The 72,089-nt window shown below is 34.1% G+C and overlaps 4 protein-coding genes across 6 annotated transcripts; 2 read left to right on the forward strand and 2 right to left on the reverse strand.

The window, feature by feature from the left end:
• The first annotated feature begins 7,122 nt into the window (after window positions 1–7,122).
• On the forward strand, window positions 7,123–13,751 carry LOC114387741 (dnaJ protein ERDJ2A-like). Of its 2 annotated transcripts, none has more exons than XM_028347948.1 (11): window positions 7,123–7,245; window positions 7,799–8,025; window positions 8,171–8,266; window positions 8,424–8,544; window positions 8,667–8,773; window positions 8,864–9,081; window positions 9,565–9,742; window positions 9,860–9,979; window positions 10,716–10,802; window positions 11,861–11,974; window positions 12,686–13,751. In XM_028347948.1, the coding sequence occupies exons 2-11, from the start codon at window positions 7,840–7,842 to the stop codon at window positions 13,514–13,516; spliced, it is 2,058 nt and encodes a 685-aa protein (XP_028203749.1). In that variant the 5' UTR covers window positions 7,123–7,245; window positions 7,799–7,839; the 3' UTR covers window positions 13,517–13,751. The 2 variants fall into 2 exon arrangements, with proteins under 2 accessions (XP_028203749.1, XP_028203750.1); XM_028347949.1 differs by having other exon boundaries at window positions 7,127–7,245; window positions 7,754–8,025; window positions 12,686–13,516.
• Window positions 13,752–32,685: 18,934 nt separating this feature from the next.
• On the reverse strand, window positions 32,686–37,690 carry LOC114385690. 2 transcript variants are annotated; one of them, XM_028345714.1, is made up of 9 exons: window positions 37,332–37,690; window positions 37,104–37,244; window positions 36,379–36,606; window positions 35,334–35,541; window positions 34,759–34,895; window positions 34,569–34,634; window positions 34,360–34,440; window positions 33,308–33,374; window positions 32,686–33,225 (listed from the first exon to the last, which is right to left on the reverse strand). In XM_028345714.1, exons 1-9 carry the CDS (start codon window positions 37,604–37,606, stop codon window positions 32,926–32,928), a joined length of 1,503 nt encoding a protein of 500 aa, XP_028201515.1. In that variant the 5' UTR covers window positions 37,607–37,690; the 3' UTR covers window positions 32,686–32,925. The 2 variants fall into 2 exon arrangements, with proteins under 2 accessions (XP_028201515.1, XP_028201517.1); XM_028345716.1 differs by lacking the exon at window positions 34,569–34,634 and having other exon boundaries at window positions 37,332–37,689.
• Window positions 37,691–60,602: 22,912 nt separating this feature from the next.
• LOC114387660 (putative pectinesterase/pectinesterase inhibitor 45) lies at window positions 60,603–63,170 on the reverse strand. The gene is made up of 3 exons (XM_028347865.1): window positions 61,912–63,170; window positions 61,474–61,634; window positions 60,603–61,349 (listed from the first exon to the last, which is right to left on the reverse strand). Exons 1-3 carry the CDS (start codon window positions 63,021–63,023, stop codon window positions 60,658–60,660), a joined length of 1,965 nt encoding a protein of 654 aa, XP_028203666.1. The 5' UTR covers window positions 63,024–63,170; the 3' UTR covers window positions 60,603–60,657.
• Window positions 63,171–66,165: 2,995 nt separating this feature from the next.
• Window positions 66,166–69,034, forward strand: LOC114385924 (probable pectinesterase/pectinesterase inhibitor 12). Its single transcript, XM_028345956.1, has 4 exons — window positions 66,166–66,175; window positions 66,363–67,071; window positions 67,743–67,945; window positions 68,117–69,034. Exons 1-4 carry the CDS (start codon window positions 66,166–66,168, stop codon window positions 68,866–68,868), a joined length of 1,674 nt encoding a protein of 557 aa, XP_028201757.1. The 3' UTR covers window positions 68,869–69,034.
• The last annotated feature ends 3,055 nt before the right edge of the window (window positions 69,035–72,089 follow it).

Raw genomic sequence — 72,089 nt, forward strand, 5'->3', positions numbered from 1 at the left:
CGATTACTACTTTGTAAAACAGTTATAAAACTATTTTGGGCTTCTGGTAATCGATTACTGCCTTATGGTAATCGATTACCAGAGAGTAAAAACTCTGGTAAAAGATTTTTCTTTGAAAAATTCTTTTGGACAAATTGTGCTATTCAATCTTTGAAAAATTATTTTTATACTTATCTTGATGCTTTTCTTGAGGTTCTTGCATATCTTGAATCTTCTTGATTTCTTTAATCTTGTTTGAATGTATCTTTTAAAAATCTTTGCCATCATCAAAATAATCTTGGAAGCTTTGCTTCTAGAGGATCTTCGTTCCATCTACATCAATTAATAGACCTTTTAAAAAAAATTCCTCTTCTAATTTACCTAGAAATGGAAATATCTTGAGTTTTGATCTCCCTCTATTACCCATTTGCAATGGGATTTTTGTCTCAAGAGATATTCATTATACGTAGCTACACTCCAAAGTTCCTCATAAAGTGTTATCTTTTGCATAGCCTCCTTTTCACTCAAATTGCCATTCTCCTCTTTTTTATTTAACTCATTCATGTTTTTTTAACCTCTCTTAGTCTCTTCTCTAAGCAACCAAACTCATTCACATTCCATACCTTCATACTATTTTTCAACATGTTGATTTTCTCTTTTAGGACAAATGCTCCATAACCATGCACCTCCATTGCCCACCAAGACTCCTCAATGAACTTATGGAATTTTTTATTATTCAACCACCAATCAAAAAACTTAAAAGGCTTAGGTCCCTAATCAATAGATGATTTTTTTTATCAACATTGGATAATGGTCAAAAATATTCCTATCAAGGATATATTGAGAACAACCATTCCACACATTGAGGCAATCCATTGAAACCAACACTTTATCAATTCTACTTCTAGCCATTCCATTAGGTCTAAACCATGTGAATTTCCTTCCCACCAAAGGCATACCAATCAATTCTAGGTCTAAACCAACACTTTCTTTTCTTCCATGCATGTTCTCCCCCACCCCTTCCCTCTCACGTGACACCTTCTACCCCAACACGCATATAAATGTGAAAACATATAAATCGTGAAATCTAATTAAATCAATTTTATTCAATAAAATTGTAAGTAAATCCACGTGGGTAAAAGGTCCACATTTACTTCACTGTTACCAAATAAAAACTTCTCAGAAATATTTCTGGCTCAAAACAAGGTCGTTCAAGTTTACAAAAGAACTCAAGTTAAGCAGCATAATAAAATAAAGTAAAATAACATGTTCGGAACATCATGCAATTAAAATAGAAACCCATGCCCCAAAGTCACATCCTATTAGAGCATTGTGTCCTGACATCTTCTAACACATGATTCCTTAAAGCAATCCACCTGGCCATGAACACATCGAGATCATCACATGATCCAAACACAAACAACACACGGAGAGTGAGTCATCACATTCCTCAACGAATAGAGATAAATGGAAGCATACATGTATGATATAAATATAATAGTAATATAATTATAACAACAATATAGGTATAACAAGGCTCAATTTGGCATAGTTCGCATCATTTCAACATTCAACACGTAACATCACTTGTCCTAGAATTTAATCACAAATCACATTCTACTCCTTCACGATTAATCACATATTCAAGACAACATATTTCAAATACAATACAACATCTCACACTTACACAATTCATTACACACGTCAGTGAAAAACCTCGTTGAACGCCTAGGAGTACATGACAAGATAGACCACACACTGGTAAGTCAGGTCACTCTCATTAGGTAAAATCACAGGGAGGCCAATCAAGGTCACATTGTTTTGTGAGAATGTTCTAACCATGTGAGATCAACATAAGCTTAAAAAAGCACTCAAACTGGGTGTATTTACCCCCAAGGCCTAGACTCTGAAGAGTCTGTTAGGGCCTATCCCTCTTGATTCAGGTCCAACCCATAAAATATTTTAACACACAGATTGTCTATGAACTATACAAAACACACGATTTCTCAATTGTTCTAAACATAATTTTAACTTGTCGCGCCTCAAAGTGATTCAACTCGTCGGTTCCCATAGTGGATCCCATCAAAATACTCGTTGCACATTAACTCGTCATCCTTAAAGGGTCTTACAGTCGTGTGATTGTAAGGTTCATAGCTCACAACTCAATGCACACAACATCTCAATACACGTGTGATCTCACAATTTAACACATACTTAACTTGTTACTTACACGTAGTTCATCACACTTTCATAATCCAAGACATCACGTTATCACCCCTCATACATCATATACATATTACACAGTAATAATATTAATATGTTATGTTCATATGACTAGTATTCTCAATAAAACATACATTTAAAATCATATATGTACTGTTGGAGTTTGAACTATGCAATACACATAACTATTCAATTATTTTCAAAATAATTTCAACTCGTCGTGTCTCATATGTGTGTGTGTTATAATCATCAACACGTAATAAGCTTATGAAACCAAAACATGACAAAAAAAATGTTTCCTACAATTTAATTCTCACACTAATCTAGTGAATCTCATCCAAAACACAAACGAATTATACACAAATATTTTTCATAACACAGGGAGTAAAACTTCTCAAACAATTTCACATAATCACATTAAAATCAATAAAGGAATCAAAATCATAGGTTCAAAAATACGAAAACACCAAGAACACTCAATTTTATCAACCAATTCGCATTAAGACATCAATTGGTCCGTCAAACATAACTATCTTGTGATTATAATCATAAAGAAAGAATTACAATACAATAAATATCGCAAAATAAACCTCAATTTGATCCTCTAAGGATCCCTACACGTGTTCATCCTAACCCCAATTGCGATAAACATCCCTTACCTCTAAGCGGACTCACGTGTGTAGTTTGACATCAATAACAATATCTCTAGCGATTCCCTAAGATTCCTCAAGCTTTTTCTCTGGTTGCTCAACTAGGGTTTCTAAGCGTTAGAGAGAAAGAGAATGGATTGAAGCCTTAATTTTACTATCTCTATAAAAGGGGCATTTCTCTCTCTGAAGACACTGTTTTGCAAATTTCAACGGTGGTAATGTGCAGGAATGAGTCTCGAAGGTGGTGTCCAAATTTTAGAACAATCCAACGGTCAACGAGTCCGAGATCGTAATTTTAATGGAACAAGTTTGATTATAAGTGAAAAAAAAAGAGAATTTTAGGAGAGGAAAAAGAGAAAACGAATTTGGGAGGAAGAGAGGGTGTAACGAGGTATCTTAATGTAAAAACTGACATAATATATCTCTATATATATAGTTAGAGTACTTTGAAGCTATTATTTATTCTATTCTAAATATCGTTTTACTCTATTTATTTTTTAATACTATAAAACTCTTATTTTTATTAACAAAAATTCTTTTATCTCTATTTAATTTCTAAAAACTCAATTAATTTTTAAATAAAACTCTTTTTATTTATTTTACAAATGAGGTATTACATCTCACATAAACTTCTTATACAATTGAAATCTCCCATCAAGCACCATATATTGATATTACTCCTTCCCTTTGACCACAAGGCAAGTAAACATTTACCACGACCACTTCACACTCATTATCTTTCGGTACTCCTATCCCAATGTGTCCCTCTCCAACAAAACTATTAGATATTGCAAAGCTTTTTGTGTCCCACAAACATAGTAGACCTCCTATTGCCCTTTGAGCTGGTATAAACCTCCTTTTTTTGGTTTCGTGAAAACATAACATTTGTACTTCCTCCTTTCCTACCAATTTCCTTATAAATTTCCACTTTATCTTATCCCTCAAACCCCTAATGTTGTATGATATAATCTTCATGGTACACTCTGTTCACCCCTCTTGTTACTCCTCGCCAAATTACCCGTACCTTGTTGATCTTTACTTTCCATATTCTCTAATTTTTTCAACACCACTCCTACGTTGCCTCTGTAGGACACCCGTATACTTACCCCCTATCCCAAACATGTTTAGCATCTGCACCTTTATCATGTATCCAGAAATCCTTATTGCATCTCTTCACATTGCTATCTGAAAAACCTTATTCAAGGAGTAGTTGAATAAGCTTTTCTTTCTCCTATTTTTTTTTCTTTTTTTCACTTTGAATTCCTCTAGCAATACTCTTTCGAGAAGAAGAACGAGTTTTTGTGTAACCTTGTGTAGAGACAAATGCATTACCATTATCAACATGAGCCCACTACTTCAATTCGGAACCTCCTTCCAAACGTGGGTGCTTTAAATCTCCAACAACTTTTTTGTCTCCTCTTTGTGTTCAGTCAAACCCTTCACATTCTGGAACCTTCCATCAATCTCGCCCATCTCTTGTGTGAACATAATTACATAAATTTATCACTTCCTTTTAGTTTTTTACATATAACTAATAAAACATTATAGTTAATAAATCAATCAATCTCCTATGTACATTTGCAAGTGCATTTGGAGGAAACTTTTGTCAAGTATCATTCTCATTTTGCCAAGTGAATTTCTCTGATGGAACACCTTCCTAGGGACTCTTCTTTTCTTTCTCAAAAAAGAAAGAATTCAAAGTTCAACTTGTAAGAAATGCATTTCAACCACAATTTGAATTTGAATTTCAAATTTTATACACAAATGGTATAACATTTATTTTGTTTTTGTTTTAGGCCTTTTATGTATCTTAGAATTCTAATTAATACCATTTGTATCATTTTAAATTCTGATTGGTATCTACCTTCAATTACTCACAATATTTAATAATTATAAAACATTTTTTTTTGTGTGTGTTTAAACTTGCGATTGGTTTTCAGTAGTATTTATTAAATCGAAAGTGTTTAAATTTTTAAAAACATCTTGAAAACAAAAATAAATAATTATAAAATCATTTTTTGTGATTAAATATTAAATCTATCAAAGCCAAATTTATTTAATTAATGGATTTCAATCACAATTTGAATTTAAAATTAAAAAAAATATAGATTGCATTTATTTCATTTTTTAATTAAATACAACAAAATCAAATTGTCTCTTGGAATTTTACAGCAATGGTCTTTAACTTTTAAGAATAAATACTTAATTTGGTCTTTACAATTATGAGATGATAGTAAATTTGTTCTTTTTGAAAAACAAAAAATTAAATTAAAAAATGCAATAAATCAATCATTATTCCATTAACTTTCTCCGTTAACATTAAGGTATTTGCTTGTGACATATGGCCTAACTACATGACAAGCCATGTGTACTCAAACCATGCCACGTTGTTACCGAATATAGTAGACTAATATGTCGGTATCTTTTGCATTGAGGATGATTTTAGTAGTAGCTACTAATTCCTATTAGTAATTTTTTGACAAGTGATTTAATCACGTGAATTTATTTTTTGCGTGTGTGTGTCCGAAAGACAAGCAAAAGATCCGACAAAAAAAGAAGAGAAAATGGAGAACTTATGACAGACAACACAAAACAAACAGTGATGAAAAACAACACTACCATGAAGGGGGAAGCCCGATCGACTATTATGACAAAGTTCGCTAGTTGCTACTCTTCATGTTCATCCTCTATCTAGTGTTGAGTGTATTATGGGTGTGGAGACAAATTGCTTTTGCTGACTTTCTTTAGTGTGAGAAATCCTAGAAAAAAGTTTTGGAGGTGTTGAAATTGAACGTAGACTTAATTTAGTAACGTGGGTTTATGAAACTTTACAAGGGGTGTTTGTTTACGGTTTTACTATCGTTTTGGAGGGTGCTTTTTGCACAAAATAAAAATAAAAAATAGTATTTCAAACCAAACACAAAAATAATATACAGTTTGGTTAGATTTTATGATTTTTAAAATTTTAATTTAACTTTATATATTTTCCATAGTTATTTTTTAATTTGAGAACTAAATAACCAATTGATGAAATATGATTAGCCTTTTGAATTATCATTTATATAAGTAATAGATTCATTAAATATTAAATATTGCTCATGATAATAACTACGTTACAAACCTCCTATAAAAATTATTTATATTATTCATAGTGAATTGATCATATATTGTGAATATCATAAACTTATAATATTACCTAACCAAAATGTTTAAAATAAAAAATCATATATTATTATTACTATTATTATTTTATCAAAAGTTGAAAATATTATTAAATAATTTTGCAAACTAATAAAAGTATATTAAAAATAATTAAAAGTAGCATGGCATCTCAATATAATTATTTATCATAAATTAAAAATATAATTTACATGTTAAAATATTATTTATAACAAATTTCCTTATAATATAATTTATATATTTAAAATTATTTATTTATTATGAATTTTTATTATATTTAATAATTTTTTATTTTGTTCAATACTATAAAAGGTTCAAAATATTAGTACTCATTAAAATATATTTAATTTTCTTATTCATACAAATTAGAGATAATATCAAGAGATTTGTAATACTCATTTATCCTATTCAATGAAGTGAACTAAATCTTTTTTGGAAAAAATATATTTGATTCAATTCGATTTAAAAGAAAAACGGAAAAAAATTAAAGTTGAATAATGGAAATACACATTTTCAATATTTTGGTTTCTTAAATTTTTATTTTGATCCATTTTTAAGATGAATTTAGCTGTTTAATTAACACTCCTACGGTCTTACTAATCCATATTAGTAGCAAACAAGATATTTTGCTCACACACAGATGATCCTTTTTTTTTTTTCTTTTTCATTTTATGAATGGAAGATCCATTATATACATATTCTAAAAGAAATATATATTATTAGTGAGGATATTTTTGTTAGTACATAGAAATTTTAGGTAAGTTGATTCTGAAATTTCATGAGAATCAAATAGACCTTAACATTCAATAAACACCTATAAATATATTTATATGTTATTTAGTATAAAAATCTCACAATTTTTTTTTTTTACAATTTATAACTTTTTATTTATATCACAAGTAGTATTTGAAGATAATGGTAATAATTTTTTTTCTCTAAATATTTAATCGAATTGATAATGAGAAAGTAAATTTAGTCAATAAAAAGATAAACGAGAAAATAATTTTATTGATACTAAAATCAAGAATGCATTAATTTCACAAGGACTAAAATAATAATATTTAAGGCGTAAAATTATATAATTGTCCCCTCTCTCTGTTGCTGCGGTCTGATCTCAATGCTGAGTCCTGTATTCTGAGGTTCCATCTCCTCCTATTTCCCTCTCCCATCCAAGTTGACCTTTCATTCCACTTTTTCGAATCCCAAGACTCAGGTCTCTCTCTCTCTCTCTCTCTCAATTGCATGTCTTTTCCTTCTCGATCTCTCTGATTTCATTTCCGATTCGCTTGCATCTCTGTTTCGGTTTCAATTAGATTCGTCAAATTAAACCTCTCGATTTCCCAATTCATGACTTTTTAGGTTTTTGGTGATTCTCAATCCACGCACTGTCTGAACCATACGTATACTCTGTTAGTCTTTAACTGTAACTGAAGCTGCTTTGTGTGTGTATGGTTCGTTGTGCTGTTTTTTTTATTCGAATTTGACAATTTGTGTTTTCCCTTAAAATCCTTAATGTAGAAACCTGATTTGGGTTTTTGTTGAGAGACACTATTTGATAATCTCAATTTTTTCATATTCTGATAGGTCTTTTGCTACTTGTTTAATTATAGTGAGTGCTGCAGGAACTTTTTTATTTATTTTTTATTTGTGTATGTGCGTGTTTTCTGATTCTTGTATTCTGTGGATTGGTTTGTAATTGCTGATTTTTGTTCTGACGAAAGATTGAGAGATTGGGTTGTGGGCAATAACGAGAGTTGCCTTTGCAGGCCTGGTAACCTTTTGAGGTTGTTGGGTGCAGAAGGGAACGATGGCTGCTTCAGAGGAGAATAGTGCACTGTTCCCAATATTCATTTTGACGATAATGGCCATTCCTATTGTGCCATATACAATAACAAAGTTGTGCCGTGCTGCCAGTAAGAAATCAAAGAGCATTCACTGTCATTGCTCTGAGTGCTCGCGGTCCGGGAAGTACCATAAATCGATATTCAAGAGGGTGAGATCATTTTCTGCTACGTGTATCTCGTTATTTTTCTTAAATGATTGCTTGGTTATATACTTGTGATATTTAATATCTAATTCTGTCTTGACATCTGGTTTCTCCTTCTGATTTTTGTTCTCTTTCCCCTTTGGTTTTGCAGATTTCGAATGTCTCAACCTGTAGTAACTTTACATTGTTACTACTTTGGGTGGTTATGATTGTTCTGGTTTATTACATAAAGACCATGAGTCGTGAGGTAAACAATTAGAAAGTTCAAATGAATTCAGCTATTCCAGTGCTTGGGTTATGAAATTAGTATCGAGGGATCTTGTGTTTGTGGTATAACATTTTACTTATTGGCCGAGAGTTCCACTGGTGCATGTTCTGAATTTTTTCTTGTAAATTTTATGCAGATTGAAATTTTCGATCCGTTTAATATTCTAGGATTAGAGCCTGGAGCGGCTGAGTCTGAAATAAAGAAAAAGTATAGGAGACTTTCTATTCAATACCATCCAGATAAAAATCCGGATCCAGGTTGAAGGTGTTTCAGTTGTTTAGTTTTCTTATTGTTGCAATGCAAATTTTGATGTTTGCAGGAATGTCGGCTTCCTACAATTGCCTATGTAACTGATATATTTTCATTCCTTTTATTTTAGAGGCACACAAGTACTTCGTTGAGTACATTGCCAAAGCTTATCAAGCTCTTACAGATCCAATAGCTCGTGAAAATTATGAAAAATATGGCCATCCTGATGGCAGGCAGGTAATAAAACATAAGGTTATGGAAAATGCTAAGTGGCTCGTTATCTTTTTGTTTACATGCTGTTGAAATATACATGATATTTAATTGCAGGGATTCCAAATGGGTATAGCTCTTCCTCAGTTCCTGCTAAATATTGATGGGGCATCTGGTGGAATACTTCTGCTTTGGATTGTTGGTGTGTGTATTCTCTTGCCATTGGTCATTGCTGTTGTTTATCTCTCCAGATCATCAAAGTATACCGGAAACTATGTGATGCATCAAACACTTTCTACTTACTATTACCTTATGAAGCCTTCTTTGGCCCCCAGGTATATATACATTGATTATGTAGTTAAGCTCTGTCAGTCTTTATTCTTGCCATTATTCTTTAGGATATAGAGATCTGAATTTTATGTTGACAGCCGTTGAATTTTTTCATTTATTAGCTTTTGTTATTGATGTTTGTTTAGTCTTTAGACTGTGTGAATGTGTTAGTTTGCAAATGGATGTTTGTACAAAATAAAAAAGTTTATAAAACCCCTTTCCATCCCATACTGAATTTACAAGATTGAATTGCACTACAATATTGATGAAATATTGAGAATGAAAAGAAAACAGTAAAGTAACAGGTTATTTTATTTAACCCTTTCTTATGATACTACTGGTAAGGACATTGGTATTTTGGAATATTATGTTGTAATAGATTTAAAATTGAGTTATCCCCCCGCCCCCCTCTCCCAATTCATACAATAGCTATCTTTTATACTTTAAACTTTCAAAGTTTAATTATTTGTGAATATTATGTTGTACAGCAAAGTCATGGATGTCTTCATCAAGGCTGCTGAATATATGGAAATTCCAGTTCGTAGGACTGATGATGAACCTCTTCAGAAGCTTTTTATGTTGGTAAGGAGTGAGTTGAATCTTGACCTCAAAAACATCAAGCAGGAGCAGGCTAAATTTTGGAAGCAACATCCTGCACTGGTTAAGGTATCTTCTTGTATGGCTAAGCTTAATGAAGTGCTTCATATTTTTTCTTGGAATACAAGTGTTCTATTCTGATTTCTCTGCCTTTTATATGCTCACATATATCCTATTTTCTTTCAGACAGAGCTGTTAGTTCAAGCTCAGTTGACTCGTGAACTTGCAGCCTTGTCTCCATCTTTACAAAGTGATTTCAGACGAATTTTAGAAACAGCACCCCGCCTACTTGAAGAATTAATTAAGGTGACTAACTGACTATTTGATCTTATGTATCTAAGTAGACTCAATGCTCATGTTTTCTTAATTATGCTGTTCACTTTAAGTCTGCACTGTCTTTTGCAAATTGCAATCACAATTCAAAAGTTGCATCAATATAGAAATATTTGAACACTAAATTCTTAGAATTACCCAATATAAATAGAATCATTTCCTGCCAGTGCTCATGCCTGGGGTGCCTTGTGTCCAGCTTATGGATTTTTATTTTTGTTGACTCTTAGACACTTGTCAACCTTGAGTTTTTTAATGTAAGATGCAAAATGTTAGAGACATGTGAGTGTGTGACAAAATCCTATTCCCAAACTCAATCATGAAGGACATGGCAAAAGTATAACCAATCACTTTCCTGGAAAATATCTGAAATCCTAATTAAGTGAAATGATACATATGGCATTTATTTTAAGCTATTCTTGTGTGCTCTTGAAATGTTTTGGTAGCTTTTGTATGCTAATACTAGCTTACCTTAGAAGGTAGAGAAATAAGTAGGATAATGGATCACTGAGATTTACAGTACCAAAAGAAAGATCATACCTATAATTAAAGATGATATCATACATAATGGTTGCTCATTGTAATCATGAAGTTTTGCTTGTCATCATTCTCTTATATGATGTATATGATATTTCTATTTCTGGATTTATAGTCTTGAAGCTGTGATATTTGCATTTCTGAACATTCTTTAATGCTCTACTTTCTTTAAAAGATGGCAGTTATACCACGGAATGCTCAGGGCCATGGATGGCTGAGGCCTGCAATTGGTGTTGTTGAGCTTTCTCAATGTATCGTCCAGGTGATGAATCTAAGTTTGAAGCCAAGTATATTTGCTCTGCGCAGTCATTTTTTTCTCCAATTGCACCTTGCCATATTTTTAGTTTTAAGCAAGTCATATTCTTCTGTTACATTTATGCCTTGTTTTCATTGATTTATGAGGGAAAGAATTTGAAGGGAGTGAATTAGAAGAGATTTACACAATTTCATTTGCTTGTTTATGGTGAATTAGAAGGAAAAAATGTTTAAATTCTGTGGCTTCCACCTAAATAAAATTCATCCCATCTGAGGCATGATTTGGGAGGTAATTACAGTGCACAAAGGAGAAGCTATCTAATTCATTTTCACGGTTTCACTTGTCTGACACCCAATTGTAAAGTTGAATAATTTTTTCATCTAACAAGAAAATTAAATAATGGAGTAAAAAATAATAAATAGTTTTATGTTAAAAAATTTATGAAGTAAAAAATTAATTTTTTTAATTAATATAAAAATATTTGCTCTGTTTTAGATTTTAAAATGTGCTTGTTGACATCATAGATCATCCTACAAGTAAAATGGGAACCAAATTTTTTTCATTTTTTTCCTCTAGCATCTTTTGGTTCATATGCTGATGAGTGATGTCTATTAGCTTCAAGAACAAGACAATTGGGTATGCTACACAAATGTTGCACATTGATATGTTCTTAGTTTAGGTCAGTGTTGTTAAATGGTGGCGCTATGGCCACCATGGCAGAATGGTGTGGCGGTTTTTCTGCCAACCGCCATAGGCAATTTGTGAAGGGAAGCCTGCCATGACAGTGCCATAGGCCGTGATGGCATGTTTATATGGTGGAATTTTGGCCTTCCCCCATGTTCCACCATCCGCCATTGATAATATTGGTTTAGGTTGAAAGGTGTCTTATTGGTACACTTTTATGAAATATTGAAATGTGAAGTTCTCATTGTTCAGGTTCATTTTTCTTGTGTTGTTTAGCCAAGCATTTTAACTGAATATATCATCAATTATTATTTTTAGCTTTGCTTTTTAATAAATCAATATTTATATGATGTGCTTTTCTTGATGTATGACCTATGCAGGCTGTTCCTCTTAGTGCTAGAAAGTCTACTGGTGGATCACCTGAAGGAATTGCACCATTTCTGCAGTTGCCACATATAAGTGAGACTATTATTATTAAGAAGGTGGCCCGCAAGGTATGTCAACATTATTCATGACCTTGGTAAATGATTAAATTTCCCTGGTCTGGATGTGGATTTTTGTGTCCATGCTGTTTACCTGTAGTTACATGGTGTAGAGATCTTTAACATTGACCTCAGATAAAATATCAACAAACCTTTTATGCACATATTTCCTGTGTATCTAACTAGCTAATTAGCCACTTTTTGGATCCAATTTAATGGAATTTTATTTCTGCTAAGTGTTCTCAAAATTGACAAATGGATAAATAATTAAGAAAATCTAGAAACAAAGAATGCGTCTAGGAAATGTTGATTGGTCCCGCCCCCCTCTTTTTAATCTAGGTTAGAGGTTTTATAGAATTTGAAAGTGGAAACCATTTGCTTTATTTTAATTAGGTGTAACTACTTGAGTTGGATGAGAGGAAACCTTAATGTGCGATTTTTGAAAGGGGGAATTCTTATTGGATTGGATCCTATCTTTAGTGGTTGAATGACTAGTTTTAGGATCAATGATTTATCTTATTTTTATTTTTTTCTTAAACTGCCTAGCTATCTCTTTTATGCACAATTAACCCAAAGTTGTGTATACTGTATAGTGACTATTGGCTATTTTGAAATTCAGATGTTGAATTTCTTTTTTGTTTTTATGTTGGTCATATTGAATTTCCAAATTGATCCCATGACATTGAGTGTTGGAACTAAGCATTTCTCTTCTTGATAATGCAGGTGAGAACATTTCAGGAACTTCATGACATGGACTCTCTGGAGCGAGCTGACCTGCTTATTCAAACAGGTGGGTTATCTTCTACGGAAGTGCAAGACATTGAGACGGTACTGGACATGATGCCTTCCTTGACACTTGAGGTAACTTGTGAGACTGAAGGTGAAGAGGGTATACAAGAGGGTGACATTGTGACCCTCCATGCTTGGATAAATGTTAAAAGGGGTAATGGCCTGATTGGTGCCCTTCCACATGCCCCCTACTACCCATTTCATAAGGAAGAAAATTACTGGTTTTTGCTTGCGGATTCTGTTTCAAATAATGTGTGGTTTTCTCAGAAGGTTAGTTTCATGGATGAAGCTGCTGCTGTAACTGCTGCATCTAAGGCAATTGAGGAGTCTATGGAGGGGTCAGGAGCAAATGTGAAGGAGACCAGTAAGGCAGTTGCAGAAGCAGTTGAGAAGGTGAAAGGGGGCTCTAGATTAGTATTGGGCAAGTTCCAGGCCCCATCAGAGGGTAACTACAGTTTGACTTGCTATTGTTTGTGTGATTCTTGGTTGGGCTGTGACAGAAGGACAAATTTAAAGCTCAAAGTTTTGAAACGGACTCGGGCTGGCACCAGGGCTGCTGTTTTGGCTGATGAAGGACCTATCATGGAGGATGGAGTTGAGGAGGATGAGGACAACGAGGATGAAGAGTATGATGATGACTACGAGAGTGAGTACAGTGAAGATGAAGAGGATGATCAGAACACAAAAAATAAGCAACAAGCTGCCAATGGCACTGTGAATAAACATGGTAAAGCTGCAGAAAGTTCAGGCTCTGAGGAGGAATGAGAAGTTTTTTCTAACATGATAGAACCATAAGTTTCATCTTTTCCCCTCTTGGATGGTAGAATTATTAACTTGTAGCAGTAATAGTCTATAATGTCCATTTTGTTTATCAGTTGGACTGCGTTGATGCTTGGATTTCTGTTCGTATCCTAGTTCAGCTGATATTGTGATTAAATTGTAATATCATCTGAAAATCTCAATTATGGTAAATGAGAGTAAGGATTTAATTTTGATTTAATGCCGGGGTATAACTTTTTTAAATGTTTTATTGAGAAATTTTAGTTGAGATTTTTAATGTCGACTATTCCATGTAACCATCTCATCCTCAAGAATTCAACCTAGTTGAGATTTTAGTTGTTTTTAGAGACGTGCCACAGTAGGCCACCTTTATAGGTGGTTTACGGTGTACCATTTTTAAGAACCATTTGATCCATCTAAAGCCCACAGTAATACCTTAGAGGGCTATGGGTCCATAATCAAATGGTGAATTGAAAAGTGAAATATAGGTATTATTATTCATAATTTTGTTAATGTTTAGATTAAAGTTAGGAGAGATTAAAAGTATTTTACAAGTTTTTTCCTTCTTTATTTAGTGATATATAGGTATTTTCCAAACTCTCAAAAAGTGAGAAGAGACGCAACACCTAAGTGATGTGGTCCCACATCATAGAGCTCAAAGAAGAGTAGAGTATTTTTTTTTATCAGTATGAAAGAGAAGGGAGTAGAATATTAACAAAGTAACTCATTGTATTTGATTAAAATTTGATAACAGATAGATTGACAATAGGTAAGTGTTCTATATAAAACTTATTTTTAACAAGCTAATATTACTCTTAATACAAACTTTTTTGGTGGACAATGGTCACTGAAATATGAATATGAGATCTCATATATACTATTCCAACTTCTATGACTAGGTTGATTCTAAATGGTTTAACTTTGTTGTACAATCAAGAGGATAAACACTTTGGAGGTTTTCATCTTATACTTTAACAATCTTCAATCTTCCTCGAGGGTTTTTTCCAAAGCCTTTGTAATACAGTGGTATAGAGTGGCTTTTTTCCTATTCATCCTCAGTGGTTGATATGTTTTCTTCGGTATTTTTTATTTTAGGTGCGCTGAGCCGCGTAGTATAGTATCTTTTTGTATTCTACTTTGTCGTAACCATCTCTTGACTCATCTTGTGTGAAATTTTGGCTACAAAGTATCAATATTAATCTTTTTGCTTAGGGGAGGGAAGGAAGGGATGTAAATAGCAATGTACAATTCACACATTTGCAATAAGCACCTATCTATGCTGACAATGTCAAATGACAGTTCTGTTGTAAAATACGGGTGTAAAGTGCACACAGTATAATCCAAAAGCATGCTGTTTGACTCGGTCCCATAAAAATTTAAGAAAGAAGAGTGTTAGGACCGAACCCTACTATGTGCAGTGCAACTACTCATGATAAGATGAACAAATCAATCAAAATTATCACAGATCCATATGGACTACAACCCATTATTAATTTTTGGCCAAAGAAAAGGAAGAAGCTGGTATTGTATTTCTCATATCACATCCTCTTCCTTCCTCAGCATTTCAAGTTGTTGTAGATATCAAGTTTTTTGTTTTATAAACTCTGATTTTTTCACTTCATTTCTAACTTTCTTTTTCTTTGCAGTTTACCTTGTAGCTCATACATATTTCAGTGTAGAGACTAGAGACAGACAGATCCTGTGTGCACTTGTTTCGATCCAACACCATATCGTATTTCTCTGGGTACTGTTTTTCTTGGTTATTTTCAAAACTGAAGGGTGTAGAGGAAAAAACCATGTCAAACAACAACACTACTACTCAAATAAAGTATGATATTTTTGTTAGCTTTAGGGGCAAGGACATCCGCAACGGGTTTCTTAGCCATTTGGTTGAGGCTTTTGACATGAAAATATATGCTTTTGTAGATGATAAGCTTGAGAAGGGGAAAGAAATATCGCCATCACTTGTTAGAGCAATGGAAGAATCATTCATTTCGTTGATCATATTCTGACCGGACTATGCATCTTCACGTTTGTGCTTAGAAGAACTCGTGACAATACTTGAATGCAGAGATAAATATGGACAGACTGTAATCCCTGTTTTCTGCAAAATGGAACCCGCAGATATAGGACATCAACTTGAGAGTTAGATAAATGCATTTGCTGAGCATGGAAGAAAATATGAGACCAACGTAGTGCAACTCTGGAGAGATATGCTTAGAAGAAAACTGCTAAGGTATCCGGGATTGTGTCGTCAAATCGGTAAGCTCCTTTTTCCCTTAATATTTTCTAGTTGTTATATAGTTATATGCATTTTGTCACGTGGTTGCTTAAACTAATACATCACATTGCATATGTCAAAATATACGCTTATTAGTCATTGCCACTATGCTAGAATTCTGATTTTGTTGTCCATTAAATTTAGTGGTTTAGTTACAACCATGTAATACATTTAAACATATTCAATTTCTAAATGGTACTTGTTTTCAGATTTCTAGATACATCTAACAAGGCCCTTATTATTTATTCGTGATCTCTAAAGGAATCCCACTAAGAAGGAAAAAATGAAGCCCCCCCTCCCACAAAATAAAAGACACATTAGTTTTAACACACACTTTCTCTCTCTTTGTGTGTGTTATCCAGAACTGATGCTGAGTTGGTTAAAGAAATTATCGATGTTGTGCTGATGAGGCTGCATAAACCCCTGGTTAACTTGAAAGGACTGGTTGGAATTGACAAAAAAATTACAGATGTGGAATTGCTGATACACAAAGAACCAAGACATCTGTCTTACTGGATTATGGGGTATGGGAGGTATTGGCAAGACAATCCTTGCGGAAAAAGTATTCATTAAACTACGGTCTGAATATGATGATTGTTTATTTTTAGCTAATGAAAGAGAACAATCAAGGAAACATGGGATAATTTCTTTGAAGGAAAAAGTTTTTTCAGAACTACTAGGAAATGTTGTTAAAATGGACACACCAAATTCGTTGCCCAATGATATTGTTAGAATTGGTCGAATGAAAGTTCTTATTGTTCTTGATGATGTGAATGATTCAAATCACCTAGAAAAATTACTGAGAACTCTTGATAATTTTGGATCAGATAGTAGAATCATTGTAACAACTAGAGATAAGCAAATTCTTGAAGCTAACAAAGCTGATGAGATATACCTACTTAGAGAATTCAGTTTCAATCAAGCACTTGAACTTTTCAATTTGAAAGCCTTTAACCAATGTCATGATCAAAGGGAGTATGACAACCTATCAAAAGCGATGGTTAATTATGCCAAAGTCATTCCATTAGTTATGAGTTGACTCATCTTCTTCGTGCAAAAAATTAGGAAGTATGTGGAAATGAGTTAGACCAGCTTGAAAAAATACCTTTTCAAGAAGTTTATGATAGAATGAAACTGAGTTATGATGATCTAGATCCCAAAGAGCAACAAATTTTTCTAGATCTTGCATTTTTCTTTGGTGGACATCTGAAATCTTAATATAGGTGAAAGTGTAGATTCAGTCTTTATTGTGTTAGAAAGGCTGAAAGATAAAGCTCTTATAACTTTCTCTAAAGATAAATTTATAGCTATGCATGATAGTTTACAAGAAAAAGAACGAACGGTTGTTTGTCGAGAGTCTAGCAAAAATGGAAGCCACGGTCGGTTGTGGGATCCTGATGACATTCATGAAGAAATGAAAAATGACAAGGTTAAAGCCTAACTAAATAATACATATAGACAATTAGTTAGTTAGTAGCTGAGTCATTGTTGACTTAGCATAACAATTAGTCAGTTACATAGACAGTTAGTTAGTTAGCAGTCGAGTCATTGCTAACATAGCATAACAATTAGTTAGTTAGACTAATTGTTATGTAGTTAGAATTTTTTATAAATACACTGCTAAGCATTTAGTTGTAGCTGATCAATTTCATAATACAATAACAGTTTCTTAGCTTTCAGTTTTATCTCTTTCTCTTTCACTGATATGAATTTCTTCAGGTATCCAGAGCTTCCTAAAGCCTTCAATGAAAGTTTGATCCTAATTTTTTTCTTGCGCCAATGTATTCTATTAAGTTCGTTATTTTTGTTCATGTGATTCAAGCGAATCCTTGATTTTTCATTTTGTTTGGCTTTTCGATGGTTGTGTCTTCTTTGGTCAATTTTTTAATCCTCTTCAGATGTGGTTTTTGGTTTGCAATTCTGTTTCTTCATTGATCACGATTTCCTTTTGCATCATGATCTCAGCGTTGAAGTGTTAAAGTTTTGTTTCTCGTAATCTCCATATCAGGTTCATGGTTGTGTTTTCTTGTTTTTGTTCGATTTCGTGTCCTGCATTTGTTATGTCATCATCATCGTTCAATGTTGTTCCAGTGACTAGAGGTCCATTTAATTCCTCGGGTGTTGTTAATAATTTTGCATATCATGTTACGACTAAACTTATAGATGATAACTTTTTTCTTTGGAAACAATAAATTGAACCAATTCTAAAGGTTCATCGTCTGCAACGTTTTGTTGTCAGTCCTCTTATTCCTCCAAAGAATCTTACACAAGAATATGCAGACATGGATAAAGAAAATCCAGCTTATGCAGCATGGGAATATCAAGACCAGTCATTACTTGTTTGGCTTCAGTCGTCCTTATCTGAGGCAATTTTGTCAAAAGTTGTTGGTTGTGTTCATGCACATCAAGTATGGGAAAAGATAGATAATCACTTTCATGCTAAGACAAAAGAAAAATCCTGATACCTTCACATGGAACTTAGGAATACCAGAAAAGGTGAACACTCCATAGGTGAATTTCTCACTCGTATAAAGACAATTGTTGATTCTTTACTAGCCATTGGACACACTATTTCTATTCAGGAACAAATAGATGTTATTCTTGAAGGTCTTCCAATTGAGTATGAATCACTAGTTACTGCAATTAGCAACAAGATTGATTAGTTTGAATTTGAGGAGGTCCAAGCTCTTCTTTTGGCTCAAGAGAAAAAGGCTTGAAAAGTTAAGAGAAAATGCTATTGCTCCTGGACTGAATTTAACTCGAGCTCAAACAGCAAAGATAAAGGATATTGATTTAGATTCACCACCTCAAGTGCAATTTACTCAACACAATGATAGAGGCAGATCCTCTAATTATTGAGGAGGAGGTGACAGGTCTGGCTATGGGTATAGAGGAGACAAAAATTATGGTAACAATGATAATAGAAACTATGGAAATAATGAGGACAAGAATTTTGAAAATGGTGACCACAAGAATTATGGAAATGCTGGAAATTATGGAAATACTGATAGGTATTAAATACAATGTCAAGTCTGCTACAAGTTTGGCCACAATGCAACTGATTGCTATCACTAGTTTAATCCAAATTATGTAGCTCATCAGTATAATCAAGACCAATCTTGGAATTAGCACAGAAACTACTCTTATCAGAGGTCTAATTCTCAAGACCAGGACAATAACTCTCAGTCACAACAAAATGCACAAGCTCCTTAGGCCTACTTAGCCAATGCTAATCCTACTCAACAATCACAGAATTGGTACATTGACTTTGGGGCAACTCATCATGTCACTGTATCTCCTTAGAACTTGATGAATGAAATTCCAACCTCGGGCAATGAGCATGTTTTCTTTGGAAATGGTCAAGGTTTGCCTATTATTTCCACTAGTTCAACAGTTTTTAATTCTCCTTTTGCCTTTAATGTTAAATTAACTCTAAATAATCTATTGCGTGTTCTTGACATAACTAAGAACTTAGTTAGTGCGAGTTAGTATGCCAAAGATAATAATGTCTTTTTTGAGTTTCACTCATCTCATTGTGTTGTTAAATCTTAGGTTGATGGTTCCATCCTTCTTAGAGGTGCTCTTAGCCAAGATGGCCTCTATGTCTTCTCAAATCTTTTGAATTCTTTTGTCAAGTCCATTATTAGAAATACTACTGCCTCTGTTCATATGTAAAACATAAAAATAATGTAACACAACAAACATTCAGACTTAAAGAACTACGTAAGTTTGAATTCCTCATCGCACCGGAGGATACGTAGGAGCAAGGGCAACAACCTTGTCGACCACAAAAAATAAGAAATATAAAAAGGGAAAATACACAATTTTAAAGTCATGTTTTGCACACTCGATTGAAGGTTTCTATCCCTTGTGACAGATGCGTGGGGTGCTAATACCTTTCCCATGCATAAACAACTCCCGAACTTTCATTTTTAAAGCTCGTAGACCTTTTTTTTTGGTTTTTTCTAGCATTTTCCTCAAATAAATGTTGGTGACGACTCCACTCGTTTTCTCCCTTTGAGACAAACGCTTTGGCCCATCTTATTTGGCCTTTTCGCACCCTCGCCGAATGGTAGGTTGCGATAGTTGGTGACTCGATTGGGGACCGTTAGAGAGTTAAGTCATTTGATCAGTGTGCAATGTTTTTATCATGACTTCTTCTTTATTTATTTTCCTTTTTCCCTTTTATCTTTTGTTTTGTCCATATTTTGTATATAACTTTTGCTATGTTGTTGTGTTTGGTGTGTGTTTGTCTATCGATTACATTCATAGTTAGGAATATTTTTTCTACGCACACATGACACCTACACCTCGCACACATTGAGATATTATGCCCTATACCTACGTCTATGTGAGCCATAAGGAGTAAAGGTCAATCTGTGGTCATGCTGGGTCTCCGACTTGCTTGATAACAGTGAAGCCTCGTCTAGAGTTTTCGACTTTTAGTTATGCATTGTCGCTGATAGTCCTTATCGCCACAATATATTGCCTAAGAGGATGATATCTCTAGAAGCCAGTAAAGTTACATGAAAACACCCTTGGGAGTTGTCACTAGAAAGGGACTTTTGGATCCTTTCCATTAGATTCCTGAATTAGGGGCACATAGCAAATTTACCCTGGCTTGTTCCTTGATTGCATCATGCATCTCTTCATGGCATCGTAATGGACACATCATTCCTGCATTTAGCATTTGTCATATTCATACATTGCATTTGCATAAGTCATTGCATTGTCATATACCTTCATTTAGCATGCTTTTGTTCCACCAACTGCATGCATTCTATTTCCACAGTTTGCATGCATGATCCTTGCATTTTCCTTTGCAAAAAAAAATGAAAAAGAAAAACAAGAACAAAAAGAACAAGAAGAAACTCAAAATGAAGGATGAAAGTTTACACCATATTCTTAGTTACATGTGTTGGGTACCATAATGATGGCTATAAACCAACCATGTTGGGATTATACACCCACTTTTCTAGGAAAATGATTGAAAATCATGTGAACATGGTACCTAATGCATGGTTAACTAGGAAATGGTGGTTCTTCGAACATCTCATGTCAATCTCATAATTACATGTGTCATGCATAGCATAGGTGTGCCCAAGTCATTCATCTCTATGATATGTTGTCGAAGTATTGGCGATCAAAATTTCTATTCCTTGGATTATCGGGTTGAACCAAGCATATGTTTTTAAGGAAAGGTTCATCAAGTCAAGGTCAAGTATGGAAGTAACCAACTTGCAAAAGTTGGGGCAGAAGATGGATCCAGTTACATCGCTTCTTTGTCTATACCAACACATGATTGAGATAAATGATTTACAAAAAAATCAAGGACTCGTGACGTCCATGTTTTATTTCTAGTTTCACTTTGACAATATGTGATGAACCATGTTGTTTTAATGAAAATCTAAATTGATTCGACTTTATGTCCTATGTAAAATTCACAATACTTCAACAATGCATCATTCACATACATCCATGTTTTTTTTTCTTTTCACATTGGTGGCATTACTCATTACATTCTTTCCTAGAAATCAGAACTGTAATTATTGTAGTCAAAAGGAAAGAATGCACTTTACGATGCCCTTACCAAACGCGTGCCAGAGCTAGAGTAATGAGTGAAGTAGAGGAGGTGCAAGAGCAGATGAAGGCCGACATGGAAGCCATGAAAGACCAAATGGCAGCCATGAAAGACCAAATGGCCGCCATGATGGAGGTCGTTTTGAGCATGAAGAAAATCATGGAGGGCAATGCGGCTGTGGTCACCACTACGAGTGTCGCCATTGAGGTAGACCCGACTCACCTATCGGGCCTCAATCAAGTAAATCATCCCGTCTCAGATATGGTAGGTCAAGGAGGCAAACTGTTAAGAAGTATGGGCGGCCCCCATTTTGTGCAGGTTCAAAACAAGCATTCCTTCCCACAATACGGCTTGCCTCCCAACTATACGCCACTCAATGTGGCACACACTCCCAATGAGGATGACAACAACTCTGCACCTATGCCCATTGAGAGCCAACAACCTCAATCTGGTCATGCGCATGTCTCTCAACCCATGGGGGAGACGCATGAAGCATCTCGAGACCACAATCTAGTCGACTTCGAGCCTTGCCTCGAATATTCCACTGAGGGGCAGGTGTTTTGTGGTGTACCCTTACCAAAAAGTTTGGAGGGCCCTCAGTACCTCCCAACCACAACCCTTGCCTTTTGCAATGGGAATAGTCCCTCTTGCCATGGTGTAAAGGGAAAAATTCAATCATATAGAGGAAAGGCTAAGGGCCATTGAAGGAGGCGGAGGTCATGCTTTTGCTGACATGGCAGAGTTGTGCCTTGTACCCGATGTCATCATCCCTCCGAAGTTTAAGGTGCTAGATTTCGATAAGTACAAAGGGACTACTTGCCCCAAGAATCACCTGAAGATCTACAACAAGAAAATGGGGTCATACTCGAAAAATGAAAAATTGTTGATGCATTTCTTCCAGGAAAATCTTACTGGGGCAACCGTCACCTGGTATGCTAATCTAGAACCTTCCCGAGTCCATTCTTGGAAGGACCTAATGGTTTCCTTCATTAGGCAGTATCAGTACAATTCTGATATGGCTTCGAATAGAATGCAACTACATAACTTGTGCAAGAAGAAGCATGAGTCATTCAAAGAATACGCCCAAAGGTAGAGGGATCTAGCAGCTCAAGTAATGCCCCCAATGATGGAGAAGGAGATGAAAACAATGATAGTAGACACATTATCAGTGTTCTATTATGAGAAGTTGGTGGATTACACGCCTTCAAGCTTTGCCGATTTAGTTTTCGCTGACGAAAGGATCGAAGTGGGTCTGAGAAGAGGAAAACTTGATTATCCTGCTTTGATGAATGGGAAGCCTGGGGCCAATGGAGAGAATGAGAAAAAGGGAGGAACCTATGCTATGATTGTCGTTCCTACATGGCAAAATTTCCCACCAGCTCAACAATATCAATACTCTGCCAATATCAGCCCTTCTCATTACCCACCACCCTATCAACCAAGAACACTCAATCATCCACAAAGGCCACACCTAAATTAGCCACAAATCCCGCCTGCCGCACATCCAATACCAAACATCACCCTTAACACAAACCAAAATACCAACAGGGGAAGGAATTTTCTAGAAAAGAAGCTTGTAGAATTCACCCCAATTTCGGTGTCGTATGCTAACTTACTCCCATATCTACTCAATAATGCAATGGTAGCCATGACCCCAGCCAAGGTTCCTCAACCTTCATTTTTCTGAGGATACGACTTGAATGTAACATGTGCTTATCATGGAGGAGTTTCGGGGCATTCTATTGATCATTGTATGACCCTGAAACATAAGGTGCAAAGTCTAATTGATGCGAGCTAGCTAAAATTTGAGGAGGATAATCGCTCATGAATTTTGATGTTGTCAAGCAATACTGTGTATGATGCTTGGGGCAATGTGAAAGTTGTTTTTAGATGTCTCTAATGACTCATTAGGATTTTCAAGTTTATGAAATTACTATAAACAACAGTCATAATGCTAATAATATGGATAAATTTGATGTCTCTCATTCTCTCAATTACATCTTTGCTTATTTAACTTTTATTGGAATGTGAATGTAAGCCGATGGTTTGTTTGCCCAAGCTACACTAGGCCAATGAGAGACATCGTGCATGAGCCTCGAGCGAACCTAGGGGCAAATTAGAAGTTCTTACCCGATAGGTCGAGAACCCGAAAGAGCGGCCTATGCAAAAATTAGGGTAATAAAAAATAAAAATAAAAGGAAAAAGAAAAAAATCAGGGGCATGTTGTTAAGGTTTTGTCCCCAAAATCCAAACTACAAAAGGATATAAGTCAAGATTTGAAATGACACATAGCCATATTTCAACATCCCAAACACTAGTTTATCCATTGCTACCACTTCCGAGCCAAAGCATACTTGTTTTCTAAAAACAATAAAAAAAAAACAGCAAAAGCAAAATAGAAACCCTGAGTGGGAACCATTGCTAAACCAGCGGGAAGAGCAATGCAAAGAACATATGCATGAAGTTAGGCAACAATGAAGAAAACAAAATCCGCCAAAGGCGAGTGAAAAAAAGGGGGAAACAAAAGATCTCCAAATTTTGCAAGAAAGGCACAAAAGTGCAATAAAAGATTAATGTATAAGACAAAAGGAGTAGAGCCCAACTCAAAAGTTGAAATGAATAAAATACAAGCAAGACTCTCAAGGTTCTTACTCAATATAACCATCAAACACTCTTTGAGCCTCTCTAATCCTTTTTTTCATATCCCTCTTACCCCTGACCACGTTACAAGCCTAATAAAGCCCATGTGGATCAAGGAATGACTAATGTTTCTTTTAAGTTGGGATTCTGAAATGAAACCCGCACACGCTTATGATTGTTGAAAAATATATGGAAAAAAAAGAGAGAATCCTCAAGGTTTCACACTTGCACATTTGAGAAGAAAACTCATTCAACCAAGAGCTTGTGGAAAATGCCCAAAGACAATTGTGATAGTAGGGTACATCTGATGTTAGTCTCTCATGTAGACTCCTTTGGGATTCCTTTCGAATCCAAGGGTAGCTTCGTTATAAATTCTTTCGTGATCAGCCCATGTCATCAAGTTTTAGTGGGATCGACAGACCCTTGGTATCACTCTATGACCTTAAATCAGGAAAGTTTCACTTGGTCACATACCAAAGTGTGACAATTCATTGCTATCCTTCAAGGGGATGCACGATCGATCCCAAAGAATTATGTTTTTCTTGCTGTGCAGAATAATCGAAGTTTTTAAAAGAAAAGGGGAAAACCCTAGGATTAATATTTCGGTTGATTGATTTAATGTCATATGGCTCCCGTGCCGTCATTCCAAAATTTTCAAGTGACTAAATCAAACAAAACATACACTTTGAGCCAGTCCCAAAGAGATTTGCAAAAGATAGGGTGAGGTTGCATGAGTTATCACATCTTTTAGAAAAAGACAGTCAATCTGTATTTTCCACAAAAAAAGGGAAAAAAGAAGAAAAAAAATAAAATCAAAATAAAAAATAGGAAAGAATGTCATGAGCATTACACAATTTTCATGGTTCAAAACCATTTTGCATTACTAGCATTTCAAGATGAAGGTTGCATGCATCTGCATCCCAAAAATCATGTTCATAAGTGCATAGACTTCTCTGTATATACCGATTTCCTAAATCTAATGTCCTATCTTTTGAGGATGAGAGGCCCTCTCAAAGATTCAACCTCTTGCTTTCTCATAAGGTTGAGCCCTTTGGTACTAGTACTTATTGGCTTGTTTCATAGGACTCAAAGTCATCGCTTTTATCATTCATAGGACTCAAAGTCCTCGCCTTTATCTTTCTTAAGACTCAAAATCTTCACTTTTATCTTTCATAGGACTCAAAGTCCTCGTCTTTTATCTTTCAGGGGACTCAAAGTCCTCACAATTATCATTTCAAAGACTATTATAGTTTGTTGTCTTGCAGAGACAATCAAGGTCATCTGCTCCTTTACTTTTCAAAGACTTCAATGTCTTTTGTCAAGACTATCACAGTCTTCTTTACATTCTAAAGACTTCAATGTTTTTTGTCAAGACGATAATGTCTTCATTTACTTTTCAAAGACTTCAATGTCTTTTTGTCAAGACTATCACAGTCTTCTTTACATTCTAAAGACTTCAATGTCTTTCGTCAAGAATATCACAGTCTTCTTTACATTCTAAAGACTTCAATGTCTTTTGTCAAGACGACAATGTCTTCATTTACTTTTCAAAAGACTTCAATGTCTTCAGCCATTTACGCTTTCAAAAGACAACAATGCCTTCATTTACATTTCAAAAGACTTCAATGTCTTCAATTAGTTATGCTTTCAAAAGACGACAATATGTTCATTTACATTTCAAAGACTTTAACGTCTTTTGTCTTTTATAGGACTCAATGTCCTTGTCTTTGTGATTCGTAAGACTCGATGTTCTCTGTTTCTATGCTATGAAAAAATATATAAAAAAAAAGAGAAAAAGAAAAATGAACTTCAGATATCTTCCACTCTACAGAACTTCAATGTCCTCATGATTTTTTCAATTTCACTTCCTTGGTTCACTAGTTGCCCAGTCGAATCATAGGATCGCTCGAACGAAATTAGTGTCCTTATCTTTACTTCCCTTTTATTTCCAATAAAAGATCAGTAAAGAGGGGCAACTGTCATACCCTAATTTCGTCCAGGGACTATCGTTTGTTGATCTTCTGATCCTTGCTAGTTGACTTGTGGTGTTAAATGCCAGTTACAGTGCGAAACATATGATCATCCAATGTTTTGATCAAGGATGCAAAAATACCCAAAGGGGAGGGCAAAAAGGTCATTTTAAGTCTTTTTCTGAACCCTGGCTCGCCCAGGCATGCCTCTGGCTCGCTTGGGCCACCAAATAACTTCATGGTGAAGTGACCAGCTCGCCTGGGCGAGCTGTCATGACCCCAAATGCCTTGTTTTGCTATAAATAAGGGTAAAGAGGGGTTGAGAGGGGGGTTCTGAGGTCTAGCATTGAGAGAAATTAGAGAGAAGAAGAAGAAAGAAGAGAAAGACAAGGCCGAGGAGCTACCAAATTGCGACTGTAATCGTTCTTCGTTCTTCGTTCTTTATCCGGTCAGTGTTCATCTCCTTCTCCTATCATCGGTAATCACTTTTCTCTTGTAAAGTAAGTTGTAACCGATCATTAGTGCCGCAAGTTCTCTTTAAACAACAAATTGAAGGTTAATAAACAAAATCAAGAAATCGTTTCAAGGTTCAACGCCTTAACGATTTTCTCCGCTTTTTAAAGCTTAAAACATTGTTTAAAGGTCCAACGCCTTAAACGACTTTTGTTCGTAATTAAAATCAATCTTTCAAAAACCATAAAAATAATGTAACACAACAAACATTCAGACTTAAAGAACTATGTTGGTTTGAATTTCTCATCGCACCGGAGGATACGTAGGAGCAAGGGCAAGACCCTTGTCGACCCCCATAAATAAGAAATATAAAAAGGGAAAATACACAATTTTGAAGTCATGTTTTGCAAACTCAATTGAAGGTTGTTGTCCCTTGTGACGGACGCGTGGGATGCTAATACCTTCCCTATACGTAAACAACTCCTGAACCCTCATTTTTAAAACTCGCATACATTTTTTTTTTTTGTTTTTTCTAGCTTTTTTCTCAAATAAATGTTGGTGGCGACTCTGCTCATTTTCTCCCTTGGAGACAAATGCTTTGGCCCATCTAATTTGGCCTTTTCGCACCCTCGTCGAAGGGTAATTTGCAACATCACTCATAATACCTGCAAAACAAGCAACAACAACAACACAAGCAAGTGTTAGTCATTAGCCGACACCGGCCTCAGACACAAACGAGCACAAGGTTTGGCATTTTACCATCCAAGGCAGTGAAGGGATCACTCACTGAAGGAAGAGACAGAATGGCCCACGCGTCTAGCGAGGCCAGCAGTTACTCCAAAATTGTTTTGTCATCCCTCTCCACAAGGGTCAGCAGATCCTTGTCATATGACTTGAACCTGGTAGGGTCTGACTACCAATAGAACGAGAAGCAAGGCTCCTTGTCCCTGTTGAACATCAGTGGCATACCATCAACCACAACACCAATAGCTAAGACCTTGAAAAAATATTCCTTAAAATGGCAAAAAGAGGTTTGAATCAAACTCAAACAGCTTATTGGACATGTTGTTCAAGGAGACTCATCCAATCTTGCCAAATAATTTCCTTTGAAAGAAAAACAAGACCGACACACTAGGCTGGATGTTGAAGAAAGGGCATAGAATTTCAAAGGCCATCACTATTGCCCAACTGTTTGGGTGGAGTTGAGAAAGGGCCACATTCAAGTGATAAAGCAAAGCACACTGGAATGCGGTCAAGGGGAGAATGAGACCCAAGACTTGAAACAGACATTTGTACATAAAGAAGAAGGGGGGATGACCAGGCAAGGTTATCAAACTCGAGAGTTTACGCAAACTCGTGAGAGTTTCATAGATTCGACTTGTAGACTCGTAAGAGTCTACTTCATATAAAAAAAATAACAAAATATCTATAAATAACATACTAATTAAACATTTCAACAATATAATAAAGCAAAATAGTAAATCATAAAGTTCAAAATATTTAAGTAACCAAGTCTAGTAATAATACATCACTACTAGACAATAACTTGTAGAGGTTATAGTAGTGGTAGGTCATTCTCATCAAGGATTTGATGTTATTAGAGAACAAGAGTTTGCTATTATTAAAGATGAGAATTTTGTATTTGAGAATAACACTGTAAATGAAGATATGTTGAATGCTAAACTGACAAAAAATAATAAAAAATGACTTACATTTTGGTCTAATTTTTTTACTTGCTAACTCTTGACTCCGTGGTAAACTCGAGAGTCTACCGAGTTTACTAAAAGTTTATAGAGTTTACCCAGAGTCTACTAAAAAAAGAGTTTACTTAAGAGTCAACTTGCAAAGGACAAGTGGACTCGTAAACTCGTAAGAGTTAACGAGTTAACTCAAAAGTTTGATAACCATGTGACTAGGTGTCGCCCTCAAGAACAAGAAGACATCACTCTCACAAGCCTGAATGACCAAATTGTAGGAGTCCTCAAGATTTGCCAGCTTCACCTGGCGTTGAAGCACAACGACACTCACCGCCGAGGTGAGAGAGAACTTGTACTTCAAAACATCATCCCTCACTCACTCACAGCCAGTGACGGCAGGGGTGGACGACAGCGACCCAACACTTCGGCTACATTGCACACAGGGAGATGCCCTAACATCTCCACTGCCACTACCTCTCCTCACACCCCAGAAGCATAAGGGGGGAGTATCACAGTAACCGGGATAAGCTCCCCGACAGTAGTGGAAGGTCGTGCCTTCCTGTGAAGAGGAATAGTGCCCCCACTAGTGTGAGGACCTCACCCTCTCCGAAGAGGAGAGCTCACTGTCGGAGGCACCTCGAGAAGTATCCTCTGACCAGGAACCACCTATCGAGATGACCTCTCGATCCATTATGAGCTACTCAATCGAGTCCCTAGAATCACTGCCACCCATACCGATGGTAGAATCAAGCAAAAAGGAAGATATTTTGTAAGATGAAGTACCTTAAGAGATTGAACAAAGAAGAAAGAGAAAGCACAAAAGCAAGAAGGCGAGAAAGCAAGGAAACAAAAAGAAGATCCGAGAGTGAATAGTGACCCAAAATCAAACGTCCACTCCATTTCACACCACGACGCTCCCCCACCCACGTAAGACCACTACTCTAGTACGTGCCCACTCTACGAATGACATGTATGCAAGAGTACTGTGTGTTCGCCGCACACACTTGCAGCAGCAGGCAGATGTTACACCATATCTTCAGCGCCCTGTCTTCAATGCACTCTCTAACGGTCAGGAAAAGGGTAGAGTTGTCAAATTCGACGACTTACCTTACCTGACACACCAAAGACATGTCCATCATGAACAACTTGACAAAAGTAGGCAGCCAATACTTGTCAAGGCTCGGGGCTTGACAAGCCACATCGACTTGCAATTCACTCACACTCGTTGAGGTTACCACACCCAACATCGGACAACACTCGTCCACACTTGGGGGCTCGACAAACTCGTCACCCTCTGCCTGTCAAGACTACTCATCGACAAACTAGTATTTATCCCTAACAGTCACGCTCCACTCTTATAAATACTAGGTTCCATCGAACCCTCTACACATCTCATTCACTCACCCTTCGAGCTTAAGCATATTTTCTCTCATAAGCATATACTTACTTATTTCTCCTCATTCATATTTTTACTTAATCATCGTAGTTCTTTGTTTTGCAGGTTCCCCTGCCTGTCCTCTCAACAAAGCTCATCCTCAAAGCCAATGTGTAAGGTCTGCGACACCACATTCGCCGCGTCAACCCAGATGTGTCCCGATTTCAAATTTTGGTATGGACGTACAATTTAGAAGGTGTATTGTTTTATATTATAATAATTTAATTGGTTAAGACATTCAAGTTATTAACATGAGTTCTTATGGACCTTCTATGTTCTTAAACAAACAACTACATGTAATGATTACTCAAAAGGCAATACTATGCAAGCATACTCAATACTACCAAGGAAGATACTAGTATGCATGCATTGTTATTAGTAAGGAATATGACCTTAGTCCAATAAATGATTGTAGTAATTTTAAAGAAAAAGTAATGCACATTACTATTGTCAATCTGCATTGTAAATTTACAGGGTTAGATATATATTTTAAAAATGAAAGTTTTGGTCTTATGCTGCTATCATCTAGATTTTTTAATATTAATCCTTCAGCACCACCTTCTTTACCACTTGCTGAAACATATAGAATTGCTTAAGATGTGGCAATTTCCCTTGACTCTGGAATTCTTTTGAATATTGATCCATACATTACCTCGTATAGTAAGTGTGCCTCCGTGTCATAAATTTTTATTCTTGTAAGTCATAAAAATATCTAGGCGAGACAAGTGCTCCCCTACCTTTACTTCCTCAACCCCACATGACAGAAAAGGAAAAAATAATTATTGTTTTCAGAATCTGGTGGCAAGATATTACCTAGAGATTTTTTACTTAAGAGTTGTGATTTTAGGAGTACTAAATGTCTTTCTTTTTTGTGCATGAAGGTTGTGCACCATCTCCTGGTTGTTAAAATCCATAGCCATTCCCGAGGATCAATCGAGTGAACTGTACTATTCTGTAGGGGCCATTGCAGTTGGAAACCATCCATATTATGCATATTGTAGAGTGGCAAGTAACCGAAGCTGGAGTTTGACTTGAATGATGGTTCTAATGTCTTCATCTTATATAAAAAGAAAGTTGTAGTTATAGTCAATGGTGGAGGCTACGGTGGACCACCTTTATAGGGTTCTCTACCAAAAAAACTAAGACTATTTTGTGTTAAGCACGCATGATATGAATGGTTATTGACCATGTAGAACGTGCCAACACATTCTAGCATTAATTTTAATTAGTATGTAACTTGCATGTTTTATTTAAAGGAGAATGCTCTTGTTAATGGTCGGTCTCATATTCCATGGGTAAGACAAACATGCCATTGATTGCCTCTCGAAAATAGAATACCAAGGACAGTAAATGATAAATAAGACTTGGCACATACCCGAACACGAAGGTTAAAAAAAAAAAAAGAAAAAGCCTTTATATGATTTCCATTTTCACCATAAAACCATAATACACAGATTCAGGGATTTGAAGACAAATACATGTATTTCTTTTGGAGATAGGAAAAAACTATCAATAACACTTGATAGAAGTTTTATTGCACTGTCGACAACTTTAGTCTTTTGGGGACTTAGTTACTAAATTTTAAAATTAGAAGTACTTAATGAAAAACACTCAAATGATAGAGACTTAATTAAAGTTCTATCAAAACTATAGATATTTAAAGATTAATTTAACTTATTAATTATTTATCTAATGAGATAAAAAAAATGTTTCCTTATCATTTCTCTTTTAATTTTTATAGGCCTTTTTATCTTCTAACTACTAAAATTAGTTATTTTTACCTTTTATAGATTAATAATCTTTCTTCTGAATAATTCAAAAATATTTTTAATTTATACATAATATTAAAAGAGAAAGTAAAAATTTTAAAGCTTTGAAAAGTTGAAAGAAAAAAAAAAATTCACCAGACAATTAAAACAGTATCTCGCACCTCCACTTGTGAGTATTTACTATTTGTTTTTTCAATATGCTTTTATCAGATATTATACTCAGAAACACAACTTTAACAATATCCATTAGGTTAATAAAGATTGATTCAGTTGAGAAAAATTTAACTCATGTCTCATAAGAACATAAGATTCAAATTCTGCTACACAATGTAAGAACTTTATTAATAGACAATCAGTATAATAATTTATCTTTGATTTTAATTCCTCATTTAAGTAAATCAAATCCTATTTTTAAAATTAAACAAATTTGATTTCATATTTGATTTTTTGTATACTTAAAACCTTGTTTTACTCAATCTTCATAAATTTAAGTTAATTAAATTGATTAAACATTTCACTAAAAAAAAAAAAAACTCCCATTTTTTCCACTTTAAATTATCACATCTTACTAATATGTGGATAGAGGAAAATGAGAATTTTAGAATTAGGATGGAAGAAATTTGATACAAGAATTAAATTTACTTAATTTTAAAAATAAAATTACATAACTAACTTAGAAAAAACTTGCGAAATCAAATTAAACAAACCAACTAAGAATAAGAATAATAAAATTAAACCTAAATTATAATATTATGATTTCTCTAAAAAAAATAATCCACATTTACAATTTTGAAATAAAAAATTAAAAAAGAATGGAACTGAGTTTATGCCCACCCTTCTATAAGCTCCTACTTGTTCAAATAATCCTTCTAGTTCTCAACTCAATACATAATAAGAGAAACATGTTAAACCACCAAAAGCCATGTAAAATAACCTAAATAACGCATAAGCTGCAAGACGTCGCTGCTAAATGACGAGGATCCGATTTGATGTACCGCGTAAACACGTTATCAACATACTCTCCATTTTAAAATAAGTTATGCTTAAGATTTTTCATAAACATTTTAAATACTAAATAACTTGATGAGTTGAACAATATTAGTAAATCATTCTTACTGTATTATCTAATTCTTTATCCTAGGACTAATTTCACTACATTATCTATTAAGTAAGAAATGGAATAAAATATTCAATGCTTTACTTAAACCCTTAACATCACTTAATATGAAAAAAAATATATTAAAACTTCATATATTTTAAAATGGAAAGCGTATTTTCCAACGCAGTCTTTCCAATACACTACCATTATTGAGTAAATATCACCTAAGTTACATTAAATGATATGGGTTTCTATTTAAAGAATTTCATTGATTATTTAGAAACGCATGAATTACAACCAATAAAAAAAATGTGCTGGAAATAATGCGTTAGAAAGTGTGTTTCCTGGTGCAAAATTCAGGTTCAAGGCCACCAATGAATTTGAGAAGGTAAAAAATCATGTATAAACTACCAAGTCAAGGGCAATTTTTCAAGATAAAATACCCACCCTTCTGGGCTAGCACTTGTGCCTACCCATCTTTGCATCGTGGGGTTTCACAAGGAGGAGGAGGTACACCAAATACCCAATCAAGGACATTTAAGTATTTGGATCTAAACACTTCCCTCTCCTCTGCATAACAATGCATTATGATGGCTGTTGACAAGCTGAAAACCACAACATCAGCTCTCTTGATCCTTCTTGATTGTGGCAGATATCCTGCATCCGCTATGCATGTGAAGAAACTCTCGATAGCCCGGGCAAGGCAGTATAATGATATTTCTATTCGCCTGCTTTTCTTCTCAATGGCCAATGCAAGGCCAGTTGGGAACTGCACCATAATGCAAAGTTCAGCATCTATAACAAAATTGTTGATACATAAAAACAAATGGATGCAGTTAGTAACAACATACCGTTCCCATGGCCACCATTGGAATGTTACATCTTTTCAAAATCCTGAAAAGAAAGCACGTCCACATCCTGAAGAAGAATAGATGCATCCACGTCATACATGTCAGTTTCAAGTTTCTACAAAATTCATGCTGTCAAAGTAACAATGAGGTGTTGCAAAGAATAAGAGGAAGAAAGGCTAGCAAAGGAATATCTCATGAGCCATTTACTGCAAAAAGCTTGAACTATTAAGTAAAACTCATGAATGGTTTTACATTACATCTCTAACACACACCCTCATGTAAAAGGCCTTAGGGTTTGAATCATGGATAATAAAGAGGCCCACCTACCTAAGCTGAAATTCAATTTTTTATTAGAGAAATGTGGCAGCAAGGATGAACATTTAAGATCACTGGGTTATAGAAGATTTACTACAATATTAGAAATGGATCTAGACCTAACTCAACCCTAAAAGTTAGTTCAAGGAACAGCAAATGAGAAGATGGTTCATATTATAGTTGGGTTATCAGCAAATGAATAGATGGTTCATATTATGGTATCAGATCATGAGCCGTTTGATGAAGAAACAGCATTGTTTACTTTTACATTACTTGTCTAAGAGCAAAGACAAAGATTATAGAACATAAGAAGGAGAAATTGTTACATTAATTGGATACCAGTAACTTTTAAAATCAGGTGTTCTCATTTCCTCTCTCAAGAAAACCATATAACTTAAATTGAAGCTGCCAAGCTGGTATATAGCAATGATAGAAAATCTTTTGAATAAAGATGAAAAAGAAACCGTTACATTAATTGGATACCAGTATCTGTTTGACCATTATATATCTGAAGCTGCTTTTTTTTCTTTCTTTCTTTTTTTTTATAAAAAGAACTACTTACAAAGTCTTTTATTTGAACTCAAATTTTTATTTGAGCATATTGACCCTCATATCCCACACAGGTACAGGTAGCATGTTCATTTTTTTAACACAGTCGGAAATATCGAACAACGCAAAATCTAGCAAATTTAGCAGTAACAATATAGTAGTGCATGAAACAAGTTTTTGATGCTAACCAAGCAGAAGCACAATACACAGACAGAAACAAGCTTGATCTTGCAGTGCCAAAAAGACCCTTGGCTAATATTGTGTAAGGCCTGCACATAAGCACTTTGATAATGGGCAATAAGATCAAAAACAATATAATTTCAAATTGAATATGTCATGACTATATGACGCAGTATGATTATATTGTGCTAAAGTTGAGTGTTTGGTGAAATATTACATGGAATAATTAATTGTCCAAGCCTCCAAGGAAGCCCTTTTCATGACAAAACCAGCATATGTGCCACTGATAACATTGATCAAGGTTTACAAAGAAATTAAATCCTGATATAACATGTATTTTGTAAAAGTCCCACATAGGATCAGGTGAAGTGTAAACTGGTTGCTATGCATTCCTATTGGATGATCACCTTTTTAAAAGTCCTTTTCTATGAACTATAAGTGCAGGTATTAGGTAAACTGGAAGATAAACAGGTAGTGCTCTTTGGTAAGCTTGAACGAGAAACGAAAGGATGTGTCCGCTGCATGATTGATTCCCATGTACAATCTGCAAAATACCATTGATTTTAGAAGCCGGAAGAAGGGACAGAAATCACAATTTTTCTATCCTGCCTTGCAAAATTAACTATTGAACAGATGTAGATGACATGTTTCAAACTGAGATTGCAGAATACACAGCTCAATATCACAAGTTAGATTAAACTTAATGCATAGTTTTGATAGGTCTTCGATCAAAGTCTAGACATTAATTAAATTCCCTAATCAAATGAGTTAGCATTTGTCATAAGATAAAAGCCACAATTCCTAAAATTCAATTACAATGAAAAAATTGATGTTACAGTTATGGTGCAAACAAATTCAGCTTCCAAATTTTATAATGAACATGGTGTTCAATAACCAAGTTTACTATTTATTTCCTATAGGTTAATTACAACTATTGATGGCGAATAAAAGGAAAACAATCACATAAATCCTTATTTCATACCGAGCATGGGACTTTCATATTTGGGTCTAATTTCACATTGACACCCATGGTCTTGTAGTATTTCTCTATTGCACCCAAATTAGTGAAAGGCTTGCCACTAGCTATATCTTTTACACCTTGTAAGATAACTAGATCCTTTCCACCATGTTTATTGAGAAAGGATTTATATGAAGCTGGCAAACTGTCTTGCTTTAATATATAAGCAGACCTGAAACCAAAATATTCTCCATTATCATTCATCCTTCTTTGAAAAAACAAAAAGAAAGAAAAGATTATTCTAATTATTATTGAAAGGCAAGAGGGAGAGGGAAGAAGGACATAAAGTGTCTCAGTCCCAGAAAGATAGCCGAAAAAAGAAACTATCAAGGGTGAACCTGTGTGGACACTATCATGGCTGTAAATGAGACATATATTCAACAATTTAATTGGCATCCAAAGTTCTCTTTCTATATCAAAATTAATGCAACATTTGTCATGAGGTAAATCTAAAGGGTTATCAAGAAAAAAATTGAGGTGGGCAACAGGTTTATCAGTATGATTTCTTTTCTCTTCCTTTCCATATAAGCTTACTATTTATCCAATATCATTTTATTGACCATACTGCTATAGGACCACATTGTATTATGTAGTCAGTAACAAGCATTGAGCAAACATATATATGCAATCACAAAAATTTACTCACACAGTTGGTTTTCCTGGAGTGCACATATAAGCATTTTCATATAACAATGCATCACAGTTGGTAGCTATTTATATCAAGTACAGGCATGCTTTATCCATGAACTGAACAAAACAACCAGGATCCACATCATCCAACAACCTTAAACTGTATGAGGCCATCAAATCAGATAAAGCTATGTTTATAAAATCACAAGACCAGGCCATAAAAATTGAAGGAAAAAATAACTTATTCAAAAGAGATGCTAAGCTAAAAAACAAGGGGAGGGGGCAACAATCATGTAAAAAAAAAAGTAACAATATAACAATTTCCTCAGTAAAAATTACCAAGAGAGAGAGAGAAAGGGTGAGTAACATGATCACATACAATATTTGTGAGGAGGATAGACACATGAGGAAAATGTCACCATGCTTCCACGTGAGAGGCTTGCAGATTTTCCCAAATCGTTTGCTCTTAATCCCACAACGAGACGCCAAAACAGCTGCACGCATGAGAATGTAAATGGCCAAACTCGTATGCTGATCTTCTAACCCCGTTAGAAGCATGGACAACCCTGCAACCGCCCCGGCAACCAGAGCCCTCCACTTTGCTGTCCTGAACAACCACAACACAAAATCCCAATCACCACCACCATTTCTAGTCCATAAAACTAAACAACAACAACAACTCTAAATCACAAGACACTAACTAAGACCGTGTTTGGAATAACTTATCAATAATCAATAAGTACTTATAAAAGAAGAAAAAACAAATTAAAATTTTTCCATAAATTAAAACTAATTTATCCACTTCAACTTTTATAAAAAAAATTCTCTCATCTAATTTTTCTAAAAGGAAAATGGACATAACATGATTTTAACTTACAGAAAACTCAATTCGTTTTACTTTTTATTTTCTTCCACAACAAGTTAACGCTTATTAAAAACTTTATACAAACAGAGCATAATTCAATTATGCGACTCAAATCACAATTAACAGCCACTAACATGCAAGATTCGAAACACCGAGTTTTGAATCAATTCTAACTTCTACGAGACCTATCTCGTTACAGAGTGTTATGCGCATTTTAGCAACAGAGAAAGAGAACATGCCTGCGATGACCTGCGAGAGCACCGATAACCTCGTCGGTGGACACGAACGTTCCGGCGAAGGTTCCGAGAAACAAACCGTATCTCAGCGTTTCCTTCAGAGCCGCCACAATCGCTTCGCCGTTCGAAACCACAATTCCCTTCCTAAACGAACGAATCACGCCAGTTATAGTAAACGAGATAAAGCACTTAAAACAAAGCCATTTTAATTTTTTTATATTTTTTTCTTACCTTGGCGGCTTTTTGCGCGTCAATCGCGCCAAGATCGCGAAGAGAGCGAGGCCTCCCTTGAGGCCGGCTCCGATTGAGAAACCCTTCGCCGAGGCGACGAGGATTCTCCGGAGCTTCTCCCGCTCCTTCGACGGAATTGAGTCGACGATGCAGCGCACCGCTGACGAGGAGGCCGTGGAAGGAGCGGACATTTCCGCTTGGCCATTGCCGAAGCCGTTGATTTCTTCCCCGGGAAAGCGATGGTTTCCGCCGTGGTGTTCGGAGGACGGGGACATGGCGGCGGAGGGATAATGGAGGAGTGTGGGCTGGGGGGAAGTAATTTCAAAGAGTGAACAGAAAGGGAATAAAGATGCGAAAGTAGAGTGAGTAGTAATAGTATCATTAATTGGCGTTTCTCCTTGAGGGTGGCGTAATATGTGACACGTGTGTGGTTTCGGGTGCTAGCCATTTTGCACACTCCTTAATGAATGACATGTCAAAGGTTATATTTTATTGAAAAATGTTGGATGAATACCCATTGTGCTATAAGATACATAGGGGATATAGAAGATAAATTTTTTCATGTCCATCGTCATGATTCATGTGTATCATAAATTATGGGAATTATATTTTCTGAAAATGAATAAAATTTGTTTCATTAATTATTGAAAACTTTTAAATAAATTTCCTAGAATCAGAGAATTACGCATAATTTTATTGATTATTTTAATTATTTCATATTATATAATTTAATAAAAAATAGGATGATATTTTTACTATAATAAAAAAACTAAACTTAAAAAAATAAGATTTTCCCCACCCTATGGAAAAGTTTTGTTGAAAACTTATTAAAAAAACATTCTCAAAAAATATTTTTTTCTAAGAATGTTATTTCTAACGTATGATTTCCGAAAAATAAAAAACTTATCTCCTATCAAACTTGTTCTCAAGAAGAGAAGAAAAAGAGAAAAAATATATATGATTTATAATGTGACAAAAAGAAAAATAGAGAAAATTAAGAGATATTAATAAAGTGTTTAGAATAAGAGAATATTTATATACCATCATTACTCTAATCTATGTAGTGTTTTACCAAATTAGTGGATTATTAATTTACATGTAGTTGATTTTTTTATAGCTTTTTTAAAATGAATAAATTCGTAAATATAATTATGGTTATTTTAAGATATATTTAAAGTGTAGATTATTAAGATAACTTTTTTTTTAAAAAAAAAATGACTATACGTTAATAAAAGTTCTTAGAATTTTTTTTAGGTATTAGTGTTCTTATAATTTGTTAATTGTTAATGTACAACTTGATATTTAATATGAGTGTTTAGTTTCAGTTTCGAATTTAATTAATTTTAAAACTGAAACTTAAAATCTTCATCTACTCTGCCCAATCTTCATCTACTCTACCGACTTTATCAAACCTGTTACTAAATGCACTAGATTTTTTTAGGTAAACACTATACGGGGAGATTGAATATTTTTATTTGAATTTAATTTGTTTATTTAATTGTAAAAATGAGCATAATGTCTGTAAAAAAAAATGATAATTTTTACTTAATTTATTTTAAATGTGATTTTTATTTATTTAATGGAAATAAAGAATTGAACAACATTTACAAAAGATAAATTTAAAATATGCAAAAAAACATCTGAATTAATACATCATACATATTATTTAAGATGTGCATAAACATACATAAAAAATTGAACGATACATTTAATTTATATTATTTACTTAATGTTATTAACCCAAGTATGAAAATATGCATAGATAATTGTCAAAGAGCGTGATAATTTTTACTTGGATTTTGTTTGATTGATTCCAATTGATGTTACAATTTTCTTTAATGTGAATATCTTTATTAAAATGATTACTTGAGTAATATTTATTAAGAATAAGTTTAAAATATGTAAAATCACAACACGATTAATACATTAAGCATAGTATTTAACTTAAGCTTAGTGAAACATAATTGTTGAATTCACATTTCTAATTTTAATTATGATAAACCATTAGCAATGTAAATTGAAAGGATGATAGGTTTTATGTGATGACTAATATTATCCTCAAGTGTTTTAATGCTAAACTTATTAAGAAGCAAATATGTTCATGCATTCTGAGGTGCTCAGAAAGATTGTCTCAGAGCATCTATCAAGAGTGAAGAACTCAAAAGATTCCATGAAATTCATCTACATGATGAAGAATGCTTCCCTTTGAGTGCTTAGCATTGGCAAAGTACAAGACAACAAGGCCTTACATAAAAGACACATCAAAGACTACAATGAGAGCATCGAAATGAAGTTGTATCAGAGTTACATCATAATGATGAAGAACTTGACTCTAAAGACCGAACTTCAAAATAGAGTTTAGAATGCACCTCAAGGACAACATCAGTTCTTCCACATGTTGCCACACATACAAAAGGCACGTGAGAAGACTGAAGTTGACTACATATCATTTTCAATATGTTTCCACACATACTAAGGGCACATCAGAAAGTGATTGCTAATTACATTGGAAGATGCAACCAAGTTGAAAGCCAAAACTGTCCATGTGAAGAACTCATGAGGAACATCAAAATGAAAGACTGAATACATCATAGAGTCTAACCTTGGACAAAACACTAATACACTAGTAGTTGTTTCTTCACTTTTCTTTTAAGAAGCAATCTACTTTTGAATGTTTTGTGCTGTGAAGATGTGTTAAGATTGATGAAGTTGTGCTATTCTGAATGACATATTAAATGAATTTCATCAAAAGGATATGCTATCAGTATGAATCCTTTCTTAGCTAACATCAAAATCTTCATTCTGATAACTTCAAAATGTTCATCAGAAAGATTCCTCAAAATGACTCTGCAAGCTGTCATAAGTTGGCAACTGTCACCTTTTGTTGCTTCTTCTAAAAGTCAATCAGATGAGTGGGCTTCGCTTCAACAGTCTTCTTTGGAGCATTAAGAGGTCACCAAGAAGCATCATGAAGTTAAGTTGAAGCCTTCCAAGAGAGAGAAACTCAAGCCAAAATCTATATGTGAGAAATTTGTCATTGTTGCTTCAACCTTCTCATTAAAGAGTGAGCCACTTCTGTAAAAGCTTGTAAAGTGTGATAGATCTAAGATAAAAGTAAAATATTATAATTTCCTGAGTGGAAACCCTCTTGTGAGGTGAAATCTATATTTGTGCAGTTAAAACACAGATACCTTTTGTTGTTGAAAGTCTAGGACGTAGTTGGAAAAGGATGTAACCAGTGGTATAGCCACTACTAGAAACTGGGTTTTCAACATCGGTCAAAAACGGGATTCAACAACGGTGGCTAACCGTTGTTGTATGTAACGTTGTTGAAACTACAAATTTTCAACAACGGTCCAAAATTGATCGTTGTAGAATTACATTCATTTCTACATCAGTGCCTACGCCAGCACCGATGTAGTAACCTGCACTTTCAACATCGTTTCTCGCTAGCACTGATGTAGTAACCTGCACTTTCAACATCGTTTCTAGCCAGCATCGATGTAGTAACCAACGCTTTCAACATCTTTTCTCGCCTTAGCAATGATATAGAAATTGAGAATGAGTGGTAAAAATTATTTATATTTTTAATAATCAATAAATATAATCAAATAATAATTAATTAATTAAAACCTAACAATGGGTAATACAAATGATCTATATTACTAATAATGAATAAATATACTTATATAATATTAAATTAAGTAAAAGCTAAGTATATATGATATGGCAGAAAAAATAAATAACTACAAATAATGGCATACTTATTTTTGTTTTTGAAATTTAATATTCAAGAATCAAGATCCTATTAGTTAAATTGTGTGCAACTAATAAAGCTAAGTATATATGATATAACAGAAAAATAAATAACTACAAATAATTGCACTAGTAACTTTGTCAGATGAAAAACTTATTTGTAAATTGCACGCCAACATATTGTCAAAAAACATTTAAATGAAGTGTACCTCTGCTAACTTGCTGCTTGAGTATCCTACCATACTAGAAAATTTCCTTTTTCCAGATGTGAGATTCATATCTTCAGTGTCTACAAAGCCGACATGATGCATCTACAGAAAAGAGGGGAAAAGAAAAGACAAAGCACCCTAAAAATTTTCTTATGGTCAGAGTGTGAAAGATTAAAAAACAAAAAAAAAAAATATTTTTTACTGCTCTAAAATATATTTTTTATTTTCTAGGATTAATTACTTTACCATGAAAACAACATTAATTATTTCTGCACTAATTATTTTCTAGGATTAATTACTTTACAATCAACATTCAATAGTTTAAAATCATAGAAAAGTTAAACAGAAAAATAATAATATACAGAGAACATTAAATACCTGCCAAACATCATTCTACAACCTTTATTTCTGCACTAATTATTTATTCGATACACTCCCTTTTTATTAAGCATCCAACTTTTAATTCCTTGGATATCCCTTGGATAGAAAAGGGATTTCTGCCAAACATCAATCTGGATATCCCATGTCCTTCAATTTCTAAGAATTAGAAAGAAAAAAAGTAGAAGTGATTTGAGTATACCAGCTTCATTCAATCTGAGGCGTGAATGTGATTATTTGGATTATCCTCCTCAATTATTTTCTTATCAAGAAGATTTCCATTTAAAACACAATAAATATAAGAAAAAAGAAAGTCCTCTTGTATGGTTCCAAATCTGAATATTATAGATATACATTATTACAAATAAAATAACCAAAGAAGCCCTGTTTAAGCATGACCCTGTTGGATAAGTTTCTCTGCAAACAGTCACATTGGTAAAAATTGATATCAGTCAGGCTACACATACAAGTATGTTTTGTGTTTCCTAGTCACAATGGAAAAAGGATCATTTTGGAGATTTCTATCTTGGGTAATCTTTTTTTTTTTAAAGGATAATACTGTGAATGCTAGAATAAAAAATGAGTTGAAAAGTCAGCTCCTTTGATACTGAATATAAACATAAAATGAGATTTTGGAAAGCTAGAATAACAAGCTGAAAATATTACCAACATTTAGCTCCTTTGATACTGAAAGGTCAATCTGGTTCATAATATCCCAAAACACATTTAAGAAAACAAAATGATCAAATTGAGAGAGATAAATGAGATCAGAATATATATACCTCCAGAGTTTCAAAGGGATTCTTAAGGTATTCTAATTCAGAATCAAAGTTTGCAATGTAGAGCATAGCATCCACTTTCTTAAAAGCAAAAGGTATACCAAGCACGACTTTAAGAAATTTCTCAGCCAGGCCAAGCTTGAAGGGCGATTCATCTTGAAACTCCTTCAGCTTAGATTCTTCTTCTTTAGTTGGAGCCATCTTCAATAAACTTTCAAGAAGTTATGTCCCCAACGTATCACAATTGCCTATAGAAAGCAAAATGAGGCTTAAACATTTCCCCCAAAAACATAGAGCCACTAACAAGGAGAAAAAGAAGATAAACAGAGTTTAACAAGGAACAACATTGCATAACTTTTCTTACAGTAGGAGCAAAGTTTGATGTTGAGCCATAAGACCATGAACTACACAAAAAAGCAGTAAAGACCAATGAAGAATACAAACAATAAATAATTTTTACATGCCATTCCATAAACAAGCACAATAGATACACGTGCATAATGATGATAAAATGACAACAAAGCAAAAGCAGTGCAGTATAAAAAAATTACAAAAAGAACTACACCTTTAGTTGTTAATGAGTTGTTGCCTATGTCTAGAAGCGTAAGTTTCCCTTGAGAACAAATATTGCTTGTCAGTTAATAGTAAAATATTAAAGTGGAACATTAGAAGAATAAATGACACATGATCAATCAATATCAGAAATTAGTACAAGTTAACCTATATGTGAAGATAACCCTGTCATCAAAGAACATATTCCTTCATCTCCAATAAAATTCCCATGCAAATGAAGTTCCTGTCCATATATTGAGGTTCAGGGTAAATCATGCCATTTTAAGGCTGCATAATACTAGATATGCTTCTAGTGGATGCAGCAACATTGTCATTGTGATAAGAGAATACATCTTGAAAGGTTATTGCTCAATTTTTCTTAGGTATGCTATAGAATTTGAGATGTTCTGTAAGGACCTGCAAACTTGAATTTTCCTTCAACATTTCAGCAATTGCTTTTGCACCCTGCATAACATAGTAAGCATTTCTTAGTGCCATATGGGAGGCATTCTATGAAAAATACGGATCAGCAAGCTAACCTCATCACCCAAGTCAGCATTGTTTAGCTGGAGCTTCTCAATGCTAGAGTTATTCACCAATATGTCACATAAGCATTGTGAAGAATGAATAGGATATTGATAGTCAATAGTTGAATACAATAGTTAAACCTAAGTGTATGAGAAAGATCAACAACAATTGTTAACATATTTATTTTCTTTTATCTGTTTGAGAGAGGATGGAGGTGGGTTATAAACATATCTACATAATTCTAATAATCATCATGGTTAGTTAAGCCATAAGCTTCTCCATCGTTGTTCTTTACGACATAAAAAAGGAATATATTTTAGCAAATACAGTATTATAGAGAGAGGAACATTGTGTAATAGTTATTCCAGTCATCCTATATATGCTTGATATAGGATTGTCGATAATTAAACAAGTTGAAACAGTGAACAAATAAGCATATAATAATTAATTGTACTCCTCATCAGCACGACTCCATCACCCAAATAGATAAAAGTGCATATACGCACACGGCCTTTATAAAAACCATCCAAAAATATATTATAAGGACCTTTCAATAATTAGATAAAATAAAGGAATCCGAACAGTAATTAACTCAAATCTTGAATTCATAGAAGTGTCTAATACATCTAAACCACTTGGAACTGACCTTAGCACCTTCATCTCCAACAAGGTTTCCTGAAAGATCAAGAGTCTTCAATGTGATGTTTGATTGAAGAACACCATCAAAAGCTCTTAATCCAGCTGCAGATATACCATTTGTAGCAAAATGACCATCCTCCCGAACCCGACTTCACCACCATAATCCCGAACCTTGCCATCAAAATGACCATCCTCCACTGGTGCGACAGTTCCTACACCCAACACCCGCTCCCACCAGATTACGCCTCCCTCGAGCGCCACGTCAGAGAACAAAAAGATAAGGAACAAGAAAAAGAAAACCTAATTAGGGTTTTGGAAAAGGAGCTTCTTGACGTTGTGGCCGATAACCCTCTCATCATCTTCTCCCACGCCACCACCGAGTTAGGCCCCCGAGTTAATCACTTCAACTCCAGAGCCCAGAGTCAACAAGGGGTATGGTGATCTGTGTAGGGCAAGTGAGTGAAGAAGGGATGAGCTGAGTGTTTGAAACGCGAATGAAGTCCTCTAAAATGATCGAGTGAGGTCACGAGCTAAAACGAGTCACGTGACTAGCTGACGGGCACACCACGTCGGTCTCCACGAAATCAATCTCGTGGAAGTTGCAATTGAAGTAATTCAACAACGGGTTTCAAGAGCACCATTTTTGTTTTTGAGCTAATAATTACGAAACTGTCACCGCGTATTATACCACAACAGTTATTTTCGACCGATGTCATAAGTGTGTCGTAAAAACTACTTTTTTAGTAATGAGCTGGTCAGTGGCTAGGTGTGAAGTCCAGTGGGGTTGCTGACAAGTTGTTGAAATCTAATGGTTTGACTAGTCCAATAGTGGTTGGTTTTGTTAGTGAAATTTCACCTTGAAAGGTGAGGATTGGACATAGCTTAAGGTTGGGATGAACCAATATAAAAATTATTATGTATCATCTTCTTCCCCTCTTTCTTTATATTGATTTTTGAATTGTGATATGTTAACTGTTTTCATAAGTCTTTAACTCAAGTAACACTTTTATAAAGGAACTTATAACTAAATTTGTTCATCAAAGTATTTCCAATTAAACACATCTTTTGAAATAGAACTTTGAACTACCAAAATCCTTTTTTCAAAACTATTTTGCATTTTCATTCTAAGCTCAAAACAATTCTTCATTCTGAACAATTTCTTTCTGAACTTATATAAGAAGTTTTTTATTTTCAAAAAGGAATAAAAGTTTATGAAAACATAATTCAACCCCCTCTTTTCTTGTGGTATTTTTGTCATTTTAATAATAAAATTGAAGCACAATAATTTTTAACTTAGTTGACTAATGCGTAAAATAAGTACTCGCACAAGGACAAGTGAACCCTATACAATAATATTATGAACTCAAAAGTCCGGATATCATAACCTAGAGACCAAGTTTGTTCCTAAATAATTCAAATTATATAAACTAAATAATTTTGGGGATTGTTGATCAATTACGTCAAAGAGATGAAAATTAAGCCAGACAATAGTTTCTAAGAGAGAAATGTATGAGTAAAAAGAAACCCGGATTATGAATTTGCATGTACCTGTTTTCCCCTAATTCCAATTTTAATTAAGAATCCTAAGTTATCAATTAATAGTCAATTAATTACCTCTTAATTTAATTATCAACCTATCTGAAAAATACTCTCACCCTTAAATTAATTCTCAATTGGCAATTTGGAATTCAAATTGGGGTTAAGGATGAATGACAAAGAGGTTTGCAAAAAGGGAGATTCATGTCACCGGTTTGATCATGCAAGTTTTATGAACCATATTGTTCTACAAGCCAGTTAATTATGAGTAGATGGTCACTAGCATGTAATCAACTATGAATTAGAGTGATCAATTCCAATATAAAAGATAAAACAGTTGAACAACACAATTAATTGAATAACATTGGAAAACTCAATTAAAATAAGTGATTAAAGTACATGGATACAACTACATCATAATCCGATCTTTAAGGTTTTAGCCAACCATGATCACAATATAGCCAAACAACATACAAAATAAAATTTAGAATAAAAGAGATAAAAAAAATCCTTATAAATTAGGATCCTAATTGTTTTTGATGCAGTTTTTTCACTCATAAACCCTTGTTGTTTGAAAAGAAAAAAAGAAAAAACACCTTTACAATTAAAACCTAAAGTTATTTATAGGCAAAGGAATCAATTTTGTCATGCAAGGGTAAGCATGACCCATGTTTAAGTATACATGGGGTCGTGCTTAAAGTTTGGAACATTAACAAATATGCATGCCTCATGCTTGGAGGATTGTGTTTGAGTAAGCATGATCCATGCTTAGTTAAGCATAGGTCCACACTTCAAGATTGAAATGCTAGCCAATAAGAATGCCTTGTGCATGGGGGGTTGTGCTTCTAAATCTGAAACAGAGTCTAATAAGCACGTCTCATGTATAGATTAAGCATGGGACGTGCTTCATGTCAGAAATAAACTTTTAACTTCCCTTTTATACTCTTTCTTAATCCTTTGGAGATTTATAGGATTTGTACAAATTTAACAATATTTAGAGTGAGACAATCAATCCATATGTTTATTATCATAAAATTATGCTAAAAAAACCTGTGAAAATTATATATAAAAAAGACTTGAAAACCTAATTTATTTTTAAAAAAAAAATTCTTAAAATTAGTAATCCTTCTATAATTTTAACAGTTAAAATCCCTTTAGAAATTTCTAAACATACTTATAAAACATCTGAAAGAGTTACTTTTAAAGGAAGTTGATTCATCCTATGGAGAGTAAGTTTAAGAAATTACTCTCAATCTAGACTTTTCATTTCATTTTAAATTAATGGCTTAGATGATGTTTAAAATGTTATTGTTAATATCTCACGTGACCTCTGCCATACAATTCATGATCTCTGTCTTTCTTTTCGTAGTGTCCTTTCATCTTCTCATCCCGCACCACACCGATTCTCCATAATTTCTATCTTCTCATCCCGTAAAAATTTTCCAGCACAAGGAAGTTCTTTCGAGCTCTGCAACAGTGGCAAAACTAACTTCATTCTCTCCTCCATTCCTGATCACCTATAGAGAGCGAAAGAGAACACCAAACGAACAAGTGCAACAATGGCTAACAGTAAGGTTGCATAATGTTATGCAAATGGCAACATGGAAGTGCAACACACGTTATATTAAATTTAATAAAATAAAAGATAACAGTATGTTACGTGTATGAGAAAGCGGCAGCTTATAAAACATTATTATCGATATTTTAATTTCACCAATTGTTCAAAATCCAAATGTATTTAAACACCATAAAGATGTCAAAGTTGAAAGAGTTTCGGAATTAGGAACCGAAATACATTTAAATCATTAAGAGTTTATTAATTTAATAATAATAACATTCTTCTCATTCCCAATGAAAAGATTCAGAAAATCAGAGCATTTTTTTCCTTAATATGATGCAAGTTTCAAGCCGTTAAACAAGCTATCTAGGCCAGTCAACAAGGTAAGCATTAAAAAAAAAACAAGTTTTAACCATATCATGAAAGAAGGCAATCAACAAGGTCACGCTCTGAATGCTTACTGGTCACAGTTGAAGAGCTCTGAAAGTTCCGGGATGATGGAGAGTTAGTACGGCATGAGAGGATGGAAGGTCATTTACCAAAGGCAAAGACGAAGGACACATTTTCGAAGAGTTCTCCAATGTTAGAGAATTGGTAAGGGTGAGAAGAAAGAAGGTCACCTACAAACTGTGCAGATAAAAGTCACATGAGGGGGTTTAATAGTTTCATCTAAGCCATTAATTTAAAATGAAATGAAAAATTGAGAGTAATTACTTAAACTTACTATTGTAGTTGATCAATTTATTTCAAAAATAATTCTTTTAGAATTAATTTATATTTTTATCATTTTTTTTAAAATATAGTCAAAATAAATAACTAATTTTAATTATTAGATTTTGAAAAAATAATAATTAAAATAAAAATAACTTTTTTAAAATTACTTGATAACTTGATCATTTGTAAGTATCCTAATAAAGTTTTGAGGGAAACAACTATTAAAATTATAGAAGGATTACTAATTTTGAGAAGACAAAAAATTTAAAAATTTAATTTTTCAATTTGTTTTTACTGCTAGTTTTTCAAGTTAAAAATATAGCATTGCAATAATAGTAATGAAAATGGTTTTTAAAGTGTGAAAATAACAAATACTTTATCGAAAAAGCTTCTTGTGTAAATTTGTAAAGTACTTCCAAAATCTACAGTAAATCATGCATCAAGTCTTTATTTTAATAATATTTCTTACTTGATTTCATAAAATAAAATATGCATCCCGTTAGTTTCATTTCATATATAATAATTTTATAAAATTAAAGTATTTACATCTATATATCAATGTTAAGAGAAAAGTTAAATTTACCTATGTAAAAGAAAATCTTCAAATTTTCATAATTGAGAAGATAAAAAATGATGATTTATCTAAAAATATGATTTTATATTTTATTCAAATAGAAATTTAAATAAAAAATAAATTGTATTAAGATTATTATAATAACAATGAATTAAAAAAATAATTTCATCATAACAATTTAGACATTAACGTGATTTTAGTCAAATTGTTTATTCCCTTGAGTCAAATGTAAATTTTGTTACTTGATTTCATATAAAATATTCATTCCAATAAATTCTATTTTATACATAACTTATATATTAATAAATTTACATATAGATATGAAGTTATATATTTTTTCTACAAACCTTCAATAATTTAATGATATTTTATGTATTTTACGGATACTTTAAATTTTGTTTTAGATGAATCTTCATTTCCATGAGTTGTCCTTTATATACAATTTCTATATTAATAAATTTACTTATAGATATCAATGCATACAAGAAAAAATAAATTTATAAAAATAAAATAAAATCTTTAATAACTTGTATAAGTAAGAAGATAATAAATAAGAAATACATAATTATTTGTCTAAAAATTAATTTGAAACATTAATTTTACACATACTTCCTATGTTAGAAAAATAAAACATTGAATAAATTATTTAACTTAGATGATAATGTGGAAGCAATGTTTTCCAAAATTATTTTGATGATGCCTAAGACTCAAGTCAAGAATCAAGAGTCAAACAAGTTTCAAGAATCAAAGACTCGTTCAATCAAAGCAAATTTCAAGAATCAAAGAGTCGTTCAATCAAGATTCAAGATTCAAGTAAAGAATCAAGAGAAGACTCAATTAAAATAAGTATTAAAAGAGTTTTTCAAAATATTGAATAGCACAATTTTGTTCAAAAGAATTTTTCAAAGAAAAATCTTTTACCAAAGAGTTTTTCTCTCTGGTAATCGATTACCAGAAGGCAGTAATCGATTACCAATAGTCAACATTCTTTTCAAACTGATTTACAAAGCTGTAATCGATTACCATAATCATGTAATTGATTACCAATGTTTTAAAACGTTAGATTTCAAATTTCAAGAGTCACAACTTGTGATAAAATATTTTCAAACCATTTCAAACTGGTGTAATTGATTACACAATACTTGTAATCGATTACCAGTGTTCCTAAACGTTTTGATTTTCAAATTTAAACTTGAAGAGTCACATCTGTTGATGTGTAATCAATTACACTATGATGGTAATCGATTACCAGTGACTTATTTTGAAAAATAAATTATCAAAAGTCACAATTCTTAAAGTGACTTGTTTCTGAAGATTTTTTCAAAAGTCACAACCTTTAAGTGACTAGTTTTCAAAAGAGTCACAACTTTTAAAGTGACTAGTTTTCAAAAGAGTCACAACTTTTAAAAAGTGACTAGTTTTGAAAAAATTGCCAAGAGTCATAACTTTTAACTTGTTTTTTCAAGAGCCATCAAATGGCTATAAATATGTGACCATGGCACAAATTTTAAAGAAAGAACTTTCAAATTTCTTTCATTCATTCAAAGCATTCTTCTAAGAGTTTTTGTTCAATACTTTCTTTATTCAAGAAAAGTTTATTGGCCAAAAACTTGTGGTATTCTTTTTCTTCATTCCCTCTCCCTCTTGCCAAAAGAATTCAAAGGACTAACCGCCTAAAAACTCTTTTGATTTTTCCTTCTCCCTCTTACCAAAAGAATTCAAAGGACTAACCGCTTGAGAACTCTTTTGATTCTTCCTCTTCCCTTTAAACAAAAGATTTTAAAGGACTAATCGCCTGAAATATTTTTTGTTTCCCCTTACAAAGATTCAAGGGACTAACCGCCTAAGAATTCTTTGTCTTAACACATTGGAGGGTACATCCTTTGTGGTACAAGTAGAGTGTACATCTACTTGGATTGTAATACTGAGAACAAGAGAGGGTACATCTCTTGTGGATCAGTTCAAGTGGAGGGTACATCCACTTGGTTGTTCAAAGAGAACAAGGGAGAGTACATCCCTTGTGGATCTTTGCTTGTAAAGGATTTTACAAGGTTATTGGAAATCTCAAGAACCGGTGGTTGCTTGGGGATTAGATGTAGACACGGGTTGTTGTCGAACCAGTATAAATCTTGTGTTTGATTTCTTCTTCCCTACACTCTTTACTTTTCCATTGTGTATTTTTTATTTCCGCTTTACTTTTGTCTAAGTTATTGTTTGTGTTCTTTACTTTCTCATAACTTAGTAGTAAAGCCTAATTGAATCTAGTAATATTAAGAAGGATAATTTTTAATTAGTCAAGACACATTAATAATTAATTCAATCCCCCTTCTTAATTACTTTGAGGTCACTTGATCCAACAGATAATCAACAATAAAAGGAATACATTTATATTAAAACATTTATATCAATTATAATGAAAGAAATTTATTTTCACTTTAATAATTTAGATGATAGTATGATTTTAAGTAAATTATTTATTTCAATGAGTAAAGTAAAAAAATTCTTACTTTATTTCACAAAACAATGTTCATCCCATGAGTTTCATTTTATATATAGATATATAATAATATCTTTTATAAGCATAATTTCTATATTAATAAATTTACTTATAAATATCAATGCATAAAAATTCAAATTAATTGAACCAACTAAAATAAAATCATAATGTTGTTTTAATGTTTTCCATACAATTTTACAAAACTAGAAATAGGGAAATAATTTTAAATTTTCAAATAAAACAAAAATAAAATCTCTCAAATATAACAAAAAACATTTTTCCAAATTAGTTTTATAAGCAAAAATATATTAATGCAATATTTTTTACTTTAATTAAATATCTTTTTATTTTAACTTTATTTATCATGGAATAAATAGTAAAAATAATATATAAAATATTTTTATATTTTTCCTATAAAGTATATGTTAATTGTTGGACAATGGACGATAGAGATAAGGTGGACAAAAACCTTGGTTGTATGGTCCAGTATCTTGTTTTCTATACTGGTCATTCAATCTTCTGTAATCTGGTGGAACATTCAGTCACGTAAAAGGAAGCGTACAATCTAGTGATTCATTAACATAGGTTGTGTTGTGATTGTTTTCTATCTTTTTGTTGTAACTGTTTTTTGTTAGACAATTAGTTGTTGTCTCCTTCATATGGAGCTTTGTATTCTGGGTTTAGAGAGTTTTAGAGTGCTTTGAACCCATTAATTGTAATTTTTTTATTCACAATAAACTTAACAACTTTGTGCAATATCTTTCTTCTCCTTTTATCATCCGAGCTTCTCTATCTGAATAGAACTTCTTGAATCTTTCCCAACTAATTGGTATATAAAGTTTTGGTCAAGATCAGTTCCACATTTGTTTTGTGGTAGATCAAGTTAACAATGATCAACCATTTTATTTGTCATCTGTTTGTGCCGTGTCTTCAAGATTCTATCAAGAAGATGGTAAACACAATCAAGATTGAGAAATTCTCAGTGAAAAATAGCTTCAACCTTTAGCACATCAAGATGCGACCCTTGTTGAAAGAACATAGCTTATGAGCTCCTCTCTCCAGTCAAGTGTCAAAGATTGACCAGTTAGTGCATGAGTTACAAGAGGAAATGACACATTTACTAATTTTCTTATCTTTGTATGATAAGGTTTTTTTTATGAAGTTTCTAAAAAATTAATTGTTGTTGGGCTTTAGGTCAAATTGGAGAAATTCTTCATGACGAAATCAATCTACAACAAGTTGCTTTTGAAATGACATTTGTTTGGCCTTTGAATGTGGGAAGGTACGTCACTAAAGGAACATCTTGATGAGATAAACTCTATTTTGATGGAGCTACAAGACATTGATGTTAAGATGAAAGACAAAGATCAGACAACGATTCTGTTAGCCTTTCTTCCTCTCTTCTATGAGAATTTTGTGAGTTATCTTAGTGTAGGCAAATACTCCATTACACTTAAAGAAGTCAACTCTAATCTCTATTCTAGAGAGCTTTGACTAAAGGCATTTAGGAATGGTGATGAAGCCTTTGCGTCTGGATTATCGATGATTGATTCTACTAAAGGGAAGAATAATAAGAAAGGAAAAGGTGGCAAGAAGAGAAAATTTGATCCTAAGGACATATGCAATTATTGCAAAGAATTGGGTCATTGGAAGCAGAATTGTCCAAAGAAAGCAAAGAAATATTATGTTGTTGCTCTTGTTCAGAATGACTTTTCATCGAAAAACAATTTGGTTCTTGTTGTTGGTGAACAACTACAACAATATTCTGAACAATGAGTACTAGACTCAGGTTGTTTTTATCACGCGTGTCCACACAGATATTGGTTTGTGACATATGAGAAGAAGTTTGGTGGTAACGTCCTCGTGGGTAACAATGCTCTTTGTAAATATGTTGATATAGGTTCTTTACAAATCAAAATGCATGATGGTGTTGTTAGAACATTAATTGAAGTTCTTCACATTTCATAGCTTAAAAAATCTTGTATTTGTGGATGCCATGGATTCAAAAGGTTTTCCTTGTTAGGTTAAAGATGGAGTTATGCAAATCAGACAGAAAGGGAAGTCTATGGTAATGCACGAAACCAAACAAGAAAATTTTTACATCATTTAGGGGTCCACTGGAATAGGCTTTCGCTCTGCTATTTCACAATTTGGAAGCCATGCATCCAATGGCTCATCTAATAATTCTCTATGGCGTTTACGTTTAAGCACATAAGTGAAAAAGGTCTGGATATTCTGAACAAGTGAGACTTACTTGGAAATCACAAGGTGGAACGTCTTCAGTTTTGTGAGGATTGCATCTATGGGAAGCAACATTGGATAAAGTTCCCAAAGGTTGCACACACAACAAAGGCCATGCTAGACTACATCTATTCTGATTACTGGGGGCTTTCAAGAGTTCCATCAATGGGAAGGGCAAGATATATTCTCTCCATCAACGATGATTACTCTATTTTGTTATAGAGTATAGCGTAGAGTATGTTGTCTTGTTATGTCTTCATCTCTATAGAATTCATTGAACTCAGTAGAACAAAATTCTAAGCCATTATCAATTCTAAGATACTTTATTTTCTATTTGATAAGAATTGTCCAATGCTTGAAAATTTTGAAAGCTTCAAATTTTTGCTTCATCATGAATACCCATGTCACTATCCACTACCATAGACTTCAAGACCCCTATTGAGGTATGGTTTAACAAACCAGTTGAATACTCAATGCTAAAGGTGTTTGGATGTCCAACATACTATCATGTAAGTGAAGGTCAGTTAGAGCCTAAAGCCAAGGAGGGATTCTTTATGGGATATGGAGATGAGGTCAAATGATTTTAAGTCTGGTCTCTATCTGAAACAAAGGACATTCTGGGTAGAGATTTTGTCTTCCACAAACTCTCTATGATGCATTCTAAATCTGATGAAGATTTGGGACAAGCTGAGGATGTCACTAAATAGGTGGAGTTCAAGAGCTCCACAATCAGAAACATTAACGATCAGAAGCAGTTTGAAGCACCTAATAAGATTGATCAAGATCTTCAAATGAATCCTCAACATTAGAATTCAACACCAATTGAGAGGATTGATTGGATGAGTCAAAACCATCCAAAGCAGCCCAAAACCACAACACCCAAAAAGTCATAAAGGCAAATCAAAGCTCTTGGAAAGATATGGCTTTGATAGTGTCTTATGCGCTATAGTTAGCAAAAAAAGTTGATTACTTCGAACCAACCACTTATCATGAAGCAATTTCCTATTCTAAAGTCGAAGAGTGGATGATGACTATGGATGAAGAGATGGAATCCCTTCAAAAGAACCAAACTTGGGATTTAGTTAAGTTACTTGAAGGCAAACGAGTAGTTGAGTGCAAGTGGATCTTCAAGAAAAAATCTAGATTGTCCATTGAAGAAGTTGTCTTTCATAAAGCACGTCTGGTAGCTAAAGGTTACAATAAAAAGGAAGGAGTGGAGTACGATGACGTTCAATACACTTCCATACGTGTTTTTTTGGCCCTAGTGGCAACTTTGAACATGGAGTTAGAGCAACTTGATGTCAAAACTGCCTTTCTCCATAGAAGATTGGAGGAAGACATTTTGATGCAATAACCTTAAGATTTTGAGGTGGAAGGAAAGGAAAATTCTATTTTTAGATTGAAGAGGTCTCTTTGTGGGTTGAAGTAATCGCCAAGGCAGTGGTACAAGAGTTCAATGAATACATTGTCTCTTATGGGTACATCAGAAGTCCCTATGACTCATGTGTTTATCATTGCAAGGTGGATGATGGTTCCCACATCTATCTACTGCTATATATGGGCGACATGCTCATAGAATCTCAAAATTTATTGGCAATTTAGAAGTTGAAGTCACTACTCAATAATGAATTTGAGATTAAGGACATGGAAGCTACTGAAAATATTTAGGGCATGGAGATCAAGAGGGATTAAGTCCAAAAGAAGCTTTTTCTGTGTCAAAAGAATACTTTTAGAAATTACTAAATTGTTTTGAGATGACATCCGTAAAACCAATATGTACTCCGCTGACAACATCCATTCACCTATCTAAACTCAATACTACTTAGTTAAAATTAGAAAAAGAATACATGTCTCGTGTTCCTAATGCAAGTGTTTAGGCGGTATCATGTATGGTATGGTTAGCATGAGTTGTCAGTGTCGTGAGTAGCTATATGGGTAATCCTGGGAAGGAACATTGGCAAGTTGTGAAACATATACTTAGGTACTTTAAGGGTACAACTAATATTGTACTCGTCTACCATGGAGACATATCCTGTGTTCTCGTTGGTTACTTAGATTTTGGGTATGTTGTAGATTTGGATGCAAGGAGATCTATGACTAGGTACACATTCATAATTAGCAACTCTCTTGTCAGTTGGAAGGCAACACTTTAGCCAACAATGGCTTTATCAACTACAGAGGCAGATTACATGGCTCTAGCATAAGCAACAAAGGAATGGATCTGGCTAAAGGGTCTGATTAGAAATCTCAGGTTTCCATAGGAAAAAACTATCATTTTTGTGATAGTACGAGTGCAATCTTTTTAGCCAAGGATCAAGTCCATCATGAGAGGACTAAGCACATTTGTGAATGTATGTATACATGTTTTAATGATGTCAAAGACCAAGATTGCTTCAAGCTTTAATTCAAGATCAATAAACTAAGATCAAGAGTTAGATAAAGACTTAGTTTATTTGTTAAAAGAATCTCACATTGGTTAATAATGATGTGAATCTTACGGGGCGGATCGTTTGATACAGGCTACGAAGGTTTGGATGACGCCACTTCCGGTGAAGGAAGATAAGTCAGGGTAGACGCCACTTCTGGTGAAGGAAGATAAGTCAGGGTAGACACCACTTCCGGTGAAGGAAGATAAGTCTGGGTAGACGCCACTTCCAGTGAAGGAAGATAAGTCTGGGTAGACGCCACAAGGATTACCTTGATAAGTCTGATAATTGGTTCAACAAGGAACCCAGAGAGAATCTCTCACCAAATTTTATGAAAATGCCAAAAAAAAAATTTTATTCAAAACAAAAACCAATACTTATAGTGTATCTGAACAAAAAGATAAAAATAGACATGGGCCTTCTAAACAGGTTGGGCCAAAATTACAATAAATAAAAATTATAACTAAAAAACATATTTAACTTGGGCCTTCAGATTAATCTGGGCCTTCAGCAACAATTAATAGTCTTGATAGTGTCTCTGCCTCTGGGCCTTCATCCTTCTCCACTTGGGCCTTCATCCTTCTCCACTCGGGGGCTTTGCCCTTCTCCACTTGGGCCTTTAGCCTGTATTTGGCCAATTTCAGGATTCTCATCAAATAAGGTTTGGCCTCAAAGCTTGATTTTCAAATGACTATATAAAGCTTTAAAAGATGTTTTACTAGCACAAAAATAAGTGTTTTTGCACTAGTAATCGATTACCAAGTATTGTAATCGATTACCAAAGACAGATTGCATAAAGGCTTTTTCTAAAAGGATTTTGAAATTTGAATTTTAAATGTTATAATTGATTACCACTTGTCTGTAATCGATTACCAGTGAAGAAACTTTAGAAGTTAACTTTGAAAAGTCATGACCATTCAAAACATAATTGTGTAATCGATTACCAAGAAGCTGTAATCGATTACCAGTGAGAGAATTTTTGAAAAATATTCTGAAAAGCCACATCTCTTCAAAAGTTTTTGAAAAGCCACCAAGGGGCTATAAATATGTGACTTGTTTATGAAAATCTTTAGAATTTTCCGTTAGAACCTAAGTAACATATTCTCTCAAAATCAAATCATTGGCCAAACACTTGCAAATCAATTGAGTATTTTTTTAAGATCTTCAACTTGTATCATCATCTCTAAAAAGAGAGAAAATCTTTTGTACTTTTTAAAAAACATTGTTGTAATCAAGAGATTGTTTGTCTCTTGACTTGTGAGAATCCTGAACACAAGGGAGAGGAATCCTAAGGTTGTTCAGAAGTTATAAAGAGTTTTACAAAGTTAGTGGAAAATCTCAAGTGGGTTGCTTGAGGACTGGACGTAGGCACGGGAAGTGGTCGAATCAGGATAAAACGAGTTTGTATTTCTCTCTTCCCTATCTTGGTTATTTTATCTCACATATTTTTTTATCTTGTATACTTGAAGAATACTGTTGAAATAGTTTGCATCTTCATCTTCATCTTCAATATTTTGAACATATAAATTTAAAAAGGGAATTAGAACTTAATTAATCGGGAAAATTTTTAAACTTAATTCACCTCCCTCTTAAGTTATTGAGGTCACTTGTTCAACAACATTGACATCAGATACCACTTTATTCGTTCTAAGAAAAGGGTCAAAGTCCAGAAAGTTGATACAAAGGAGAATGCATTTGATATGTTCACAAAGTTTGTTCCAAGAACAAGTTCATGGATTTTTTGGATCTACTTAACATAGATTGCTAAAAATGAACTGAGTTACTTGTAATTCAAAAATTTTATTGAACCAAGGTGGATCTTGTTGATTGTTGGATGATGGACGATAGAGACAAGACGGACGACAACCTTGGTTGTTTAGTACAATACTCTTGTCTTTTGTATTGGTCATTCAATCTTCAGTAGTCTAGAGGAGCATCTAATCATATAGAAGGAAGTGTCTAGTTTGATAGTTCATTAATATAGGTTGTGTTGTAACTATAATTGCCTTTTGTTTTTCTGTTGTAACTATTTTCGGTTAGATAGTTAGTTGTTGTCTTCTTTATAAAAAACTTTGTATTATGGGTTTAGAGAGTTTGACAGTGCTTTGAACTCCTTCATTGCTAATTATGTTATTCGCAAAAAAACTCAAGAATTTTGGGATCTCTCATCTTCTTCTATAATCTAAGCTTCCCTATCGAAATAGAATTTCTCAAATCTTTCCCAACAGTATAACATGTGAAATCATCTTAATTTTGCGGTGTGGATAGGCATATATAGTTCTTCATTCATATCATTTGCATCTATTGTTAATAAATTTTTATTATAAAAATGTAAATATTTGTATCTATTAGTATTTAGGGTTCAAAGAGCTTGAGCGTACTTTGAACTGTTTCGTTGTAAATTATGTTATTTGCAAAAAAATAACTTAGCAATTTTTGAATCTCTTCTTCTTCTTCAAAAAAAAAAAAGTAACTTAACAATTTTTGAATCTCCTCCTCCTCCTCCTCCTCTTTATATAAAATTATAAAAAGTTTAAAATAAAATATATTTATTATAAAATTCCTAAATATTATGTCATTGGCATCAATTATATAGTAATCTAAACAAAGAAATATATTTAATATAATCATTAATAAAATATGAATGATTATATATTTTATTTTGTTTGAGTGTGTTCATATTCTATCAATCTAAATATTAAGAAACACATATCAAATTGTATAATGATTTTAATTACAACTAAAATTTACCAAATAAATAAAATAATTGATTTGCAATTATATTAAAATTGATTGAATCCAAAGCTACATCAATAAAATGATTAGTCATATCAGTGAGAAGGCTTTGGTTGCTAGAAACAGTGTGAATGCTATGGATATGGAGGCATCTTTGTGGCACCGAAGGCTTAGTCATATCAGTGAGAAGGGGTTAAATTGTTTAGCCAAGAAGGATATGCTTACAGGATTGAAGAATGCAGATTTGCAGAAATGTTGTCATTGCATGGTTGGTAAGTAAACCAGAGTATCCTTCAAGAAGCATCCTCCTTCTAGAAAATCTGAGTTGCTTGAATTGGTGCATTCAGATGTTTGTGGCCCTTTGAAGGTGAAATCCTTTAGTGGTGTTGATATGATGACTAAGACATTACTAACAGGAAAGTTTGAAGCTTGCTGTGAGATCGTTGGTTTGGCAGTCATCTCCACATAGTTGTGAGGGGGAGATTTGTTGGGTTTTTTGGGCTCCCTTCCTATGTGGAGTAAAGACCCAAAATGAGAAGTCTTGTATGTCTCACTTATTTAAGCGGAGAGGGATTAAATTAGAGTGTGAGATACAGTGAGAGAGACTCATTTGAGAGGGAAAAACAATTACAAATCATTGAGAGGGAAAATCAGTGTGATTTTCGCATACCCATTAGAGAGAGTTTTTCAGATTGCAACTGCGGATTCATTCATCGTTGGATCGGGCTGACTTTTGAACAACAAGTTCTGCACACGTGATATTTCAAATTATTCGATTGGATCATGAAAAAGATATCTATAGAGAGATAAGTGTTTCATATTTTTTGCACTATATTTTGGAGGTTTTATCTTCTTGTCTCTATTGTACCAATTGGAGGTTTGTTTTGATTTGATTGTTTGTTGCATGTTTTAGTGCACTTTTTGGAGGTTCTCTTTTATCTTTATTAGTTATAGTGAAGTTATTTCTTTGGGTTGGACGACCCGTGATTTTTACCCTTACATTGAGGGTTTTCCACGTTAAACAAATTTTGTGTCTCTATTTTCTTTAATTCTTATCTTGCGCTCTATACTTTATCAGTCCTCCTTACCGGTTCTTGCAAGTTTGAGAGAATTTATTTTCGCTGCCTTACTCTATTATTGAGTTTATTATTGTGTTGACTTATTTCGTCCATCAATTAGACCAAAGGTTCAACTAGTGGATTACCTACTAAAATGTGCTTGATTCATATTTTATAGGCCAAAATTAAATTCATTGTCATGATTAAACTATAAATATTATATAATCATTTATTAATAATTTATTGTATTTTGATATTATCATTAAATAACTAAAAAAAAATTATTTTTTAGGATTAAATATAAAAGTTATCAAATATCATAAATAAATCTAGTAAAAAGTATATAAAATACTGTTAAGAATAGTCTCACATCGGGTAATTCATGAATATGATAAGTGTTTATATAGTTGGGTAGACCACCCCCTTATAAACCGATTTTTAAGAGGACCTTTCGGATGCCTTTGCTGCACTATAAAATTTAATATGGTATTATTATATATTATTATTAAGATAAAAAATATTATAAAAACATATTATATGTCGCATAATAATTAATTATTAATAATTTAACATGGAATTAAAAAAAAATTCTTAACCCGATCAAACCGTGCCAACTTGGTTCAGGCTATCAGATTTCACCAAATGAGTTAAATTGAATTGCTTGCATTTTCCATCCTACTACAACTTAATTGGATCACCCTGAATATGGGTCCCGTCGAACTGGTCAGAATAGTCCAGTTTTAATAACTATGAGTGTACGTGTAGGAGACAATGGCTCATGTGGTGTTTGCTTAGGGTCGTCACATCCATTATTCACTTTGTGTTTATATTTCTTCTTTCTGTTGGCGTTTATATCAACGAGAAATCTCTTTACACTATGATTTAATTTAAGTATTTCACTACACATAGACAGTGGGCCTATTGAACTTTGAAGAATTATTATTTGCAATAATATATTGGGAATTATAATTAATTTTTATTGTGACGTGTGAAAAATACATTAGAATAAAAGTATTATTAATCATAAATAATAGTATTATTAATCCCTTTCAAATAAAAAACATTAGAATACATTAAATTAGCTGGAGCATTCAACTCAACTGGTATACATATTTATTAAACATGATGATGTTAATTAGAGCCTTTTAACTGTACAGGCCTAGTTGAGCTGGTACACCTGTGCCATTGATCCATGTCCCTTGCAAGAAAGCCTCAACCGTGTACCTGGTAGCCTCATCCCTATTGATGACTTTGCGGCCAGGCCAATTAACCCTAGCAGTGGTGCTAGAACCAGCCCCATTGTTGTTGTACTCACCATAGTAAAGTGTGCTTAGGGCAAAGTTCCCTTCCCAAGGAAGAAACCCATCAGGGTGAATTAGGTCATCAATCTGAGTCTCCATGATGATGGTTCTTGAATACTCCTTCCACGGCCTTCCGAGGTAGTTCTTGATTGTGTCTTTGAGGGGTACCAAGTCGGTGTCGGCCTTGATCACGCATTTCTGGAGGACGAAGCCGGTGTTCTCCTGCTTGTCGAGCCTCCCTTGTGCTGTCACGATGTTCTGCTGGTTCTCCAGTGGCTTTCTTACCACCATGGTGCAGTTCTGGAACACCGCGGAGGCGTCGCCGAAGATGAAGTCGATTGTTCCAGAGATGTAGCAGTCGCGGTAGAATTGTCTGTGGGTTTGGGCGTAGAGAGTGTCTTGGTAGCCCTCGAAGGCGCAGTTGAAGAATATGGCTCGGTCGGCTTGCACTCTTGCGGCCACTGCTTGGTGCTTCTCTGCACCGGCTGTGTTTCTGAATCCCATGTCTTTCCCCAAGAATCCCTCTCCAAGTACAACTGCATTAATTGTGCATGCAAAAATGGTGTTCAGTTATTTAATAGAGGAATGAGGAAAGAACGCTAACAATTATTCCTTGTTATCAGTTTTTTGAGGTTGATTGTGAAGAGAGTTTACACTTACCAAATGATGCAGTTTGGAAGGTCCTGACTCCATCCACGAAATTTTTGTTTCCAGTGACGATACTCTTTTGCTGTCCGTCACCGTACATGGTTAAATTTACCATTTTCTTTGTCACTGTCACGGTCTCATCGTACACTCCTTCTTTGACATAAACCACGTACCTGCATAAAAAATAAATCCCTTGCATGAGCATGCATAAACACTATATAATATATTGAAGTTATATAGTGTGTTACCCATTAATTTCAAAAAGTTGTTTTTTCTCTCCAGAAAATAAGTTAATAAATACTTCCTTAACTTATAAGAAACATGTGATATGATAGTGAATTTTATTCTATACCTTGTTTATATATATATATATATATATATATATATATATATATATATATATATATATATATATATATAAGTGACACAAAGTAGTAAAAACAGTTATACCTTCCGTCGTATTGTGGTGGGATGGCAGCCAAAGCTTCAGAGATGGTTTTGAAGTTTCCGCTGCCATCTTGGGCCACGGTAACATTAGGTGTGGGCTTTTCATTTGATCCCAAGAACTCGGATGGGCCGGCCCAAACAGGAACTGAGCCCGTCCATGCAGGAATTGAACCAGCAGGCAAAGAAGGAACTGGGCCAGGGGCAGCACCGGGAGCAGGAGCAACACCAGGAGCAAGAGCAACACCACCAGCAGGAGCAGAAGCATAACCAAGACCAAAAGAAGAGGGATCAGAACCGAACACAGACCCAGCACCAGCACCAGCACCGGCACCAGAAGCAGAACCAGAAGCAGTAGGTGCCAGTGCATCATCACTGGTAGTCTCCCAAGGAAGATGAATCCCCCCGGCGCCTTGGAAGATCGAAAAGAAGGAAGAAAACTGCGAAACAACCGCAAGAGAATTGCTCACAAGCTCCCTAGAGTTAGTAAACATGCTGGTGAAATCATCCTTGATCTTCCCTTCGGGGAAACCATCAATGCAGGTTTGTTGGTAAGACATAACCGCACTGAGCCAGTTGTTCAGTTCAGCACCCTTTGTGGAGAGCTTGTCCGCGTCGTTGTCGCCAACCTCGGTGATCGACAGCTCAAGCTCTTCCTTGGCGTCCTTGAACAAACCCTTGCAATCCTCGTACGCACCCTTCTCTTCCTCGGACGCATTGCCCATCATCTTTGCAGTTCCATCGAAGGCATTGGTAACCTCCTTCTCCGCAAGAATCATTGACACCATGATAAGATCCTTGGGTTGAGCCAATTTGGGGTCCTTCTTTAGGGCTTCTTCGAGCGTGCTTTCGCATTTTTCTTTGTATTCTGCGGATCCACAGATCATTTTCACCATCCTGGAGTTCTGATCCACGTGCGGCGTGGCGGTGTTCTGTGGCATTGGGGTGGCGTGCTTTGCATTAGTGCCTGTTCTTTGGACAACGACGAATGCCGCAGCGCCTACGACGCACGCGAGGAGGACGGCGGAGACGACGCTGATGAGGATCTTCTTCTTCATCTTGAGCCTCTGCTCGTTTCTCCGCCTCTCGGTGATCATGTCGAAATCCTGGAACGCCATTGTTGTTGCGGTTGGGTTGGGTTCGGTTTCTTGGCAAATTATTGGTGTGTCTAAGGCAGAGGGGAGACTCTGCCTTAGACTTAAGGGACAATGGATATGGTGAAAGAGAAAAGAGAACCGAGCGTTGCTTGGTTTAATGTTAGGCTCTTTCCCCTTTGCTTTCTTGCATGAGCGTTTGGGATTTTATCATTGTTTGGGCATGCACGTGTGGACGAGAGATGTTTCAGGTGTTTCTATTTTTGGAAGTTGGTTAAGGACCTGCAAGGAATAATACGGTGATGTGAGGTAGTTATTCATTTGTTGTCAACTTCTCTCATACTCAGATCAGGTTTGAAAACTCTTTTCTAAATATGTTCTGTCCATTTCCAAAAATAAGACAACACTTGTGGTAATAAAATTATAAGTAGAAACATGTATGACAAGTACCAGCTTTGCTAGTTTGGTCATTATGATTCACTCGATCTTCCAGCTAATACAGTCATTTTAAATTACAAGGTTTGGAATAATGACTAATAATTAAAAAATTTATGGTTGATAATGTAATAATTATGTAAATTATTTAACATGCAATTAATTATTTTTTTCGTAATTTTAATTATTAAGTTTTTAGTATCGTTTTTCACATTATACTTCATTTTTCAGCTTGTATTATATGTATTTCGGTAATGATAAATGGATATTTATATATTAATAAACACTTAATTATTTGATATTTTTTTCTATTGTTCTCTTCCTATGGAATCATATAATATATCATACCAATGTTTCTTTTTCTTTCTCAAAGTGTCAAATAACATTATCCATACATCTTTAGCCGGTTTCAAAGAATGAAGTCCCGTGTCAAGACAACAAAATTAGACCAAAGGGCACGTTGTACTTCTAGGGGACTAATTTGTCAATAATATTATACATAATTTTAAATTGAAGGAGTAATTCAATTAAATGCATAATTCTTTTAGGGACTTATTTTCCTGTATTTATGTATTGTATGGGGCTAATTTACCAATTATATAATTATTGAATGACATATGACGGAAGGACTTAATAAGTGTTCAATAGAAAAGTTTTCAAGAACTATTTTGTTTCTAAAGATGTTTTAGGAATTAAATTGCAATCACCAATATCTTTTAGTGTGCGTTTAGATAAAGAATTTTAATTGAGGAAAGTAATTTATTATAAAATTTGAATTTCTGTAATTTAGAATTCATTGTTTAGATACTTTTTTATGAAAAATTTAAAATTTTGAAATTTTAAAATAAAATTTTAAACAACTAAAAATTTGAAATTTTAATTTTCTTCTAAAAGGTGACAAATTGAAATTCTCTTCTTACAATCTTCTTCAAGAAAATAATACCGTCTGAGCTTCTAAAATATCGATTGGGTGTGAGCATAGAGGAACACGTATAACTAATACACCAACCATATTTTCTTTTTTTTTAATTCATTTTTTTCATCTCATAAGTTTAATTTTTTTTATCCAAATACAAAATTTTGAAAATAAAAGAATTTCAATTCAAGTATTTAAAATTCTTAGAATTTAAAATTTCTCAAAATTTTAAATTTCTCCATCCAAACACACTCTTAGAGACAAAAATGAGAGTTTATTCTTACATTTTACTCCATCCCATCAAATATCATGGTGCGGTTAAGTGATGATGTATTAACTATGTGACTTTTTATTTGGGTCACTAATTTGATATAATAGTTAAGTGATAAAATGTTTGATATAATAGTTAAGTGATAAAATGTTACTAGTTCAACATATGTTTAGACTATTTTATGATGTTACAATTTTTTGATAGTATAAAACTACCATAAAAAAATTTGATGATTTGAAGAACAAAATAGGGAAAGATATCTACTAAGCAAAATTAACAACTCAAAATATTTATCCAAAAATTAATTAACTTTATTAAATTGTGTCATTCTCAATTAAATAATTTTTTTTCCTAAACTATTTTTCATTGGAATTTGATATCAAGCATAAAAAAAATCTTTGATCTTATTAAATAAATAGTATTTTGAAGATGATCTTATTAAACAAAGCTTCGTTAATCAATATTTGCTTATATTTGAGATAAAAAAAAACAAGAAAATTTTATTGCTTATAGTTGACATCAGAGGAAGAATATATTTTGAACCATATATGACTTCATCTTTCTTGCCTTGATTCTCGACAGTTTGTTTCATCTGCCATCGATCGTATTATTCACGGTCCCTTTAGTCGTTGTATTCAGAATGTGATGATCAACATGCACATCAGCCAACAGGGAACTATCGAGTACAGAGAAAAAAAAAGTTTTTTTCTTTTTGAAGAGAGAGAAAAACAAACTTGATGGGTGTAAAAGACGTACTCGAAATTATCTGTATTTGGAACAACACCAACTTTCTTTTTACGACGACCAGGACTGATTCTACTATGCTCCCGGTTCAGTTTGGTGCAATCACGCACCTTAATTTTAATTTATTACTTTATTTAGTGTAATTATGTTTAAACCTAAAAAAATCCCCTTATTACATTAATGTGCTCCTTTCTTGATTCACAAAGCGATTAGGCCGTTTTTACTAGTATCAATGGTATGTTATCTAAACAAACGAGTGTATTAGGAGGTGAATCATAATGATGAAACCAACAGAAATAACCTAGGACCTGATTAGCTAAGCTTATTTAGAAATCCTTCTAGGAGTTAAAAAAAAGAATTTTTTCATAAAGAAGAATACTATCTATTAATTAATCATTCACTAACATGCAATCAATGTCTCTCTTTCCAAGAAACACATGACAATTTTACATTATCTTCCAAGAGAAAGTTGCCACTCCAAAAAGTAATTAATGCAACTTTTTATTTTCTCATAATTTGCCTCTTATTCATTTGGCTAAATACTCAAAAAATAAGTCTTAAATAAAATAAAAAGGTGCCCCACTTAAACTCAAAAAAGAGTAAGAGTAATTATGTAATTAAACATAAATTATTAATATGTTAAAATTAAAATTAAATTATTTAAATAGTATCCAAATTCGATTCTTAACAGAAATAATTTTTGATTAGATTTTACTTTTTTTCTGATTAAATTTTGTTTTAGTTAATTTTTTCCTTATGAATATGAAGTAGAGGGTTAAAAAAAAGAAGTCAAAGTGAATATGAATAGAGGTGGCAAATATTAATTCCAGCTGTAATACATTAGCTCAAACCCCACGTTACTCTAGATTCTAATCACTGTCCCACCATGACTCTTATATCCCAAGTGTACTATTTAAGGGTACCAAAATTCAAATATTCAACATCTTCACCCATGCTGCTTTCTTTCCAATATTACTTATTTCCATATTTTTCATAGCTTATTCTTATCATAAACTCTTCTTCCTTCTGTTTGCTATCTTCTTCTCACATACTTGTATCAACTCTTCTAATACTTCTACAACAGTTCAAGTCGATCTCTCTTCCATAAGATCTTTCTGCATAACCACCCCATACCCAGAAGTTTGTTTCAATTCACTGAATGTGTCCATCCCAATAGACACAAATCCAAACTCAAACAGCTACTTCCTTCAGTCCCTCCAAGTAGCAATATATGAAACCACTAAGCTGTTAAATCTCTTCAACAATGTTAGACCCTCAAACATCAAAGAGAAGCAAAAAGGAGCAATTCAAGATTGCAGGGAACTCCACCAATCCACATTGGCTTCTCTAAAAAGATCACTATCGGGGATCAGTTCCTTCAAAATAACCCTAATTGATGCAAGAATATACCTCAGTGCAGCCCTGTCCAACAAGAACACATGCCTAGAAGGCCTAGATTCTGCTTCTGGTACCATGAAGCCAGTTCTGGTGAAATCTGTGGTCAACACTTACAAACATGTAAGTAATTCTCTTTCAATTCTCTCAAACCCTGAGATGGGGTCTCCTGAAAACCAGTCTTTGGTGGGTGATTCAAAGTGGCTATCTAGCACTGACCTAGGGTTCTTTCAAGACTCAGATGGGGATGGATATGACCCAAATGAAGTGATTGTTGTGGCTGTAGATGGAACTGGGAAATTTAGCACCATCACTGTGTTAGATTTCATCTTAAAACCAATTGGCATTAAGTGAAGTTGCCCAACAGATATATAAGCTGCACTCCAAGGATTGAGGCAGCCGATGTGGGACTTGGGTATTATACACCCCCTTCACGCCCAGCCCTTATTGGGCTTGGTGCGTGAACCACAAATGGTGGGTACTCGTCGCAGCGAAAGTGAAGACGAGGTCCCAAGGTCAGAACTTGCTCTGATACCATGTTAGATTTCATCTTAAAACCAATTGGCATTAAGTGAAGTTGCCCAACAGATATATAAGCCGCACTCCAAGGATAGAGGTAGCCGATGTGGGACTTGGGTATTATACACCCCCTTCACGCCCAACACTTATTGGGCTGCCTCAATCCTTGGAGTGCGGCTTATATATCTGTTGGGCAACTTCACTTAATGCTAATTGGTTTTAAGATGAAATTTAACATGGTATCAGAGCAGGTTCTGACCTTGGGACCTCGTCTTCACTTCCGCTGCGACGAGTACCCACCATTTGTGGTTCACGCACCAAGACCAATAAGTGCTGGGCGTGAAGGGGGTGTATTGGGAAATACCCAAGTCCCACATCGGCTGCCTCAATCCTTGGAGTGCGGCTTATATATCTGTTGGGCAACTTCACTTAATGCCAATTGGTTTTAAGATGAAATCTAACACACAGAAGCCATCGACTTTGCTCCAAATAACAGCAGGGATAGAACAGTGATCCGTGTCAAAGAAGGGATTTACAAGGAAAATGTGGTAATCCAAAGCTATAAGATCAACATTGTGATGCTTGGCGATGGAAGTGATGTCACTGTCATAACTGGTAACAGAAGCGTAGGTGATGGATGCACCACTTTCAATTCTGCAACTCTAGGTGAAGACGTTGGACCCTTTTCAATTCATAAGTTTTTCTAAGTTAAATTCAGCTTATTATGTATAAGTTAATTTGTGAAATTTCTTTCATATAGCTAAAGAGTTTATACAAATTAGCTTGTATATAAGTAATTTGTGGCAATTACATGATTATGCTCTCTATGTTTTTCAGCGGTTTCTGGTGAAGGATTTCTGGCACGTGATATAGCTTTTAACAACAGCGCAGGGCTAGAGAAGCAGCAAGCAGTGGCCTTGAGGGTAAATGCAGACTTAACTGCTTTTTACAGATGTGCAATTCATGGTTACCAAGACACTTTATTCGTTCACTCCTTTAGACAATTCTATAGAGAGTGTGACATTTATGGGACCATAGATTTCATATTTGGAAATGCAGCAGTGGTTCTACAAGGATGTAACATTGTATCCAAAAAACCACTGCCTGGCCAATACACTGTTATCACTGCACAATCCAGAGATAGCCCAAATGAGAACACTGGCATCTCAATCCAATACTACTCAATCAAAGCTAACTTTGATGACTCTAGTGTGAAGAGCTACCTTGGGAGGCCATGGAGGATATATTCTCGCACCGTTTACCTTGAGTCCTACATTGATGACTTCATTGACCCAAAGGGTTGGACAAAGTGGTCTAATGAGCAAGGATTGGACACCTTGTATTACGGAGAGTTTGACAATTATGGACTCGGTTCCAGCACTGATAACCGTGTACAATGGTCTGGGTACCATGCAATGGATCATGATGATGCCTTTAATTTCACAGTTTTAGAGTTCATTAATGATGGACATGATTGGCTTGAATCTACTTTGTTTCCTTTTGTTGAAGGGATTTGTGTTTGGAACGTTGCATTCACGTTCCACGTTTTTTTTATATTTTATTATTTTGGAAAATTTAGTTATTTCTGAAACTAGTTCATTTTTCATCCACATTCAATCCATATTTTTGCAAATATATTTGCAACCACCTTCAGTAACAAATCACGTACCCATCCTTTATCTCACGTTCTGATAATAAAGTTGAGTTCTGTGATGGACAGACTCTATAAATAGGATGAGGTGCTCTCAGTTTTGTATCACCAAACTCACTTCTCTATTCAGAAAAATACACCATCTATTCAGAGTGAGCAAGGGTCTGGAAGAACAAAACTGTCTTTCAGGTTCGTGTGTGCGCCGCTTCGTGTTCAATTTGCAATGGCGGGAGGTACGCTCGTAATATTTTTTAATTTCCGTTGTTTGATCTGAATATGTCATTTAAATTGATTTGCATGTTTAGATCAGTATATGCATATTTTTACATTTGGTATCAGAGCCTATTTGTACCTCTGTCTTGCTTATTGGGTCGTTCCTATTATGCGAACTTTATTTTCTGAGTATATGGGTGTTATGTTTTAAGTCTCTTTAATTCAAAATAACATCAAAATTAGGAATGATATGAGTTTTCTAATTTTTCTATGATTTAAAACGTATTTTTTGGGTGTCTAAAATGTATATAATGGTGTGGGTTTTTCGAAATCGAGGTAATAATCAATTTTTTTTATGACCCGCTGGAGGTTGAAGACGAAGATGTGTGTGTTTTGTTTACTGCCTTGGAATTGTTAATGTATATTTTAAACTAACAATATTAAACAAAGCATGACTTGATCTAGTGGTAGATGTGGTTTATATTACCTATAAATGAAATGAAAACACCTTGGGCTGGTCTTGAACCCTTGCCCTGCAAGCATGAAATGACTCCCTTTGCCGCTAAGCTAGCGCAATTTAATTATTTATTAGGTGCAGTTCACGTATATTTATAACTTCTGAAGGATAAATCATTTATGCACAAACTGTTTAAAATTGCGTGTCTCTAAGTTATGCTGAACATGCAATATTATGTTAAATACTGGTATGCATTGAATTTGATCCTTTAAAGTTTATTACATCTTGAATGAATATACGTGCAATGTTATTTTGAATTGGTATACATGTAATTTTTATGATTCAATATTGAGCACATTTGCATTATTAAGTATGTTTATGCAAGGATTATTTTTGAATGTTAAGTGATTAATATAATTTTATTAAATTAGAGAATAGCCACAACATCTTTAATTGAGTAAAATTATATGTTAAATTTATAATCACATTAGAAATATTAATTGTGATTAATCATATGTGATGAGATGAAATCTACCCACAGGAATTTTGTTATATTTGTATGATTAATTAAGATAAAATATTAAATTATATTTCTTAATTTACCCACACGAATTAAGGAAAAGAACATGATTTAATAGTTTTATCATAAAGTTGCATGATGAATCTAATTGAGTAGGACTTTAGCCCACAGGCAAGTTTTGTGTCACTAGATTCATATATTGAGACATGATTTGCATTGACAAAACATGACATTTGTTTAGTCTCGAATTTTCTTAATGAGCATGTGTGTTTGTTTGCAGTTTCACAATCTATGAATATTTCTTGTGACCTTCCCATTTTGAAAGGTGTTAATTATAAGGTTTGGAAGGAAAGAGTTCTCCTTCATTTGGGCTAGATGGATATTGACTATGCTATAAGGAAGGATGAGCCACCGACTATTACTGAAACTAGCGAACCTGATGCTGTTGATCTTTATGAAAAGTGGGAGAGATCTAATCGTCTCTCCGTTATGTTCATAAAAACCAACATATCCGCTAGTATTCAGGGTTCAGTTGACCAGCATGATAAGGTCAGAGATCTGTTGAAAGCCATTGATGAACAATTTACGACCTCTGAGAAGTCGCTTGCTAGCACACTCATTATGCAATTCTCTTCCATTAAGCTTACTAGAACGAGGGGTGTGCGCGAACATATCATGCGCTTAAGGGACATAGTGGCTCAATTGAAAACCCTGGAAGTTACCATGTCTGAATCCTTCCTGGTACATTTCATTTTGTGCACCCACCTCAACAGTATACATCCTTCAAAATCTCCTACAACACACATAAGGATAAATGGTCTATTAATGAATTGATGACCATGTGTATTCAAGAAGAAGAGAGATTGATAATGGAAGAGGGTGAGAAGGTAAATTTGACTACTTCTACTTCTGGAAAGGATAGGAAGAAGCCTGTAGGCACCAATAAAGGAAGGATTCCGACTCAACCAACAATTAAAAAGGAGTCAAAGTGTTTCTTCTAGAAAAAGAAAGGACACATGAAGAAGGATTGCCCCAAATTTAAAAGTTGGTTTGAGAAGAAAGGTACACCATTTACTTTCGTTTGTTATGAATCTAATATGATTAATGTGAATCATAATACATGGTGGATTGACTCTGGTTCTACAATCCATGTTTCTAATACCTTTCAGGGTATGGAAAGCCTAAGGAAGCCAGTGGGAAGTGAGCAGTGCATCTACTCAGGGAGTAGGATGAGCTCGCATGTAGAGGCCATTGGAACATGCGTCTTAGTTCTAAGTAGTGGCTTTAAATTACATTTGGAGAAAGTTTTTTATGTTCCTAGTTTCTATGAAAACTTAATTTATGTTTCTAAACTTGCACCTTTGGGATTTTATTTTAATTTTACAGACTTTGGTTTTAATTTACTAAATAAATCTAAAATTATTGGTTGTGGTCAATTGGTTGATGGTCTTTATTCGATTGAATTGAAAAACGACGCTACTTCTATGCACATTTCTGTTGGGTTAAAACGATGTATGGTGAATGAAGAATCCTCTATGTTGTGGCACCGGAGATTAGGACATATCTCTATTGAGAGAATCAAGCGATTAGTAAATGAAGGAGTACTTAGTACTTTGGATTTCACTGATTTTGAGACTTGTGTAGATTGCATTAAGGGTAAGCAAACTAACAAGTCTAAAAAGGGTGCAAAGAGGAGTTCTAATTTATTAGAAATTATACATACAGGCATATGTTGTCCAGACATGGATACAAATAGTCTGAAATACTTCATAACCTTTATAGATGATTATTCACGATATATGTATCTCTACTTACTTCATTCTAATAATGAAGCTTTAGATGCCTTTAAGTTTTTATGGTTGAAGTTGAGAAACAATGTGGAAAACAAATTAAGATCGTGAGATCAGATAGAGGTGGGGAGTACTATGGTAGATACACAGAGGATGGACAAGCACCAGGTTCATTTGCG

This window comes from Glycine soja, chromosome 15 (assembly GCF_004193775.1).
Source record: "Glycine soja cultivar W05 chromosome 15, ASM419377v2, whole genome shotgun sequence".
NCBI lineage: Eukaryota > Viridiplantae > Streptophyta > Magnoliopsida > Fabales > Fabaceae > Glycine > Glycine soja.

What these genes read in the sequence shown, in the direction of transcription:
- LOC114387741 (XM_028347948.1), top strand. Translation starts at nt 7,840, where the DNA reads ATGGCTGCTTCAGAGGAGAATAGTGCACTGTTCCCAATATTCATTTTG. An exon ending in TAAAGACCATGAGTCGTGAG is followed by an intron (nt 8,267 to 8,423) that starts GTAAACAATTAG and finishes AATTTTATGCAG; the next exon opens with ATTGAAATTTTCGATCCGTT. An exon ending in AACATCCTGCACTGGTTAAG is followed by an intron (nt 9,743 to 9,859) that starts GTATCTTCTTGT and finishes ATTTTCTTTCAG; the next exon opens with ACAGAGCTGTTAGTTCAAGC.
- LOC114385690 (XM_028345714.1), bottom strand. Translation starts at nt 37,606, where the DNA reads ATGTCCCCGTCCTCCGAACACCACGGCGGAAACCATCGCTTTCCCGGG. An exon ending in ATATGAAAGTCCCATGCTCG is followed by an intron (nt 34,896 to 35,333) that starts GTATGAAATAAG and finishes GGTATTTTGCAG; the next exon opens with ATTGTACATGGGAATCAATC. An exon ending in CAATGGTGGCCATGGGAACG is followed by an intron (nt 33,226 to 33,307) that starts GTATGTTGTTAC and finishes ATTATGGTGCAG; the next exon opens with TTCCCAACTGGCCTTGCATT.
- LOC114387660 (XM_028347865.1), bottom strand. Translation starts at nt 63,023, where the DNA reads ATGGCGTTCCAGGATTTCGACATGATCACCGAGAGGCGGAGAAACGAG. An exon ending in CCACCACAATACGACGGAAG is followed by an intron (nt 61,635 to 61,911) that starts GTATAACTGTTT and finishes TTTTTTATGCAG; the next exon opens with GTACGTGGTTTATGTCAAAG. An exon ending in CTTCCAAACTGCATCATTTG is followed by an intron (nt 61,350 to 61,473) that starts GTAAGTGTAAAC and finishes CAATTAATGCAG; the next exon opens with TTGTACTTGGAGAGGGATTC.
- LOC114385924 (XM_028345956.1), top strand. An exon ending in ACTGGGAAATTTAGCACCAT is followed by an intron (nt 67,072 to 67,742) that starts CACTGTGTTAGA and finishes TGAAATCTAACA; the next exon opens with CACAGAAGCCATCGACTTTG. An exon ending in TTTCAATTCTGCAACTCTAG is followed by an intron (nt 67,946 to 68,116) that starts GTGAAGACGTTG and finishes TATGTTTTTCAG; the next exon opens with CGGTTTCTGGTGAAGGATTT.